The sequence below is a fragment of the Triticum urartu genome, chromosome 7A (assembly GCF_056163025.1).
Source record: "Triticum urartu cultivar PI428250 chromosome 7A, HENAU_Tu73, whole genome shotgun sequence".
Classification (NCBI taxonomy): Eukaryota; Viridiplantae; Streptophyta; class Magnoliopsida; order Poales; family Poaceae; genus Triticum; species Triticum urartu.
Window position 1 is genome coordinate 642,017,959 of NC_141879.1, and position 72,089 is coordinate 642,090,047.

The 72,089-nt window shown below is 45.5% G+C and overlaps 2 protein-coding genes and 1 non-coding gene across 3 annotated transcripts; 2 read left to right on the forward strand and 1 right to left on the reverse strand.

Moving 5' to 3' along the window:
• Positions 1 to 13,218: 13,218 nt before the first annotated feature.
• On the forward strand, positions 13,219 to 18,390 carry LOC125522764 (uncharacterized). Its single transcript, XM_048687798.2, has 8 exons — positions 13,219 to 13,749; positions 14,097 to 14,259; positions 14,476 to 14,676; positions 16,111 to 16,353; positions 16,872 to 17,019; positions 17,165 to 17,230; positions 17,435 to 17,603; positions 17,713 to 18,390. The coding sequence occupies exons 1-8, from the start codon at positions 13,296 to 13,298 to the stop codon at positions 18,060 to 18,062; spliced, it is 1,794 nt and encodes a 597-aa protein (XP_048543755.1). The 5' UTR covers positions 13,219 to 13,295; the 3' UTR covers positions 18,063 to 18,390.
• Positions 18,391 to 18,505: 115 nt separating this feature from the next.
• TRNAK-UUU (transfer RNA lysine (anticodon UUU)) lies at positions 18,506 to 18,577 on the forward strand. Its single transcript has one exon. It is a non-coding gene; the product is annotated as a tRNA-Lys (tRNA).
• Positions 18,578 to 25,423: 6,846 nt separating this feature from the next.
• On the reverse strand, positions 25,424 to 37,311 carry LOC147960970 (uncharacterized). Its single transcript, XM_087533609.1, has 2 exons — positions 36,118 to 37,311; positions 25,424 to 25,693 (listed from the first exon to the last, which is right to left on the reverse strand). The coding sequence occupies exons 1-2, from the start codon at positions 37,309 to 37,311 to the stop codon at positions 25,424 to 25,426; spliced, it is 1,464 nt and encodes a 487-aa protein (XP_087389735.1).
• Between the last annotated feature and the right edge of the window lie 34,778 nt (positions 37,312 to 72,089).

Below are 72,089 nucleotides of genomic sequence, written 5' to 3' on the forward strand. Positions count from 1 at the left end.
TGAACCAGCAAATCAATTCGGTATGAAATTGTCCAGGGCAAAACATAACTGTATCAGATTGTCCAGTGCAGAACATGACAGATGCTAAGCGGAAGAGACATGTTTAAACCGAAAATACAAGGTGTGGTATATGTTTACTAGCTGCTTGATATTTGTGCAGACAAAGATGTCTGCCCATTGCTATTTGGCAAACAAACAAAGTGTCCGCAATTTTGGTTGAACTGCACAAGAGAATAGTATAGTCACTGCATGCAGTGCCATTTGAAAATAGACACAGAAATATTGGATAGTCACTTCATGGACTGCAGAAAAGTAGTATTGTACTATTTATTGGCCAACACTAGGTGCTTCATTGCTTTGGTCTGATTATACAATGGGCATCATTTTCCTAAGTTAAAGTTTGTATTCTGAAAATAGTCTCGCGGTGTGATCGAGAGAAGACCAAATCATATTGCAGTGGATGTTCCTCCATCATGTATGGTTCATTCTCATGGTTCCAGATGTTGGTGAAACCACTTACGTTTGCAAGAGGAATTGTAGACTTCACAAACAAATTTGTCTTTCAGTCTGTACTGAATGTTGGCCAAGAGAAGCATCCATGTTAGTAGGAAGAATAGATGTTTTTTCTAGATCTTTGCTTTTGGAGCTACATTTTTGTATATGATCTGTGAATCATTGAGATGCATTAACATGTTGATCTTATGTATGGGAATCGTACTAGTTAGTTTTAGTTGTGACGCAAGATCCAAAGTGGCTGATCTTTGCTTTTGGAGCTACATATTTGTATATGATCTGTGAATCATTGAGATGCATTAACAGTTACTTATTTCTGTTCGCTCAGTGTTTACAAATTACTGATCGATCACTAGCTAGCCTACAAATGCGCTCCTGGTAGTTTTATTTGCGACGCAAGATGCGAAGTGGCAGTTTTTTGAATAAAAATGCCTACCTCTGAAGAAACTGACAAACTACACTATCGATCCTACACGGATAAAAATGCCTACCTCTGAAGAAACTGACAAGCTACACTATCGATCCTACACGGATAAATAGCGGATCACGCATGTACTACCTCCTTTTCGGTTTGCAGGGCTCAATTCAAGAAACGACCTACTCGATCCTACACGAATAAATAGCGGATCACGCACGTACTAGTACCTCCTTTCCAGTTTGCAGGGCTTAATTCAAACCTCTCACCAACCAAGGTACTCCCTTCGTCCGGGTTTATTAGTCCCATGAGCAAAGCAGCAAGACCAAGGCATGGCAATAATTAACGGCATGCAGAAGTTTAAGCCTAATTAATTCCAATGATTTAAGTGGCTACATGAGTGCCCTCGGCTGCGACTTGTTGCATGCTGCTTCGCGTACTGCCTGCGAACGATTTTGAGTGCCTGCATGCAGCCGGCCGTAATTAAGGCGGCTAACTAATGCGAAAAAAGATACGCTTTAGTTGTTGCGGGCTTTTTAAATCCGTGGAATCATTATTGGCAAGGAGGGAGATGATTCGAGTGCACTCGTTTGACCGCCATGCCGGCGTGCGAGCCAGACGGGACGGGACATCACAGTCATAATTTCAGTTTCTCTAGTTTTCCACGGCAAGCTGGCGCGCTAAGCCATTATGCATTGAATTCTGATGACCGTCGCGCTACCTTCCGCCTATAAGTATTGTTTCTCGGCCTTCTCCGGTGCCACCGTGACCCAACTCGCCATATCCTCATAAGCCCCCACCGGCCCGACGTCTCTCGCCACGTCCGCCATGCCCCCGCCCGTCCGCGGTAGGCGACGCCGGAGGCGGTCACCGCCGAAACTAGTGTTTGGGTTTTCACCGGAAGGCAGACGGATGGAGGAGGCATTCTATCTGTCTTTAGATGGCAATGCAGAGATCGAGGAGTTGTTGGAGCGCGACCGCATGGCGGAGGAGCAGGAGTTGTTGGAGCGCGACCGCCTGGCGGAGGAGCAGCGTATCGCTGATTTGCGCCGCCAGCGGGACATGGACCAACAGCGCACCGACGCTCTGATTCGTGAGCAGAGCGCCCGCAACTGGGCCGACTACGTGGAGGCCGGCGCCCGGCAAATAGCCCTGGAGGCTGTCGGGCACGCATGCGTTCGCGACACCGATTTTTACTACCAGCTCGTCAAGTGGGTTTCCCGCTTGGAAGTCGAATCTTCGGTGGACCATGCCGACATGGAAAGGGCCAATGCGCGTGAGCAATGCGCCCTATCGCACCTCTTGCAAGTCCGAGGCAAGGCGCACGACGCCGGTACCGGCGCTTAGCGTGTACCACAGATGGCGGCCGGCATCGTCTAGTTAGCTAAGAGTAAGTTAGTACTTGTACGCTACTAGAGTATTAGTGGGAGTAGATAGTTAACTTGGCTATGATGGTTGTCAACGTGGAAGTTCAGTACTCTCTATGTGGATCAGACCTGTTACTTTGCTCTGAATGTTGATCTTTCCGTTTGAACGTATGGAATGGGCTGTTATTTTTTTAAATGGGTTGTATTTGTCCTCCACGGGTTTAGAGGCTGACTTGTGGGCCTAGCAAGTTGACGCGTACACAATCAGGAGATGATTGTACATGGAGACGATGACAGCAGGGACCCGCCAAGGTCATGGCAGTATGCAAGCAAGTGCCTTCTTATTTCAAGCCAATAAAAAAATGGCTCCTCCTAGTGGATTTCTGACATCTGGGTCCCATGCCATTGTCAACATAGTCAATAAACGAGAGAATTGCACAACGAGCGGCTGACACCAGGGACCCAGCAGCTCGCCCAGTTATTTTTGTTTTGGGTTAATTTGATAAATGCCACTCCAAATCTGGTGTATCCGAGAAATGCCACTACAATTTCCAAACTTTGAAAAATGCCATTTCATGCCATTTCTAGTGGCATTTTTCGAAGTCTGGAGTGGCATTTTTCAAAGTTTGCAAAAACTGCGGTGGCATTTTTCAAAGTTTGGAAATTGCAGTGACATTTTTATGAATCACCATAATTGGAGTGGCATTTATCTAATTTGTTTTTGAGACGGAAGCAGGGTGTCAACTGGGTTGTGCGGGACACTCTGGCCTGTCTAGACATCCTTTTCTTTTATGTTTACCACAGACCAGCCTAGTAGTTTTTTTCTTTCTGAAAATGGCTAGCCCAGTTTTTTTGTGATTTGTCAAGTAAGTTGCCATATCAGGCCTGTTGGGCTGCAAATCTTTCAAGACGAGGAGAGCTTCATTCGGCTGGCCGAGAAAATGGCCTATCAGTAGTAAGAAATGGGCTGTACATTTTTAAAACACATCAAACCGGCAATTAGTTTCAAATATCTTTTTTTCATTTCGAGATTTTAAATTGCATTGATTTTTATGCATGGACAATTTATTGGATTTTATATTGATATACATTTATTTTTAAAATCAGTTTGAATGTGACTCGAAATTTTGGGATTAAAAATAGTTCAGACCGCACCGACATATGCAAAATTTCGTATAATTTTTTAACCGTGGCCGCAATATGGGCTGTAATGCTAACAAAAAGAATATGGGCTCCAATAAACCCGTAAGAATTAGCAAATGGGCTGTAAATTATTTGAAACAATGGCAGATGGGCTGTATGCTGTTTTCCACAGATTTGAGGCTTTCCACAGATGGCCTGTATACTGTTGGATGTCCATCCAACGGCCGTCGTGCTTCTTCAATCTCTGCTCTTCCTGCTCCAGCCACTCAAACAAGCGCCGGCGGGACTGCCTGCTCCCTCCTCCCCGCGGCCGGCTGTGCTGCCGCGTAGGCCTCACCGCCCCACCGTACTCCCATCGCTGGCCTAGCCATCCCTCTACTCACCCACACCTGTTGTTATTCTCCGGCGATGGCAGACGAACCAGTAAACCCTCGTACAGTCGTACTCCCCTCCACGTAGGAAACAAAAACAACTGCCGAGTCTTCCCTGCCTCCGTCTCGTTCCCTTCCTAGGCCTCGCCGTTGTCCACCGCCCTGGTGCTCTCGGCGTGGCGTGATCAACGTGGTTAACGACCGACATGCATCTGAAGTGGACTGTACGTGGAGAGGCTGACAGCTGGGTCCATGGTCGCACGTAAGGAAATGCCTCCTTATTACGCGCAAAATAATGATTCCTCCACCTGACATCTGGGACCCACCGAAAGGGCCTCTGTATTTCGCAAAAAAAATGTTATCGCCGTTGACAGCTCGGACCCACCAGCTATATCTTCGCACGCAAGGAAGTGCCTCCTTATTACGCACAAAAACATGAATACTCCCCCTGCTAGCTGGGACCTAGTATAGTGGGCCTACTAAGTTGACGGGGACGAAGGGCATTGTCAACTTAGTCAATATGCACGATTCTAGCTCGGCTGACCGTACGATGTCCATCCAACGGCCGTAGTGCTTCTTCAACCTCTGGACTTCTTGCTCCAGCCGCCCAAAGCAGCGTCGGTAATGTCGCCTGCTCCTGCCTCCCGTGGCCGGCTGTGCTGCCGCGGAGGTCTCACCGCCCCCATACTACTCCCATCGCTGGCCAGGCCATCCCTCCACTCCAATCACCCACACCCCCTGTTATTCTGCGGCGACGGCAGCGCGCCGAACCAGTGAACCTTGTACTCCTCTCCGCGTGGGCATCCACTGTCGCGTCTTCCCCGGCTCCGCGTCGTCCCCTTCCTAGGCCTCGCCCTCGCCCACCGCCGTGGTTCTCTCGGCGCGGCGTGGTCAATGTGGTCAACGACCGAATTCCATCGAAAGAATACTGTACGTGGAGAGGCTGACAGCTGGGTCCACGGCAGGCGCAAGGAAGTGCCTCCTTATTATGCGGAAAATAATTATTCCTCCACCTGACAGCAGGGACCCACCGGACGCCCACCAGTATTTCGCGAAAAAAAAACGTTTGCCCCTGACTGCTGGGACCCACCCAATGGGCCACCGTATTTCGCGAAAAAAACGTTCCCCCTGCTGTCAGCTCGGACCCACCGGAAGTGCCTCCTTATTACGCACAAAAAAAATGAATACCCCCTGCTAGCTAGGACCCACCTTGGTGGGAGGCTGACTTGTGGGCCTACTAAGTTGACGGGGACGGAGGGCTTTGTCAACTTAGTCAATATAAACGATTCTAGCTCCAGTGACCGTACGATGTCCATCCAATGGTCGTAGTTCTTCAACCTCTGGTCTTCTTGCTCCAGCCGCCCAAAGCAGCGCCGGTCGTGCCGCATGCTCCTACCTCCCGTGGCCGGATGTGCTGTCACGGAGGCCTCACCGCCCCCTACTATTCCCAACGCTGGCAAGGCCCTGCGGCGACGGCAGCCTCACACCGCAGCCGAACCAGTGAACCCTCGTACTCCTCTCCGCGCGGGCTTCCACTGCCGCGTCTTCCCTGGCTCTGCGTCGTCCCCTTCCTAGGCCTCGCCGTCGTCCACCGCCCTGGTGCTCTCGGCGCGGCGTGGTCAACGTGGTCAAGGAACGACTTCCATCGGACGTGGACTGTACGTGGAGAGGCTGACAGCTGGGTCCACGGCCGTAGCAAGGAAGTGCCTCCTTATTACGCGGAAAATAATGATTCCTCCACCTGACAGCTGGGACCCACAAGACGGGCCACTGTATTTTGCGAAAAAAATGTTTCCCCCTGACTGCTGGGACCCACCAGCTACATCTTCGCATGCAAGGAAGTGCGTCCGAGCAAAATAAACGATTCACCCCCCTGACTGCTGGGACCCACCAGCTACATCTTCGCCTGGTCGAAGCGTACGTAGCGTTGTCATTCTGGTCGCGAACGTGTACGTACATATATACTGGTGGATGTAGAGGAACATACGTGTCGTAGTAGAGGCGCGCACGTAGCATGTACACGTACGTACAGCGGCCAGGGTGCAAGAAAGAAAATACGGCCACGTATGTGTACATACGGGCGGGGTCTCGAACGCCTACTCGCGCATATGTACGGCGAGGGATCGTGTACATGGCTGGGTCAGAACAGAGAAACAGCGTCGTCATCGTGTTCATGGGGAGGCAACAGAATGCGTCGTGTTCATGGGGAGGCAACGGAATGTGTCGTGTTCATCGGGAGGCAACGGAATGCGTCGTGTTCATCGGGAGGCAACGAAATGCGTCGTGTTCATCGGGAGGCAACGGAACGCGTGGGAGCCAACCGGCTGGGTCGGAACAGAATGTGTGGTCGTGTTCATCGGGAGGGCTTGGACGGAACAGGCGATGGAAACGAGGCCTAGCGTACCGCAAAACGAAGGAAACGGACCTCCTACGGTCGAAACGGGGGTCCTGTTGATCGGGAGGGGTGTGGCGTACCACAAAACGGAGGAAACAGACCTCCTACGGTCGAAACGGGGGTCCTGTTGATCGGGAGGGGTGTGGCATACCGCAAAATGGACGAAACGGACCTCTTACGGTCGAAACGGGGGTCCTGTTCACCGGGAGGGGTGCGGCGTACCGCAAAACGGGACTCCACGGGATACTATTAATCTCCACCGTCGACCTCCTCCAGCCTCCACGGGCTCCTGTTCATCCAGCCTCCACCGCGCGCTACTCCACCGGCTACTGTTCAACCACCCCTCCACCGTCTACTGTTCATCCAGCCCTCCACACCACGGGTTCCTGTTCAACCACCCCTCCACCGTCTACTGTTCATCCAGCCCTCCACCACACCACGGGGTCCTGTTCATCCAGAGGCAATGCCACTGCTCACTGTTCATCCAACCACCCCCCGGCAACGCTCACTGTTCATCCAATCGATCGGCTTCAGTTAGCAGCAGTAGCGAAGGAATCACTCGACGGGTTTAGTTAACAGCCATCGATCGATCGCTCGGGTTCAGTAACGCGTAGCCTGCAGTGCAATCGCTCAGGTTCAGTTAGAGCCCAATGCCTCGCTCGGGTTCAGTTAGAGCCAACGCCTCGCACACACGCGCGTACGCGTATGAGAGAAACGCGCATCGCTCGGCCCTCGACCTCCCACCGTAACCGGGAACTTCCCGAAATTTTCCTCCCCCTCGCTTCTACCACGGTTTTTTCCGTTATGGACGGCCCAAAGAATGTCATGCAGTTGCGTCTCCGGCCCGCCCAGGACAAAAAGCCCATTTTCTGTCATGATTTTTTGTCATAGAAGTAGGAGCCCACCACATCTATGATGATACCGGGTTTTGTCACAATTATTGTCATAGAAGTGTCATATGTATGACAGAAAAAAATTCGTTCGGCCCAAAATGTCACGGATGTGTCTCTTTTTTGTAGTGGAGTTTCTTCATGCGCTTTACACCAATATGACCTAAACGGCAGTGCCATAAATAAGTTGCACTATCATTATTAACATTGCATCTTTTGGCTTCAATATTATGAATATGTGTATCACTACGATCGAGATTCAATAAACCATTTATATTGAGTGTATGACCATAGAAGGTTTTATTCGTGTAAATAGAACAACAATTATTCTTTGACTTTAAATGAATAACCTTATTGCAATAAACATGATCAAATCATATTCATGCTTAATGCAAACACCAAATAACATTTATTTAGGTTCAACACTAATCCCGAAAGTATAGGTAGTGTGCGATGATGATCATATCAATCTTGTAACCAATTCCAACACACATCGTCACTTCACCCCTAACTAGTCTCTGCTCATTATGCAATTCCCGTTGCAAGTTACTAATCTTAGCAACTGAACTAGTATCAAATACTAAGGGGTTTCTATAAACACTAGTGAAGTACACATCAATAACATATATATCAAATATACCTTTGTTCACTCTGCCATCCGGCCTTCTTATCCACCAAATACTTGGGGCAATTCTGCTTCCAGTGACTAGTCCCTTTGCAGTAGAAGCACTTAGTCTCAGGCTTAGGTCTAGACTTGGGTTTCTTCACTTGAGCAGCAACTTGCTTGTCGTTCTTCTTGAAGTTCCCCTTCTTCCCTTTGCCCTTTTCTTGAAACTAGTGGTCTTGTCAACCATCAACACTTGATGCTTTTCTTAATTTCTACCTTCGTCGATTTCCGTATCACGAAGAGCTTGGGAATCGTTTCCGTTATCCCTTGCATATTATAGTTCATCACGAAGTTCTAGTAACTTGGTGATAGTGATTAGAGAATTCTGTCAATCACTATCTTATCTGGAAGATTAACTCCCACTTGATTCAAGTGATTGTAGCACTCAGACATTCTGAGCACATGCTCACTAGCTGAGCTATTCTCCTCCATTTTGTAGGCAAAGTACTTGTCAAAGGTCTCATACCTTTCAACATGGGCATGAGTTTGAAATACTAATTTCAACTCTTGGAACATCTTATATGCTCCGTGGCGTTCAAAACATTTTTGAAGTCCCGGTTCTAAGCCTTAAAGCATGGTTCAATAAACTATCAAGTAGTCATCATACCAAGCTTTTCCAAACGTTCATAAAGTCTGCATCTTCTCCTGCAATCGGTCTGTCACCTAGCGGTGCATCAAGGACATAATTCTTCTGTGTAGTAATGAGGATAATCCTCAGATCACGGATCCAATCCGCATCATTGCTACTAACATCTTTCAACTTAGTTTTTCTCTAGGAACATATCAAAATAAACCGGGAGCTACATCGCGAGCTATTGATCTACAACATAGTTATGCAAATACTATCAGGACTAAGTTCATGATAAATTAAAGTTCAATTAATCATATTACTTAAGAACTCCCACTTAGATAGACATCCCTCTAGTCATCTAAATGATCACGTGATCCAAATCAACTAAACCATGTCCGATCATCACGTGAGATGGAGTAGTTTTCAATGGTGAACATCATTATGTTGATCATATCTACTATATGATTCACGCTCGACCTTTCGGTCTCCAGTGTTCCGAGGCCATATCTGCATATGCTAGGCTCGTCAAGTTTAACCCGAGTATTCTGCGTGTGCAAAACTGGCTTGCACCCGTTGTATAAGAACGTTGAGCTTATCACACCCGATCATCACGTGGTGTCTCGGCACGACGAACTTTGGCAACGGTGCATACTCAGGGAGAACACTTGTACCTTGAAATTTATAGTAAGGGATCATCTTATAAAGCTACCGCCAAACTAAGCAAAATAAGATGTATAAAAGATAAACATCACATGCAATCAAAAATATGTGACATGATATGGCCATCATCATCTTGTGCCTTTGATCTCTCCAAAGTAGTGTCATGATCTCCATTGTTACCGGCATGACACCATGATCTCCATCATCTTGATCTTTTATCAATGTGTCGTCACATGGTCGTCTCGCCAACTATTGCTCTTGCAACTATTGCTATCGCATAGCGATAAATTAAAGCAATTGTTTGGCGCTTGCATCTTATGCAATAAAGAGACAACCATAAGGCTTCTGCCAGTTGTCAATAACTTCAACAAAACATGATCATCTCATACAACAACTTATATCTCATCACGTCTTGACCATATCACATCACAACATGCCCTGCAAAAATAAGTTAGACGTCCTCTACTTTGTTGTTGCAAGTTTTACGTGGTTGCTACGGGTTGAGCAAGAACTGTTCTTACCTACGCATCAAAACCACAATGATATTTCGTCAAGTTAGTGCCGTTTTAACCTTGAACAAGGACCAGACGTAGTCACACTCGGTTCAACTAAAGTTGGAGAAACTAACACCCGCCAGCCACATGTGTGCAAAGCATGTCGGTAGAACCAGTCTCGCGTAAGCGTACGCGTAATGTCGGTCCGGGCCGCTTCATCCAACAATACCGCCGAACCAAAGTATGACATGTTGGTAAGCAGTATGACTTGTATCGCCCACAACTCACTTGTGTTCTACTCGTGCATATAACATCTACGCATAAACCTGGCTCGGATGCCAGTGTAGGGGAACACAGTAATTTCAAAAATTTCCTATGCACACGCAAGATCATGGTGATGCATAGCAACGAGAGGGGAGAGTATCGTCTACGTACCCTCGTAGACCATAAGAGGAAGCGTTATGAGAACGCGGTTAATGTAGTCGTACATCTTCACGATCCGACCGATCCAAGTACCAAACGCACGGCACCTCCGAGTTCAGCACACGTTCAGCTCGGTGACGTCCCACGAACTCCGATCCAGCAGAGCTTCGAGGGAGAGTTCCGTCAGCACAACGGCGTGATGATGATGATGATACCGGCGCAGGGCTTCGCCTAAGCATTGCTACGATATGACCGAGGTGGATTATGGTGGAGGGGGGCACCGCACACGGCTAAAAGATCAACTGATCAACTTGTGTGTCTATGGGGTGCCCCATGGCCACGTATATAAAGGAGTGGAGGAGGGGGAGAGGCCAGCCCTCCTAGGCGCGCCCCAAGGGGAGTCCTACTCCTATCGGGAGTAGGATCCCCCCTTCCATGTAGTAGGAGTAGGAGAGAAGGAAAGGGAAAAGAGAAGAGAAGGAAGGAGGGGGCGCCGCCCCTCCCCCTAGTCCAATTTGGACTAAGCCTTGGGGGGGCGCAGCCTCCCCTCTCTCTTTCCCCTAAAACCCAATAAGGCCCATATACTCCCCGGTGAATTCCCGTAACTCTCCGGTACTCCGAAAAATACCCGAATCACTTGGAACCTTTCTGATGTCCGAATATAGTCGTCCAATATATCGATCTTTACATCTCGACCATTTCGAGACTCCTTGTCATGTCCCCGATCTCATCCGGGACTTCAAACTACCTTCGGTACATCAAAACACATAAACTCATACTACCGATCATCATCGAACATTAAGCGTGCGGACCCTACGGGTTTGAGAACTATGTAGACATGACCGAGACACGTCTCCGGTCAATAACCAATAGCGGAACCTGGATGCTCATATTGGCTCCTACATATTCTACGAAGATCTTTTATCGGTCAAACCGCATAACAACATACGTTATTCCCTTTGTCATCGGTATGTTACTTGCCCGAGATTCGATCGTCGGTATCTCAATACCTAGTTCAATCTCGTTACCAGCAAGTCTCTTTACTTGTTCCGTAATTCATCATCCCGCAACTAACTCATTAGTCACATTGCTTGCAAGGTTTATAGTGATGTGCATTACCGAGAGGGTCCAGAGATACCTCTCCGACAATCGGAGTGACAAATCCTAATCTCGATCTATCCCAACTCAACAAGTACCATCGGAGACACCTGTAGAGCACCTTTATAATCACCCAGTTATGTTGTGACGTTTGGTAGGACACAATGTGTTCCTCCGGTATTCGGGAGTTGCATAATCTCATAGTCATAGGAACATGTATAAGTCATGAAGAAAGCAATAGCAACAAACTAAACGATCATCGTGCTAAGCTAACGGAATGTGTCAAGTCAATCACATCATTCTCTAATGATGTGATCCCGTTAATCAAATGACAACTCATGTCTATGGCTAGGAAACTTAACCATCTTTGATTCAACGAGCTAGTCAAGTAGAGGCATACTACTGACACTCTGTTTGTCTATGTATTCACACATGTACTAAGTTTCCAGTTAATACAATTCTAGCATGAATAATAAACATTTATCATGATATAAGAAAATAAATAATAACTTTATTATTGCCTCCAGGGCATATTTCCTTCACCACTCTCTCACCCCAATGTGGATGAGATGCCCTTCCAACATTCCATTTCACCCACATCATAAAAGGAAATAAGTGGCATGAGAAATGAAGATCAGGTGGGAAAGATTGTGTCAGACGACACGTGTCACTGCTTGTTCGAGTTGAAGAAGGGGCCACAACAGTAGTTTATGCTTAATTATGTTTAATTCTGCACTATGTTGTCAATGTTTACGTATTTTAAGTATTATGTTGATGATGTTGGAGTTTATATGATGTTTCCGTAAGTATGTTTAATTAAGTTTAAGTAGGTTGGTATAGAGATTCTATGTCGAGGCTTCATCAACTACGTCCATATGGATAAACTGAAGATGAACTGAAGGAGGATTGCAGCCCAAAAGACAAACTCAAAGAAGAAGCGTTGCCATCCACCCGAGTGTTGCACTTGTGAGGGTTAAAAAAAATCCTAAACTAAACTACTAGCCGGAGCGAAGGCACCGGGATTCCCCTCCCTGCCACCGGCTGCCGGAGCGGCATACAGAGAGGAGACGAATCCACGGGCTCATCGATGAAGCTTAGAGGTGAGCATTTGCCCTAGCCGCCGAGGCATAGATTCCTTCTGTCTCTTTGGAACGACGAGTTTGGGTTTCTTGTTGTGCACGTGACAACGAGATTTGGTGTTAGTTTCTTCGAATATATTCAAGGGTTCAACAGCCACGACCACGAATCGGGTGCTGTTCCTAGGGGCACATTCTCGAAGACTTCCCATCTGCCATCGACAAGCTCAAGACAACTCCGGTAGGGGAGCGACGACAACAACGCGTTGACGACTCGTTCTGACAATAATAGTTATCGTTCGGTGGTCTAGAGACCTCAATGTAATTTTTTGTATGTTTAACATGTTTCGTACTTCGTACCAAGCCCCAAGGGATAGGGCTCTCATACCCAGCCGATGCTAGGGTTTCTTCTGCCTCCCGTCGATGCTGACACTGGTACCTCGTCTCATGTGGCCTTAGGGCCATGGAGGCTTGGTGGATCTTGGATCTTGCTGGGAGGAGGGCTTCGTTTTGGGATGCTTTTCTGAGATACGAGGCGGGGGCGGATCTCTGAAGATGGAATAAAGTTCTCCACGCCCAGTCCTCATCTCGGTGGTGCTTCTAGCATCATCGGATGGCGTGTGGAGATTTGTCTCCGACGGATCTTGCGGGATTCTGTTAGCGTTTGTCTTTGGTGGATCCACATGGATCCGGTCGTGTGTGTTCGTGTGTCTACATGTTGAATCCTTTCAATCTGAACTCCTCTTTAATTGTGACGGTTGCTGTCCTGTCGTGTTGGTCCTATAGGGCCTTAGCACGACGAATTCCTGATTGTCTACTACAACAAGTTTTGCCCGGCTCCAGTGAGGGAGGGTCGATGACGGCGGCACGTCTTCGGCTCGTTTCTGTGCTTGTAGTCGTCGCTAGGTGGTCTACGGATTTGGATGTATTTTTTATTATTTCTGCTATTTGTTGTACTATCATGATAGATTGGAAGTTTTCATTAACAAAAGTGTTTCGTACTTCCTCCGTAAAAACCACCGTTATATTATGGGACGAAGGGAGTACTTCTGATTAATTAATTTTTATATTGGATGCGAATCCTTTCCGAGAAAAAGGTTGGTATAGAGATTTAGTTAGAGATGAAGGGGCAGAGACAGAGATGTTCTTACCTCGCGAGATCCACCAGCAGCGCACACTCGCATCGCAGTCGCAGGCTCGCAGCCAGCTTTCATGTCGCGATGGCGTCGCGGCCGCCCGTCGCTTCTCCTGCTCCGTCGAGCCTTCCTCCTCGCAGCCGTCTCTGCCGCCGCCCTCTTCCTCCTCCTCAGCCATCAGGGCCCTGACCCCCGCAAACCCTCCTCTTCGTCTCCCGACTCGGCCTTCTCGGAAGAGCTCTCCGTTGACCCGCCTCCCCACTTCGTCTTCTTGGAAGAGCTCTCCGTGGACCCGCCTCCCGCCTCGGCCTTGCCGGAAGAGCTCTCCGTTGAGCCGCCTCCCGCTTCGGCCTCCTCGGACGAGCTCCATGTCGTGCCGCCTGACGCGGCGGCTGGTTCGGAGGGAGGGCCCGGCGGGTCAACGTGCGCGACGGTGGAGGAGATGGGGGAGGAGGCCGTCGGCGCGGGGTCGACTGAGGCGGCCAGCCTCCGCGTCCGCGAGCTGATTCGGCGCCACTTCCTGCTCCACGGTGCGTAATGCCCACATTCGATTCAGTGCTTCGATCTGGGATGCCCTTGCACTGTGTTGGTTGATTTGGTTCATTCTCTTACTGTAGCTTGTAGTGTCCAATCCCGTCTCCCATGGAGCTGGTATGAATCTCACAGATGAAAACAGAGCATTACTCTACCCTGAATGTAGCTCCCGTTTCGTTGTCGAAGCAAACCTATTCTAAAATGTACTTGTCGTCGCGTTGTTTTCATCTGCATAAACAATAAGACTATAACTCTGTAGCCAGGCTAATCTTGAATAGAAAGACTTGCAGTTCCTAGGTTAGTTCAACCGCCCCGATGCTCACTTCTCCGGTTACCTTGTCAGGCGCTGCGAGAGTTAGGTCGCTGCCTGCAGCTGAGTTCTGCAAACAAGGCTTTGTGTTGGGGAAAGCATCTGAAGCTGGGTTTGGCAACGAGATGTACAAGATATTAACGGCAGCAGCTCTGAGTGTTATGTTAAACCGCTCCCTGGTCATCGGCCAAACCAGGCATATGCATTCACACTCAGTTACTTTTGTTATTTATCTATGATGGGTTTCCTACTTGCATCTTTAGACAAGCAAAACATAATTTAGCAATCGGTTCATCTTTAGACAACCAAAACATAATTATTGTCATTCCATGTGGTAATGTGATGCAAATGATTCCAATGTAACACAGAAATGGTGGTGATTGTCCTCTTACCCTTTGTCTTTTGTTTGCAGGGGATTATATCCATTTGGACATTACATTTCTTATACTGACCACTCGTTTACTATTGGAGAAATCAAGCATTTATGGAGGAAAAACCGATGTGCCCAAACATATGGTAGAGATCTGAATGTGAGGGTAGACGATTTTGAGAATCCCTCGGAGACAAATGTTCTTTGTAGTGACTGGAGCAGATGGAAAGATCCAATAATCTGGTTAGCACTTCTCTTGCAACTTGGTACAATCAGTTATACGTTTTTACAGCTAGTTTTCTTCGCCTCAAGACCTGATCAGATTTCGAGCTCTCAGTATGTTTTGCAAAGAACTTTTGACGCAATTCATTTAAAAGGGTATGTTAGGTAGAAAACACAAAGATGTTAACTAATCCCCTATTTCATGGACAAGCTTGTTCAAGTATGTCGCCTTACATTGCCATGTGCTTATGCACTTGCAGTCAGAGAAATTAACAGGAAAACTAAATTAGATGAGGTTTTATATGTTGCGAATTTACACATTTATGTTTACTTCTAGAGACACATAAGGCCTTAAGGGTTCTTTCACAAGAATGGAGTGGAGAAAATACACGGGTAGTGGGGATATTGAGACAAGTTAACTTAGAACCCTGATACATAAGCTACTAAGCATTTCATTTCCTGGTTGGTAGGAAGTTCCTACAATGTTGAATTCAGAATTTCTGCTTAATTAATAGATGAGGCAATCTTTGCCTCCGTTTCGAAAAAAAAGCAAGTTCTGAATTGTCTTTTTTTTTTGTCTGCTGTGTACAGTCAGTAACTTAAATTTAGAAGCAAGTTCTGTATTGTCATTTTTTCTTTAGATCCTTGTCTCGTATATTGTAGTGAGATGCCTTTGCAGTCACTTATGGACATATGAAACTGTCAGCGTTAGTGCTATTTGCTTTTGTGATTCCATTTACCGTTTCGTATGTAATGGCACACTTTTACAGTACAATGTTGTGTATATAGAAATCCATGCAAATAGGTGTGATGTGTTGTGAACTTCTGACTGCTATCCCTTTTCTGATCTTTTCCCCCCCATTTTGGGTACATAAACAGTACTTTTCCAGCACAAGAAGGATTTGAGCTGACATGAAAGTATAAGCACCATGATATTACTTGTTTCTTTGCATTATCCTTTTGGAAAATATTTGGAGATTGTTAGGAATAGGATGCATCTGTATTTGGAGATTTGACCAAAGTTTAATGGAATATCTAGGGGACTGTACTCCTTACGCATGGAACCATTTGGTGACGTGAGTTTAACGTTTGTTTAGTCTCCATCTGTATTAGAATACATGATGTCTCCCCTGCAGCGACCTAGCAGTTTTGTCTGGACACAACCCAATTGGCGAGCTCTGATCTAATTACCTTGTCTTTGATTGAGTACCTTTTTTATATATTTTTTGTACATTTCTTCCATGGTCATCTGTAAATTATTTTCACTAATGGCTGTTGTTTCCCTTCCTCGTTCTTAAGTATCTGCTCATCACTGAAGTATCTCATTTTTCAATTTGTATTTTCTTGTATTGTTTGCTTAGATGAATTTTGTTTCTGTTGATTATTAATGTTCTTGAGAAAGCTATATGTAAAGAACAAAGCGTACTGACAGGTGTTACTTCTTCATGGCGTCAGGTTTGATGGCACAACAGATGCAGTTGGAATCCAGTTCTTTCTAAAGAATGTTCACCCTGAAATGAAAACTGCTGCTTCAACAATTTTTGGATCCTTAGGCATGCTACATGCCAGGCCTAATACATTCGGGGAACTTATGCGAGTGATCATATCTCCCTCCCAGGTAGTCCAGAAAGCAGTTCAGTGGGCATCGAAGGGTTTCAGTCCAGATATTGTTCTGCACATGCGAATGATGGCCAATAGGTATGACCCACTGTATGTGGTTTAAATGGAAGAAACCTGTCATAATTGTTCAACATTAACTATAAAGTTATATTAACATTATGTTCACGTGAAGAAATTCAGTTCATCAGTAGCATTGAAATATGCTTCTTCTTTCCTGAATATTGTGTATCGAAACTTAAGTCATCCCTTTTTTCTGGCTATTTCTTCCTGATGTATAAGTTAGTTTTAGTCCTCTCCAATATGGTGAGAAATGCTGCAAACTATGCCATCTCATGCTCAGCATTTGCAAAAAAGAGGATAGATAGTTTGAAATTATTTCAGAAGTTGGACATTAAAGATTTCTGAATACCCAAGAAGATTGACAAATTAATGCGGATGGTAATGGTGTTCAAAGTCTTTGCACCTCATGCAGATTATCTTTCTTTGCGACACTTTCAGCTTTAGAATGTCAGCAACCTACATCATGCAGATTATCTTTATTTGCAACTCCTCGTCATATCATTTCAGAAGCTGAAGATAACTAATTTTCTGACTAGGCCAGTACGAGCAAGAACTGCTGCAGTTGGTTGTATTCAGAAAGCTATACAGATTTCTGGTTTGAAGGGTACACCTCGGGTGGCATTGATCTCCGACACACCATCATTTGTTAAGGAGATGAAGCAAGAGATCAGTGAGTTTGCAGAGGTTAGTTGCTTTTGGTTGAATATTGTTAGATGGACTTTGTACTTCTGTTGAGCATTGTGGATCATGGTTAGAATCCATGTAATTCATAGTTACTGATTTGGAATTTCCTAGAAAACGGGATGACTATTCTATACGTTCTGGGCAGGTAACTTATTTTGATTACAAATCGTTTGCCAAGAGTTTTGACCTAGAGATGAATGGAAAGGACAAGGTATGTTACACTCTTACCTGAAAGATCTTTGCTGCATTTTCTGCATCATCCGATAGGCGATACGCCGAAAGCCTGAAACCTTTAGTGTTTCCATGGGTATTAGGTTTATATCATGGACCGTATACTCTAGCTCAGACATATCTTTCATAGATGTACCACGTTGATTTTTACAAAATCTCATTTCGCTCATTCTGTTGTGTATAGCCCTTGGACTTCCGGTCACGAGACTGGGGATCAGCTCCAAGGTGGGCGGCCTTCGTCGATTTCTTCCTGGCCTCAAGCGCCAGGCACACGGTCATCACCGGAGCGCATCGACGCGTGGGAACGACCTACGCGCAGCTCATCGCAGCGCTGGCCGCAGCAAACAGACATGGTATGTTACGTCACAACGGCCCGACCATCCCTCAAAACATTTCTACACTCCATCAAGTCTCAGAGTCACCAAAACTGATATATTTTCGCGATTCTGGTGTGCGTTTCAGGTCACGAGCCCTCGGGCGCGAACTTCACGTTCCTGAGCAGCATCCACAGCAACCTGCTGGTGGACGGGCTGTCGACGCAGGCCGGCTGGGGCCACGCCTGGAGCAGGTACGCGGGGCCCCTGAGCTGCCCGCGCCAGGCGCACCAGTGCGCGCCGACCCCGCTCCTCCCGCACGCGTGGTGGGACGGCCGGTGGCGGAGCCCCACCGGCAGGGATGTCAGGAGGCTGCTGGGCTACGGCGTCTCGTTGTCGGACACGGGGGAGGTGGACGAGGAGCGGCTCGCGTCGCACTGTCGGTCGAGGGAAGATCATGTCAAGAGGTTCCATCTTCTCCCGCCGTACAAGAGTTGAGCAATGGTGCGGGATGGAGGTGGGTGAGGCAGGCGCCTCGTGGCAGGCTTTTAGAGAGAACCGCTGACACAACTCCGTTTGAGTTGCTCGCTTACGCCAAGGAGCTAATGTACTGGTATAGTAGGCCAGAACGGTCAGGGATTTTGATGCTAAATTTGTGGTGCACATCTGATGGTTACAGTTTTGGTAGGCTGGTGTATCTGTCGTGCTGGTGGTATACCAAAAAGGGTGGTCATGTAAGGGGTTACTGGGGAAAAACGGTGAGGCTTTGTTCCAATCCATTTGGAGCATCCCATATCTGTCTGCTCCAACCATTTTCCACCCTCCAGATCACTCTCTTCCTCACAGTTCAAGAACTAAAAACCATACTAATCTCTTGATTCGGACGCAAAAAATCTTGCTACTGAACTACAAGGGATTTTTACAGCCGTACATGAGCACAAGCCGACCTAGCTCAGTGGTAGAGCGCGTGGCTTTTAACCACGTGGCCGTGGGTTCGATCCCCACGGTCGGCGATCCTGTCGTAGCATACATTTTTTCCCCATCAGATAAAGGCCTCTTTTTTTTTTACCACTAAAGGCCTCTTTTTTTTTTGCGAAATACTAAAGGCCTCTTTCATTAAGCTAATGCTTTTCTTTTTCTTTGAAATGTGAAGGATTGGTTCCTTCTACCTCTGTTCCTAAATATTTGTCTTTTTAGAGATTTAATAAGTGACTACATACGGAGCAAAATGAATGAATCTACACTCTAAAAAATGTCTATATGCATCTGTACGTGCTAGTCCATTTGAAATCTCTAAAAAGACAAATATTTAGAAACGGAGGGAGTACAAAACAAAGGCTTCAAACAAAAAAAACAATGCAAATTCTATCCCATAGAATTTCTAAAATATCCTATTCCATTCGTTCCTAAATATAAGTCTTCTTAGATATTCCAATATAGACTACTCTATAATATGTTTATATACATCCTTATACGTAGTTCCCCGCAAAACAAAGCATTATTACCTATGAAAATCACAGGAAGTGAGATGACATATATGATAGAATTTTTTTTCATTGAGTCTAAGGTAATACTTTTTTTTCTCTGAAATGTGAAGGATTGGTTCCTACAAAACAAAGGCTTCAAAGGAAAAAAATCACTGCAAATTCTATCCCATGGAATTTCTAAAAATCCTATTCCCTTCATTCCTAAATATATGTCTTTTCTTAGATATTCCAATATAGACTACTCTATAATATGTTTATATACAACCTTATACGTAGTTCCCCGCAAAACAAAGCATTATTACCACTAAAATCATTATTGCCTATAAAAATCATAGGAAGTGAGATGACATATAGGATAGAATTTTTTTCATTGAGTCTAAGGTAATACTTTTTTTCGATTGAAATGTGAAGGATTGGTTCGTACAAAACAAAAGCTTCAAAGGAAAAAAATCACTGCAAGTTCTATCCCATAGAATTTCTAAAAAATCATATTCCCTTCGTTTCTAAATATAAGTCTTCTTAGATATTCCAATATAGACTACACTCTATAATATGTTTATATACACCTTATACATAGTTCCCCGCAAAACAAAGCATTATTACCTATAAAAATCATAGGAAGAGGTGGCATATAGGATAGCAATTTTTTCATTGAGTCTAAGCCAATATTTTTTTTCTTTAAAATGTGAAGGATTGGTTCCTATCGTCCGTTACACGCACTTAACAACAGCATGCGTAAGGATTGTTTTCTAACAACAACACACAATCTCTAAAAAGCCTTATATTTAAAAACCGAGGGAGTATAAATAAAGAAAGCCTAAGATATTCTTAGATATTCCAATATAGACTACACTCTATAATATGTTTATATACACCTTATACATAGTTCCCCGCAAAACAAAGCATTATTACCTATAAAAATCATAGGAAGAGGTGGCATATAGGATAGCAATTTTTTCATTGAGTCTAAGCCAATATTTTTTTTCTTTAAAATGTGAAGGATTGGTTCCTATCGTCCGTTACACGCACTTAACAACAGCATGCGTAAGGATTGTTTTCTAACAACAACACACAATCTCTAAAAAGCCTTATATTTAAAAACCGAGGGAGTATAAATAAAGAAAGCCTAAGAAAAATACACCATGCGTTTTGTCATCCTGGAAATCTTCGTTACACGCACTTAACAACAACACAATAAGGAATGGGAATTCCTCTCCTGTACATTCTTTAGTATAGTTCTTAATCCTTTAGTATAGTTCTTAATCCGATCCGCGAGTCTGATTTCATGTGTTCACCCCATCAGATAAATGTCCATGAAAATTATTACTGGTTTTATTCTAATATTCTACATCTGCATGCTCGAAATCCTGTAAACTGGCATCAAATCAGAGGAGGTTTGCAGGCGTTCGAACTCAAGCCACGTATGAGTCCAACAAAGAGGAGCCACCCAAAAACCTTTCCCATGCGTGCGCTCAAACTCTACTTCCGCTCTGGGCATCACATTCATGCTGGTCCAGAGTGCCGACGTCACATTAATGCCAGTCCAAGTGCCGACATGACAGGCCACTACAGCATACAATCGGCCCGGCGGCCAAGAGCTCGGCCCGTAATGCATTCACTCGCTCTTCGTGTCACGTTTATGTCAGCCCAAAGTCTAGGCTAATGCTTTTTTTTCTTTGAAATGTGAAGGCTTGGTTTCTACCCTACATAGGAATATAGATCTATTACTGCAAATCAAAGGACTCGGAAAAGAAAATTCATTGAACATCCTGCCCTATAGAATTTCTATCAAAATCCTACAAAGCAAAGGAGACATAAGTCCTCTTTACATGCATTTAGCAGAAGCACAATGAGAAAGAGGCACTAGTAGAAAAAGGCCCATTTGTCCCGATTCATAAGGCCCAATTGTCTCGGTTCGGCAACCGGGACTAAAGGGTCGGTACTAAAGCCCAATACCTTTAGTTCCGGTTCTTACACCAACCGGGGCAGATGGGCCTCCATGTGGCCCGCTGCAGCTTGTCCAGGTAGGGGGGCCTTCTGTCCCGGTTGGTAGCACCAACCGGGACCAATAAGCTTCCACGCGTCAGCAGTTCAGGGGCTAGGGTTTTGTTTTTTTTTGAAGGAGAAGGGGGGGGGGGGTTGGGGTTTTTTTTGGGGGGGGGGGGGTGTAGGGTTAATTTAGGGGTTTCATATATTGTGTTAGCTAGCTAATAGAGAGAAGTGTCCTCTCTTATCTCCGTGCTTGGTCGACGCTACGTACTATACGTATAGAGAGGACTCGACACGCTAGCTAGTAAGAAAATGAAGGAAAAAATTAAGTACAAAAGATCGTCATGAACATATACAGAGAGAAGTGATCGACCTCTCCTTCTCTGAGAGATTGGTCGAATAACAAGTTTTCGTATATCTATCCGACGCTACTGGCTATATATATATATATATATATATATATATATATATATATATATATATATATATATATATATATATATAGAGAGAGAGAGAGACACACACACACACACAATGTAAGATCTCTTACAATCCCCTAGCATCTGAACTCAAGTTCCACATGGTATTCTCCGGCTTTATTGATGACGTGGTCAACAAAGAATCTCACCAATTCCTCTTAAATTGCTTTGATGCGATCTTATGGTAGGAGTTCATCCCACATCTGCCACATCTAATTTGAAGAAGGGGGTCAATACATATATATGAATGAAACTTAACACAAATGATGGAAATAAAATGAAATTGTGAATATTATTGCTTACGCACATCAAATTGTCTTTTAGAGTAGCCCCGGGTTTTTTTGCAAGTCTCGTTGTAGATGAACTCACAAACGTAGTATCCACAGTAATCATTCCCGGGTTCCTGCCACAAGCACTTTACGAGAAATAGAGGTCAATCAAACTGATAATGAAGCATTATAAATGGTATTGATGAAAGTAGCTAGAATCAACGGGATCGAGATGCACGGAACTAGCTAGCTAGTACTACTTACTTTCGGGTATGTCCATCGCAGCTCCCCCGGCAGTCCCGGAGCTTGTGCGATGAATACTTTCCAAACCCTGTGAGACAAAGAAAACAATTACTTGATATCAGGAAATGAACAAAGTTTTCGATATGGTGCGATAATGATCGATTGAACTTACTTCTCGAGAATTTTAGTCATGTCCGCATAGTCCTCAGGAGATTTTCGTCTCGAGTCTAAGACGGTTAGTCCCTGCTCAAGCTTAATCTCTAGGAGAATATAGTGGAACCTGCGCACGCATGCATAACTCATCAATTACATTACTATAACCTCGAGTAATAAGGGAAACTGAATATGCACAAGACAGCAACACTCACTTGAAGTTGTAAGGAAAGAGTATTTTATCTTTGTTTTGATTATGAAGCAACGATCGTAGCATGTTGGCCTCGGTTTCTTTGGCATCAAATTAACCATATATTCATCTATGAGATTTGTGTTAATGAACCCAATATCATAGATTTTTGCTTTTCTGCATTCGACGATCTTCAATCTGCATAATATAGTGAGGATAATTATATATACATGCAATGAAAGAGCTGAGCTATATATAGAGAGACTTAATAGCAGAAGTAGTACTTATAGACAGTAGCAAGTGACCGTTAATTTATCGAAGGCCTTTTGATTGAACCACTGGAAGAACTCCTCAAATGGAACAGACAACAGTTCAATTCCAACGAGGTTGTGCTCCTCTTTAACTCTCAGCGTCAAAGTATCCTTTCCCCTAGACTATCTGCATGTTTTCATGTACCAATCATGGAACCTTCGCATCATCGTTGTCAGAGTAGTTCCATCTTTGACGAGAGGCTTACCGTACTGGTATTTGTGTTCGTCCACCTACATTATATCATAATGTGCATCGTCGAGCAGGTAATCTCCAAGATTGGTACCGGGAAAAATCACCGGATGATTAGCGACGATATCGCTAAACACCTTGAGTGGGGGGGGCACGATTGGTTTGCTTGTTCGCCGAGTTGGGCAATTTTTTTCCCAGCTCGTCGTTCTGATAACCTTCGATCACTGATCGTACTTCCCGACCACTCCGCTTTGATAAATGACTTTCCAATAATGCGCTCATAGTTGGTTTTCGGCGGAGACGGTGGTGGTTTCTTCAGGGCATCGAGTGTGCGCTTTGCTTTCATGGATCTATCTTCTCCTCCAGAGGTGGATGTTTCTTTGCTTTCACCTTTCAAAGAACTCTCTCACTTCGGCTTCCACGATCTTTGCGTTTTCCTCCATGGTCCTCTCGTATGGTAACTTCTCTAGAGGCTTTAGAGATGGACCGAATCTGAATTGCCTCCCGCCTCTGGATGTACTGCTAGACGCCGGAGCAGATGGAGCGGCGGGTCTCTTCCGCCCTTGCTGACGAGGCGGAGAAGGAGGAGGCTGACTGCTCGGACACGCCGGCGTAGATGGAGAAGGAGGCGGAGTGCCGCCACGCGCCGGACAAGGAGGCAGAGTGCCTTGACTCGCCAGAGGAGGAGGAGGAGGCAGAGGCATCCAGTTTGAAAGGTTGATGAGCTCCTTCCACCATAGGCATGAAGTCTTCAAAGAAGAACCCAGCCGAGTCTCCCCTTCACCTGTAGGGTGGTCAAGCTCGAGCTCCTCAAATCCCTCCGTTATTTCGTCCATCGTCACCCTAGCATATTCTTCTGGAATTGGACGGTAGTGAAAAGTTACGCCGGGTTCAGGAGGTCAAACAGAGCCGACAGCCGCCTTGACTTTCAAGTTCTGCCATTGCGTCATAAGGTGGCAATGTTGAGACTCCATGATAGCATTCACAGGGTAGCTAGCAGGAGCCGTGAACACAGGCTCCAGCTAAAGCAGCTCGGTGGAAGTCACGCTGCTTCTCCGCTGAGATGGCGGGGTAGCTTCAGGGGTAGCTTCGGCAGGTCGCTTGCTGTGAACTGCTTCTCGTTCCTCTAGCGCTTTTACCCTTGCGTGCAGCGCCTGCAGTTGGGTCTGCTCCACTGCCCTCCTCCTCTCCTGGCATTTGTAATCGCCTGCGTCCGGAAACCCAGCCTTCCACGGAACGGAGCCTGGTGTGCCTCATGTCCATCCAGGGTGCTTAGGATTCCCGAGGGCCATTTTGAGCTCATCGTTCTCTTTGTCTGGAACGAACGTCCCTTGCTGCGCTGCGGCGATATAGTCCTGAAGCTTCGTGACGGGTATTCGTAGTTGCTCCTTCGTCCAAACGCACTTCCCTGTTACAGGGTCCAAGGTTCCGCGAACCCCGAAGAACCAAGTTCGGCAACGGTCTGGCCAGTTCAATGTCTCTGGTTCGACCCCTTTATCAAGCAGGTCATTCTCAGCCTTGGCCCACAACGACCGGGATTTGAGGTAGCCACCTGACCACGTGCGATGGTGATGCTCCTTCTTCGCAACATTTATCTTGTTTGTCGTTGACATCTTCTTACTCTTGTCCGATGTCTTGTGGGCCACAAATGTGTCCCAGTATTCTCTGATCTTCTCATACCGGCCGGTGAATTCTGGTGTCTTTTCTTTGTCGAAAAACGTTGTTTTCAGCTCATTCTTCCATCTCCTGAATAGATCTGCCATCTTCTTAAGAGCCTGAGACTTGATCAATGACTCTTTAACTGGCTTCTCCGGATCCTCCTCTGGCGGTAGGGTGAAATTTGCCTTCAGCGCGTCCCAAAGATCATCTTACTTCCTATCGTTGATATAAGACACCTCAGGGTCTTCCTTATTAGGCTTATTCTATTGTTGGATACTAATCGGGATCATGTCCCTAACAAGAACCCCACACTGAGCAGAAAATTCTTCCTTGGTCCGGATGGGTTCAATCGGTTGGCCATTGCGCGCGATTTCTATGATCGTGAACCTTTCATCCGAGCGCAACTTTTTCTTCGGGCCTCGTCTCTTTACCGAAGTTGTGCTTGATCCGGAGGGCAAGAAAAAAGAAGAAAGACGAGAGTTAATATGTGTACATACCAAAACAATGAACGCAACTTTTTCTATTTTTTCTTCTTCTCCTCTATTCCTTTCTTCTTCTTCTTCTCTTTTTTTCTTCTTTTTTTTCTCTTCTTATTTTTTCTCCTCTTCTTCCAATCCTCTTCTTCTCCTTTCTTCTTCTCCTTCTTCCTCTTCTTATTTTCCTTCTTCCTCTCCTTGTTTTTCTTCTTCTTCTTCCTTCTTCCTTCTTCCTCTTTTCTTCTTTTTCCTTATTTTATTTTTTCCTCTACACTAACCTAAAATCAATATCTACTAATTAACAACCTAAATAAAAAATTAATACATATATGAAAAAACATCATATGGAAAAAACATCATATGCACAAAAAACATCATATGAACATCATATGCACAAAAAAATCATATGAACATCATATGATCAGAAAAGGCCGCCAGGCCGTGGGGCGGCGCGGCGACGGCGTCAGGGCAGGGGTGGCGCGGGGCGGCGACGGCGTCAGGGCGGCGCGGGGAGGTGATGGTGTCGGGGCGGCAACGGTGTACGCGGGGCGGCGACGGTGTCGGGACAGCGCGGGGCCGGGAGGTGACGGCGACGGCGCGGGGTGGCGCGGGGCGCGGGCGGTGACGGGGCAGGGCGCGAAGACGGGGGCGGCATTAGCGACGAGGAGCGGGCGACGATGGAACTGAAAAATTTCACAAGTGTTCCTTATATAGATAGAGCATTAGTCCCGGTTCGTGGCACCAACCGGGACCAATGCCCCCCTTTAGTCCCGGTTGGTGCCACTAACCGGGACCAAAGGCCTCTTTTCAGTAGCCCAAAGGGCGAGAAGAAGAGGCCTTTGGTCCCGGTTGGTGGCACCAACCGGGACCAAAGGCCTTATGCTGCCCCGCGTCAAAAGTTTAGTCCCATCTCGCTAGTTGAGAGAGAGCTCGAGAGTGGTTTATAAGCGCTGCCGCGCCAACTCTCTCGAGGTCCTCTCAACTGCAGGCTTTCAGGCCTAATCTGTCACTTGTGCATGTGGGCGTACTGGGCCTGTTGCGGGCCTGAAACTTGGCCCATGTTTGGGTTTCTAGTCGTATTCAGGCCGTGCTGGCCCAGTAGGTGGCACTTTTTTGTTTTCTTTCTTTCTTTATTTATTTTGTTTTGTTTCTACCTAGAACAAAATACTTATTGTTGATATTTTTATTTATTTTGTTTAAAATTCATTTATTTTTATTTATTAAAGTTTATTTTGTTTCTACTTATTTATTTTATTTTGTTTCTATTATTTATTTTATTTTATTTTGTTTCTACTTATTTATTTTAGTGGCGCACCAGTTTTGCCTACTAATGACGCACTACTGGTGCGCCACTAGCATCACGCCATTAGAATTAAATTCTAATGGCGCACCACTGGTGCGCCATTAGTATCTGGTGTTCTAATGGCGCACCACGTAGCGCGCCATTAGTATAGCCCAAAGTGCGCCATTAGAATGCCTCCCAGGGGTCCATATGTACCCATGTGCTTTGGCATACTAATGGCGCACCAGTGGGTGATGCGCCATTAGTGTGATTATCACAGTGCGCCATTAGTGTCTTATGTGGTGTGCCACTAGTATGAATATTAGGGATTTTTTTCATTTCTGATATTTTCACAGGTTACAAAATATATTATTGTATAGAATTTAGACAACAACACATAGCAACAGCAGATTCATCAAATACAATAGAAGATTAGTCTCTGAATACAATTCATCATATTAGTCTCCGAATTCAAAAGACCGAACAAAGATAGAACATTACAAGTCTCGAGACCGCGAGTAGCGAGTTTGTCTTCACATTACAAGTCGATATCGATCATCTAAACTACCATCACATAGAAGAGAGCTACGGTCATCACGATGAGCATCATCGCGATGAAACTGGTCTTCATCCGGTTCCTCCAACGCTCCCTCCTCTCTCCCGCTAGATAGCGGGCGTATCTAGATTCCGCCTCCGCCCTAGTGGTGTACCCTTTGTAACTGTTACAGCTGAAACGGTGAAACTGTCTCCGACACTCCTCCCAGTCGTCGTAGACTCCGGGAACCTTACCCTTGTACACGACATACGACGGCATCTCTATGCACAAGCCAAACAATAGACAATACATAAGCAATATATAAGTATGCAACAAAAGGATCGGAAGAGAAAAGCAAGACATTAATAGCACGATTCATGGTCCTACTAATAAATAGCATCGATTACATCTAAGTTGAACGACTGTCCAAACCAAAGAGACATACAAGTTCATTAAAGTTTAATTACAACATGAGCCAATCAATGTTTCAGAACTACACATAGCATCACTACTTTCGACTCGACTCATGGGACCGGAGCATGGATGAAGCCGCCGTCTGTCGTGATGGTCATGAAATCGCGGTCGTTGTCAGCCTGCATTTGTAGCGTTCCGTCTATATCACTGTTGGACGGTTGATATCTGAGGTAGAACTGCCCCGAGGTATGAAGGACATCTTGATGGATGATGTCCGCAAACTCCGACTGGATGCGAAAGAATTCTTGTCTGATGTCCGCGTCCTGGATTGCTGACAAGCTCGCGGCCCAATCTTTGAGATTATCTGATAGCAGAAGGTGATGATGGTCCCTTACGATCGCCCGCATGTGATGGAGGCCGTAGTAGGCATCCTTCTGACTGCCAGGCGGCTGCTTGACGCAGCAGAACATCATATTGTGGGCGAACACGTGCTTGCCGTACTTACGAACTGCCCTGGTGAAGGTGCCTCCATATTTGGCGTAGCCGGGAGAACATCATCAAGAACTTTCTTGATATTTGTGTAGTCTATCTTGGAGTCACGGTTTGGGTCGAGATACGTGGCCATGGAATATTTCGGGCTTAAGAGGATGAGTGTGCAATGTGTGTCTCTGCATAGAACACGGAATGTTAGAAAAAAAGAACGATCGAAATCTAAGAAATCATATGTTACGGGGTGGTTAAGGGATGACTTACTCGAGAAAGTAAGCCACGAGGAAGTTATCCTTATCTGGGTTTTCCAGAATGACGCCTTCGAGGTGTGAACTCGCGACTTGGCGGTCCCCAGCGCTGCCCAAGAGCTTGGCACGCATGTAGAAGGGGTCGACTATCACGATGTCCGGGGTCTTGTCTCTAATGATCCGCATCTCCATACTCAGCGAAAACAGCCGAACGAGGGTGTAGTGCAGCGGATGAAGGTTAAACATAGCAAAGATGTCATAAAACCGTAGGACGATCGTACCCCTGATGGCGCCATCCACAAAGCCCTTTCCCTCTGGCACCTTGGCCATGAAAACCGGGTATGCCACATCATTCTCTCTGAGACGCCGCTTCTCCAAAGAAAGAACACTGTCATGCAGACTCCGCATAGCACCGGTTGCAGCATTGAGCATATTTATCGGTAGCATCGCCCTACCCGCCACATGCACCCTCCTCGAGATATCCTTAGGTGAAGGTGGCCCGTCCTGAGCACGGATCATACTCGGTGCCGGCTGGCTCGCACCCTTGTTACTCTTTCTTTTCCGTCCCTTCTTCTTCTGTTGTAATGGGACCAAGTTCTGCTCACAGACCGCCTTCTTGAGTGTGTTGGGGCTAATAATATTTGGCACCTCGGCTATCTGAGGCTCGATGAAGTCGGCAGCTGGAGGCATCTCCTGAGGACTGAACGCCAGACGACGCCTGTTGCAATTGGGTTTCTCCGCCGTACTAGCTAGACCGCGGTCGTCTTGGTTGGGTTCTTGAGAAAGAGGCCCGCAGAATTCGTCATCGTACCCATGTTCGGCAAAGTACTTATCGACGTTGCTAAATGTACGGCCGTCGTCGTTGTCATCGTCGTCCAGATCCTGTGCCATATGCATGTTCGGATCCTGTGCCATAGGGATGTCTGGCATGTCCGGTAGCGTTGCGGCGGTCTTGCCATGGCTTGGCGCTGGCACGAATGGCGGTGTTGTCTTTGGGGTGGTGTCCTCCGCCCCAAACGAATCTGGCTCTTCGGCCAAAGCAGGGGCCAGCTTAGGCATGCGCTAAGGGTCATCAGATCATCTTCGTCGGCCCCGGCGGGTTGAATCGGAGGTAACAACTCGTCACAGCCTGGCAGCACCCGAACCAGTTGAACCCTATACATGGTGGGTGGCATCGGTTTACCGTGGAACACGGGGTTGCCCGGTTGAACGATTTTTCCCTTGGCGACATCGATCAACTCGTCGTTCACGAAGTGCAGGAGAGTGCATGGAACATCGGTGGCACCCTGCGAAAACATGTAGGGCGTCAGGGATGCCCAGTTAAAGGCAAGGAGATGAAGTCCTTGGCCGAGAGGCTTAATTAGTTACCGTGATGATGGCGTCGAGCTCGGCTAATGTCGAGGCACCGCCAACGGCGGGTGTGCAACTGACGGAGGGGCCGCTTGCTGGCGAGGTGCCGGCCGGCGTACACCCGGGTGCATTAAGCTCCAATGCCGGCTGTGCCGGCGTCAGAGACACCAATACTGCCGCCGCCGGAGACACCAATGGCGCCGCCTGCGCGTTGTGCGAGTTGCTGGCCGTGAAGCTGGGAATCGGGGGCGGTCCGCAATCCACGTCGTTATCCCATGAATCAAGGTAGGCATAATGCCGGTGAGCGTCGATCCTAGTTGTTGTTGCACTTGCTCTTGGAAAATCTCCGGAATCCGCGCCACTTGTGCCTTGAGTGCTTCAACCTCGCGCGACTGGCTTTCCGAGCTGGTCTTTTTCTCCTTTCGCCCACCAGCGGTATAGTATGACGACCATTTTGTGGACAAGCCTTTGCCGGCCACACGACCAGCTAACGACGGCTTAGTGAGCTTGTCCTTGTTTTTCATTACGTTCAACGCCCTATTTAGAGTGCTTTCCCAAGCAGGGGTGCTCTGAGACGACCCCGCGCTACTGCTTTCAGTCTCCTTTGCCAGAACAAGCTCAAGCGCCCTGGTCTTCAGATCCGTGGTAAGCTCCTTTGTTATCGGGTCCTCCTTGTACTGGGCCCTGACATAGTTCCTGGTCTGCTTGTCACTGCTGTATTTCTCGAAGCGGGGCGGTAGGCCTTGCTCGGCACGCTCCACGTCCTCCTTGTCCCATATAGGCTCTGCCACTCTGTAACCGCCGGGACCGAGTTTGTGTTCCCCTAAGTTCAACTCCCGCATTTCTTTCCCCCACTGACTTGATTCGGAGGTTGCACTGCTCTCGCACTTGATCTTGAACTCCTTGTAGTCCTCTTCGTTGATCGAAGGATTTTTCGCCTTGATCTTCTCATAACTGTCACCTTTCTCAATCATTCTCTTCACCGCGCTTCTCCAAGTAGACAGGGCCGTGATCATCCTCGTGAGGGTGGCACTGTTCTCTTTATTCCCTAAGAGGCGTGTGTTTTCAAATTCAGCGGGGAACTTGTATCGTTCGTGCAGCTTCATGAAGAGGAGGTTGCGCAAATTCCCTCGGTCCTTATGCCTAAGGTTCTCGGTGTTGATCGAGACGGTGCTCAGGAGAATGCACCCGAGCTGAACCGAGTACCCCTTGACTATATGTTTGGGCTCCGTTGGATGCCCGTCGGAGTCCACTTGAGTAAATTCCTCCTTGACGGTGTGGAGCGCGTTCGGGCGGCGGTCCTTCCGTTGCTTCTTCGGTTGGCTGCCATCTGTGCGTGCGCCGCCATCATCAGTGGTGGCATCCTCGGCGACACCATCAGTGGTGTCATCTCCGACACCACTAGGGGTTGTGTAGTCAGGATCGGTGTCTTCCGCGACGTCATCATAGCGGTGAGGTTGTTCCTCCATCTCCTGGGACAGCTCCCAGAATTGCTTGCCGCCCGAACCGCCGGCCTCATCGTTGTGGGCCATGTTTCGCTCTAAATAGGAAAAAAGTTTGGTCAAAAAGTTGGTTATTGTCAAGGAACAAGATCATGTTCTCATCATTTAGGGTTTGTCGACACCGAGGCATCCTAAAAGCTAAGCTTTTATCATTTAGGGTTTGTCGATGCCGAGGCACCCTAAAAGCCTAACCGTACATCATTTAGGTTCGCATCGACACCGAGGCACCCTATAATCATTTAGGGTTTGCCGATGCCGAGGCACCCTAAATGCTAAGTTAAGTTTTCATCATTTAGGGTTTATTGATGCCGAGGCACCCTAGGTTGGGCCTAATCACTTAGCACTAATCACTTGGCTCTATTGCCACCTATGCAGCAAGAATGGCGGGGCAGTTGATCCTAGTTAACTAAGTACTAAGATACCCCGGCCCATGCATTAGTCACAAGTACCCCATATGTCCTATTTTTAGCAAAGTCATGCTAAAATTCACGGAAAATTTCAGCATGACCTTGCTGAAAATAGGACATATGGAGTACCCGAATTTGCCGGAACGGAAGTTAATCGACATTCCGGCAAACTCAAGGGCCTCTCGGGGTACCTGCAATATCATTATCCCCGCGTAATGAAGTCGCCAATGGGTCATTTCAGAAGATCACAAGTAGCATCATCACAAGTACAACATCATCTATAGCTTTATATTAACAAAGCATCAGCACATATACAAAAGACCACTTATGCCAACAGTATGGTTTATATCAGATTCAGAGTTAGAAACAGGAAAAACCGGTGCTTCAAAGCCTACTGGACACAATTTACATCTATCAGTACGGGATGTCCTGACTAATTTCAAGTGTTCACACATGAACTTGTACCATGGATGAGCCTAGTGCTTCATTAGTCAACTGAACAGAGATAACAGGGCATAACACCATACATAAAGTGATGAGCATACATACTACTGTCCAAGCAAATTAACTGAATAGTATTGTGTCAAGTTCAGTTTGAAAATTCAGTTACTGCTTGAGTGATTTGACACCAAAAATTACTCCCAAAAATTACAATGACTATATATTCACTGTACAGACTGTCAAGTTCTATTTCAGCTCAAGTTTCATTACAACACAAACACTGTAATTCATCTTCTCACAGAAAAATTAATAATCAAAATCAAATTACAATAGGGGTCCCAGGTTTGACCCCATGATACGTGCTATCCTGGGATTATTCCTCTTCTGAACAAACCATCATGCATCATTTTCTAACCAAGGCATAGCTCAGGAAAACAACTTGCTTTGACCAAAACTAGCTGATTACCCCAAATCTCATGGTAAAATTAGCAAGGCAGGGCATTTCTCTTACATGACCATAGCAAGAATGACACACTACATATAATCTGGTGAGATAGCAGCAGCAATCTCAAAAAAGCGAAGACATCATACATACCACCTGAGCATCGCTCACAGACATCCAGGTACATCACCCACTATTATTGCCTATAAAAAGGCCTAATATCCACTAGTATTGCCTATTGATCATATTTGTCACTAAAACAAACACTGCCACGGTCGAGGGGAGGGAGGGAGGGAATGGGGAATGGTGGAGAGAGGGAGGAAGGAGGAAGGAGGAGAGGTACCTGGTCGCTGGAGGGGTCGGGGTCGGGGTCGGGGTCGGGGTCCGAGCTCGTCCGGGTCCTTGCTCGCCGCGGTCGAAGGAGAGCAGGGGCCGGTGGCGGAGGACGGCAGGGGCAGGCAGGATGGGTGCGTCGGGGCCGCGCTCGCCGGCTGCCGCAGGGGCCGGAGGAGGCCCTCGCTCGTCAGAGGGAGGAGGAGAGGAGCAGGCGGCGCGCGCTCGGCCGATCCCGTTCGGGGGGCGTGGGGGCAGCGGGGGTGGAGTCCCGCGGGGGTCGGGGCGGCGGCGTCGGGGCAGCGCAAGACCACAGCGGCGGCGGCGTCGCCGACGGTGTGCAGGCGCGGCGGACGGAGGGGGCGGAGCAAGGGGGCGGCGGCGTACGGTTGGGGTCGAGTGGGGGATCTGGCGAGGGAGGGAGGGAGGCCACAGTGCGAGGCGAATAGGCGGAGTGGGGGAGGGTTAGCAATGGCGCACCTCCCCCAAGTGCGCCATAAGTACGACGATTCTAATGGCGCACCTCCCCCTGGTGCGCCATTAGAATTTTGTTTTAGTTACTAGCCCGACTGGTCAGGTTATATTCCACCTAACCCTATCTCCATTAGAACATGCCCACTAGCCCGACTGGTCAGCACACAGCACACACACTAGTAGGTCCTGGGTTTGATTCCTAGGCTCCCCAATTTTTTTTATGCATTTAAAATGTTGTTTGATATTTTTTTTGTGTTTAAATATGTTCAAACTTGTTTAAATCATAACAGTAATATTTTTTTATAAAAACGGTAATAATTTTTTAAAAAATATCATCAAATTTGTTATTTGAAAATATTTATGAATATGAAAAAATATCATCAAATTTATTATTTGAAAATATCATCAAATTTATTATTTGAAAATATAATCAAATTTGTTTTTTTTTTCGGTGGCGGCGGGGGTCGTCGGCGGCGGTGGAGTGGGGGAGGGTGCGGGCCGGGGGTCGGCGGCGGTGGCCGGTGGAGCGGGGGAGGGTGCGGTGGGTCGTCGACGGCGATGGAGTGGGGGAGGGTACGGGGGGTCGGCGGTGGCGGCCGGTGGAGCGGGGGAGATGGTGCGGGGGGTGCTCGGTGGCGAGGGGGACCGGATCTGGCGAGGTGGGATAGCGATCGAGATGGAGGGGGATCGAGATCGAGTGTCCATGAAATTTAAAAACATTCACGAGTTCAAAAAGTGCCCATGAAATACAATCGAGAAATGAAGGCTACGATTTAAATACAATCGATCTTAGCTAGCTATCTGTTCACAATCTTCTTGCCCTTCTTTTTCGCAAATGGAGTTCTTCTATGGAAGGGACATCCTTTAGGTAGGGTGGTCCTGCTTCTTCTTGTGGTGTATGCTGCTACTTCATCGTCATCGTCATGTTCGATCTTCGGGTCGCCGTACTTGTCTAAGTCTTGCTCATTGGCTACTCCATCCATTCCGATGATCTTCCTTTTGCCTCTCCTCACGACAACACGACTGGGCTTTGACACGTCGGTAATGAAAAAGCATTGGTCCACTTGGGAAGCCAGTACCCATGGCTCATTTTTGGCGGTGACGTTTGCGCCCGCGGTCTTGGATTTGGCTTCGGGTATAACCATGGTGGTGAAAAACCGGTCTTCTTTTAGGACGCTCTTGGCCCATCTGACACGGAACATCGGGACCTTCTCTCCAGCGTAGCTCAGCTCCCAGATCTCCTTGATCCTTCCGTAGTATCTGTCCTTGTCGTTACCGGTGTAGGATTCCATCGTTACCCCGGAGTTCTGATAACCATCGCTCTTCATGTCCTTGTCCTCGGTGTAGAATGTGTAGCCGTTGATATCGTACGCCTCATAGGTCATCAGGTTGTGCTCGGCGCCCTGTGACAAGGCGAATATGAGTTATTCTTCCACGAAAGAATCCTCATGTAAAGGGTACGACAGAAGCTTCTGCTTGAACCAACGCGTGAAACATGAGTTGTGCTCTTTGATTATATCTCCGTCCGTCCTCTGTTGGCCTCGGTCATTGTACGTCTTCTCAATAAAAGTTTTGTGCTCTACCACCCAAGGATCGACCACGTCAATGTGTTGTAGCGCAACTAGGTTTGCTCTTTCAAAGTCGGCGAGTCGACCTTCGAAGTCGATATGCATTTCACGGCGACCCTCACGGTGACCCCATCCAGCGAGCCTGCCGAGGTGCCTGTTGACGGGCAGACCAACGGGGTCCTCGATGCCTAGATAATTCGTGCAGTAGGAGATGCACTCTTCGGTCAGAAAGCCCCTGGCTATGCTTCCCTCTGGACGTGACATGTTGCGAACGTATCCTTTAATGACACCATTCATCCTTTCGAACGGCATCATGCTGTGCAGGAACGTCGGCCCGAGTTGGATGATATCCTCCACGACATGGACCAGCAGATGCACCACAACGTCGAAGAATGCGGGCAGGAAGTACATCTCAAGCTCGCATAGTATCACCACGATCTCTTCCTGTAGCCTTCTGAGTTGCCTCACACCAAGCGACTTCCGAGAGATGACGTCAAAAAAGTTGCATAGGCCAAATAGCATTTCATGGACGTGCGCGTCCATGATCCCATGGATTGCAACTGGAAGTATCTGTGTCTTCAGCACGTGACAGTCATGAGACTTCATCCCGCTGAACTTCTGCTTTGCTGGGTCTAGGTATCTTCTTATCTTCCCCGCGTAATCGTAAGGAAGTTTTACTCCTACAAGGCAGGTGAAAAACTGCTCGATCTCCTCCTGACTTAGAGTGAAGCACGCAGGAGGGTAGTCATTTCCGGTCTTCTTGGCCTTTTTGCCTTTGCAACGACTTTTCGTGTCCTGCTTCGCCTCATCATCATCATCATCATCATCATCATCATCATCATCATCATCATCATTAGCGTGAAGCTCCTCCCTGATGCCCATTGATTTCAAGTCTGCCCTTGCTTTCGGCCCATCTTTGGTCCTCTCTGGCATGTTGAGAAGGGTACCAAGCAGACTCTCGCACACTTTCTTCGTGATATGCATGACATCAAGGCTCTGAGGCACACGGTGGATCTTCCAGTACAACAAGTCCCAGAAAACAGACCTCATTTTCCATACCTTCAGCAGCGGCTCTGGCGCCTTTCGCTTCTTTCCCGGCTCTGGCACCTTTTGCTTCTTTCCCGGCAGTGGGCAATCTTTCCAATTTTTCAACAGCTGGTCTATTTCCTCGCCGCTCCTCGTACGCGAGCGTCTTCGGGGTTCGGTTTCACCATCGAACAGATCCTTGCATTTCCTCCACGGGTCATCGTCGTGAAGCCACCTTCGATGTCCCATGAACACGGTTTTGAAGACCCGGGATCTCTATCTAGCTGGCGATACGTTGTGTCATCCATGCACCTGACGCATCCAGAAAATCCGTGGACCACCTGCCCCGCGAGATATCCGTAACCGAGATAGTCGTGCACCGCCGTGAGCAGTGCGGCTCTCATAGGGAAATATTCTTTCTCTGCGGCGTCCCACATATTGGCTGGCATTTTCCACAGCGTGTCTAGCTCCTCTTTCAGCAGCCCCAGATACAGATTGATGCCGTTCCCTGGTTGTTTCGGCCCTTCAATTAGCATACTCATGTGAACGTACTTCCTCTTCATGCACAACCAGGGGGGAAGGTTGTACATCCACACAAACACAGGCCAGATGCTATGTGTGCTTCTCTGGCTGCTAAACGGATTCACTCCATCGGTGCTCGCGCCCAGCACGATGTTCCTTGGATCCTTCCCAAATTCTGGGTGTTCGAAGTTCAATGCTTGCCACTGGCTCGCATCCTTTGGGTCACTCAGCATCTTGTCTTTTTTATTTATCTCCGGATCATTTACATCATCTTCTCGCTTCTTCTCCTCCCTATCCGCGTGCCAACGCAGGAACTTTGCTACCTTGGGGTCCGCAAAATACCATTGCAGACGAGGAGTGATTGGAAAGTACCACACCACTTTTCGAGGAGCTTTCTTGCTCTTCTTGTATCGAGTGACGCCGCACACCAGACATATGGTAGACTCCACGTGCTCATCTCGATAAATGATGCAATTGTTCATGCACACATGGTATTTCACGTGCGGTAAATCCAGAGGACACACGATTTTCTTCGCCTCCTCGAAACTGGTCGGGCACTTGTTCCCCTTGGGAAGATGTTCGTGCCAGAATGACATGTTCTCGTCGAAGCATGCGTCGGTCATTTTGTGTTTTACCTTCATCTCCAGAGCCATGAGCGTTACTTTCAGGCGGGTATCCTCGGGCCTGCATCCTTCATACAATGGAGTAACCGCGTCTATCTCCAGTTGATCCAGCTTGGCTTTCTCTCGGGCGGCAGCTCTTGCATTATCCGTCTGCTTGAGAAGCAGCTCTTGAATACGAGGGTCCTGCACCCAGCCCATCGATGGTCCATCGTCGTCTGCTCCGCCAGCATCTTCATCTTCATGATCATGCCCTTCGTCTGCTCCGGCATCTTCCTCATCATCATGTCCGGCATCTTCTACATGATGACTGTGTACAGCATCACCTTTGTGATCATGTCCTGGAGATTCTTCGTCTTCTTGCCTGCCCGAGCCGCGGTGGTTGTCTTGCTGCCCTTCCTCATTTCTTGCCCGGCCCCCATGGATGACTTCATAGTCATCTTCATCACCTTGCCACCGATAGCCATCCATGAAACCACACAAGAGCAGGTGGTCCTGCACCTGCCCGGAATTCGGGTCCGCAGTAAGGCTCTTCATCTTGCATCTTCGACACGGACATCTTATCTCCATCTCATTCTTTTGAAGCATCTCGGCCTTCGCGGAGCTCAAAAACCTATTCACGATGCCTTCGGTCATCGTGCGGACCATGGTCGCCTGCGGGGTAGAGCAAAACGATATTTTAGAACCAAGAAAAAATTTGGCATGACTTTCCCTAAAAATAGGACCAAAAAGAATGCATAGTGCCAAAATTCTCGCCGAAACGGAAATGAATCAACATTCCGGCAAAATATTGGCAACTATCACATTTCAAATACCGGTACATGCAAACACAAACATATATGCAACATCACAAACATATGCAACACCACGAACATACATAGATCTATCTAGGCCACAAAAAGTGCATGTGCACGTTGTTGGAGAGGGAGAACAACATAAAGATAGCTTCCCCCTTACTTACCTATCAAAAAAGGTAATTTAACCACTTAATTTGGATGAATCTATGGTGCAAATGAGGTGAGGAGGAGGAGGCAGCCGAGACAAGCTTGGAGGAGGAGGTGGAGAATGAAGTGGGGAAAGTGAGTGTGTAGGTGGGCTGTCCAAAATATCTTGTTGGTCCCAGGTTACTAGTGGCGCACCACCTGCAAATGCGCCATTAGTAACCCTGGTTACTAATGGCGCACCTACTGCTGATGCGCCATTAGAAGTTTTGCAAAAAAATAAAAAAATATTCTAATGGCGCACCATGGCATAGTGCGACATTACTAGTTTAAACTAGTAATGGCGCACTATGCTACGGTGCGCCATTAGTAGTTTTGCAAAAAAAGAATAAAAAAACAACAGTAGTGGCGCATCGTGCAGTGATGCGCCATTAGTATGTTTGGAAAAAAATTGTTACTAGTGGCGCACCATGTGCCAGGTGCGCCATTAGTGTCTTCCACACTAATGGCGCACCAGCACATGGTGCGCCACTGCTATATAGTAGTGGCACACCACATGATAGGTGCGCCATTAGTGTCCATTCCATCTATAGCCCTTTTCCTAGTAGTGTTATTTTGTTTCTATTTATTTATTTTATTTTGTTTCTACTTATTTATTTTATTTTTGCTTATAATGTTTTGAGCAGAAAATACTTTGATAATTTTAGTTGCATAAATGTTATATAATTTTAGTTTCAATAATACTAGAGGTTTATAAAACTTTTTAGTTGATTCCTTTTGCTATTAGAGTTTCATTAAAGTTTTCTAGTTCATTCTTTTAGTTTATTATTTTTCTATTAGAGTTTCATAAAAAAAATTTAGATCATTTTTTATATTAGTTCATACTTTGAGCTAAATGTCCCTGAAATTGAAAAGCACTTCAGATGAACTCTGAAGAGGTTGAAAATTGGCATGGTATCATCATTTCACCCACATAGCATGTGCTAAAAAGTTGAGAGGGTTACGGAAAAAACTAGATGCACTTCATGTACAAAATGAACAATCTCTTTCGAAGTATCAGGGTTTCACACGAAAGCTCATCTGTTACAAAGGGATTTAAATTTTTTGAACCTATTTGAACTTCAGACTTTTTGTGTGTTTAAAATGCACCATTCAAAGCCACATCATCAATTTTCAACCCTTTCTGACTTCATTTGTTATTTTTCATGCATTTACTGATTTTTTGAGCTACATGACCCTGAAAATGAAAAGCACTACAAATGAACTCTGAAAAAGTTGAAAGTTGGCATGGTATCATCATTTCACCCACATAGCATGTGCTAAAAAATTGAGAGGGTTACGGAAAAAACTGGATGCACTTCGTGTACAAAATGGACAATCTCTTTCGAAGTATCAGGGTTTCATAAGGAAACTCGTCTATTACATGGATATTCTAGATCAAAGGCATCATCATAATAGTTGTGGAGAGAAAAGTCTTCACTTTTTCTTCGCTTGTGTCCTTTGCTTATTGCGCCGTAACCATGGATAATCTTCATCATTTATCAGTGTGCTTGGGTCAGCCTTGACTTTGCAGGGAGGAATTTCATGAAACTTTTCATAATCTTCGGACATGTCTGTCTTGCCCTCCACTCCCATGATGTCTCTTTTTCCTAAAAGAACTATGTGGCGCTTTGGCTCATCGTATGATGTGTTTGCTTCCTTATCTTTTCTTTTTCTCGGTTTGGTAGACATGTCCTTCACCGAGAAAACCTGTGCCACATCATTGGCTAGGACGAATGGTTCGTCTGTGTACCCAAGATTGTTCAGATCCACTGTTGCCATTCCGTATTGTGGGTCTACCTATACCCCGCCTCCTGACAGATTGACCCACTTGCACTTAAACAAAGGGACCTTAAAATCATGTCCGTAGTCAAGTTCCCATATGTCCACTATGTAATCATAATATATGTCATTTCACCACTTGGTTGTTGCATCAAAGCAGACACCGCTATTTTGGTTGGTGCTCTTTTGATCTTGGGCGATCATGTAAAATGTATTCACATTTATCTCGTATCCTTTGTAAGTCAATACAGTCGAAGATGGTTCCCTGGACAACGAGTACAACTCATCACAAATAGTGTGTCACTTCTGAGACGTGTTTCCAACCAACTGCCGAAAGTCCTGATGTGTTCACATGTAATCCATTCATCACACTGCTCCGGGTGTTTGGAGCGCAGACTGTTCTTGTGTTCATCGACATACGAGGTCACCAAGGTAGAGTTCTGTAGAACTGTGTAGTGTGCTTGAGACCAAGAATGCCCGTCCCTGCATATTATTGAGTTCCCTCCAAGCGTGCCTTTTCCAGTCAGTCTCCCCTCATACCACGATTTAGGGAGACCTATCTTCTTAAGGCCAGGAATGAAGTCAACACAAAACCCAATGACATCCTTGATACGTCTCCAACGTATCTATAATTTTTGATTGTTCCATGCTATTATATTATCTGTTTTGGATGTTAATGGGCTTTATTATACACTTTTATATTATTTTTTGGACTAACCTATTAACCGGAGGCCCGGCCCAAATTGTTGTTTTGTTGCCTATTTCAGTGTTTCGTAGAAAAGGAATATCAAACAGAGTCCAAACAGAATGAAACCTTCAGGAGCATTATTTTTGGAACAAACATGATCCAGGGGACTTGGAGTGGACGTCAAGAAACAATCGAGGAGCCACGAGGCAGGGGGCGCGCCCACCCCCCTGGGCGCGCCCTCCACCCTCGTGGGCCCCTCGTTGCTCCATCGACCAACTTCTTCCTCCTATATATATCCATATACCCCTAGAACATCTAGGAACACCACGAAACCCTATTTCCACCGCCGTGACCTTCTGTACCTAAGAGATCCCATCTTGGGGCCTTTTCCGGAGTTCCGCCGGAGGGGGCATTGATCACGGAGGGCCTCTACATCAACTCCATGGCCCCTCAGATGATGTGTGAGTAGTTTACTTCATACCTTCGGGTCCATAGCTAGTAGCTAGATGGCTTCTTCTCTCTCTTTGGATCTCAATACAAAGTTCTCCTCGATTCTCTTGGAGATCTATTCAATGTAATCTTATTTTGAGGTGTGTTTGTCGAGATCCGATGAATTGTGGGTTTATGATCAAGTTTATCTATGAACAATATTTGAATCTTCTCTGAATTCTTTTATGTATGATTGGTTTATCTTTGCAAGTCTCTTCGAATTACCAGTTTGGTTTGGCCTACTAGATTGATCTTTCTTGCAATGGGAGAAGTGCTTAGCTTTGGGTTCAATATTGTGGTGCTCGATCCCAGTGATAGAAAGGGAAACGACACGTATTGTATTGTTGCCATCGAGGATAAAAAGATGGGGTTTATATCATATTGCATGAGTTTATCCCTCTACATCATGTCATCTTGCTTAAGGCGTTACTCTGTTCTTATGAACTTAATACTCTAGAGGCATGCTGGATAGCGGTCGACGTGTGGAGTAATAGTAGTAGATGCAGAATCGTTTTGGTCTACTTGTCTCAGACGTGATGCCTATATACATGATCATACCTAGATATTCTCATAATTACTCGCTTTTCTATCAATTGCTCGACAGTAATTTGTTCACCCACCGTAATACTTATGCTTTCTTGAGAGAAGCCACTAGTGAAACCTATGGCCCTCGGGTCTATTCTCCATCATACAAGTTTCCAATCTATTTTATTTTTCAATCTTTACTTTCAATCTATATCATAAAAATACCAAAAATATTTATCTTATTATTATCATCTCTATCAGATCTCACTCTTGCAGGTGGCCATGAAGGGATTGACAACCCCTTTATCGCGTTGGTTGCGAGGTTCTTATTTGTTTGTGTAGGTATGAGGTGACTCGCGTGTGGTCTCCTACTGGATTGATACCTTGGTTCTCAAAAACTGAGGCAAATACTTACGCTGCTTTTGTAGCGACCCGACCCGAAGGGGTCAAGTCTCTGTGCTTATGTGTCATCCCTGGATCAGTATGCTGACACACACAGTACTCGAAGGATTTATAACAGAGGTAAATCACATGTATAAAGTAACGTAAATACTATTACCTCAATCCAAAATCGGGGAAGCAACAAGGTTGTGGTTTCCCATCAACACCAACGGCAAAGTTGAGTGTAGAAATCATAACCCTAACGTATCACTTACTCGTCGTAAGACATCCTGTAACATGAGACGTTGCAGCCCGAAAACGGGTCAGTACATTGAATATACTGGCAAATTCACATCATAGAGAATGATGAACAATGGCTATCACTACATGCATATTTGGCTGGTGGAAAAGCTCTATGGTTATAAGGTTTTTGCGTAAAGCCAGTTTTTCCCTACTGCAAAGGAATAAATTTATTTAACTATCATGGTGGTTGTGAAACATTGAGAATGGTTGACAGCATTCTCAATCCCAATTAAAAATAATTAAAACCCAACAACATTAATTAGAAGTAACATGTTGAGATTCACATGATATTCAAGTACTAGATACTCAAGTTGTCCATAACCGGGGACACGGCTAATCATGATAAGTTTGTACACTCTACAGAGGTTTGCACACTTTTCCCCACATGACTCGATCGCCTCCGTTTGTTTTCTCGCACTACATGGTGTTTGAGAAACGGATGACCGAGACATAGTCTTTCAGAAGCGCTAGCACCTTACATGTGGGGTAGACCGGTACACCTACATCCCCTACATCTGCTAGTCCACCCCGTAAGAGTTCGCACAACTTAGTCAACTACGCCAGAGCCCATAGTAGCATGTGGCTGCACACGGAAGTTTCTAGCATGAATGATCTTATGATCCCTTTGAGCCTGGGTGGCGGTCCAAAAAAAACAGGCAAGTCCTGATAGACATCAGGTGCCCCAATCCACCCAGATGTGTGTTAGGTTGCCACCTTAGATAAACCATTAAAATTATCAATCTCACATCTGTCATGGAATATCACTCACCCAATCCACATCTACTAGCATAGCATGGCATAATAAGCAAACGTAGAAGTAACTCCCAAAGGTTTCATAGTAATACAGGTAATAGGTACTACCTCATCTACTTCCCATCCCACAGTTTAATTAGATCCTAATCATGCAGTGTGAGAGGATTGATCTAATGCAATAAAACTGGGTTGTAGAAAAGGTATGATCAAAGTGTGAACTTGCCTGCAAGGTTGATGAAGATGATTCGCACTCAAAACTCTTGATAGATCTACTCGTCACACTTCGGTCAATCTATCGTAAGCAAGCAATAGTAACCACACAATAAGTACTCATCTAATGCACAAGTAAAACTCGAACAAGAGAACGAACCAGATAGTTCAACTTAAGAACTCCGGTTGCAAAGAAAGAACGAACCGAACAAAGAAACCGAAAACAAACGGCGGAAGAAAACAACTCGGTTCTAGCAAGTTGAAACTAGGTCAAATTTTACCGGGGCAAAAACTTGTTTAAGTTGATTAGATGGAACGGCGGTTTCGAAACAAAACTCCAGGCGCTTGAATCACCTGATTCTGATAAACGAGCGAGAAGATAAACTAGAACGAAGATCAGATCTGAGATCACGATCGCGGAATAAATCCGACGAAAAGAAAAAGACGAACGGTTAAACGAACGGGCGTCGTTAACCGGGAAGAATCCGGTGATCACGTTCGCTAGGACGAACGGTCCGGCGAACGGTCCAAAGGCAACTAAATCGGAAAAGAAAACGAATCCGATCTAGGGTTTCGGAGAAGAAAACCGAACGAAAAACCGATCTAGAAAACCGGAATGGTTTAGAGAAGAACCGGAAAGAAAACGAATCTGAAAAGAAGAAAAGAATCGGAACGATTAGAAGAAAACGATCTGAGGAAAAGAGACGCGGGGCTACCTCCGGCGAGGTCTCCGGCGAGAGGCTCCGGCGGCGTGGCGTAGGGCGGCGGCGTGGGCAAAGTGCGGCGGCGGCGCGGGCGTGGGGCGCGGCGGCGGGTTAGGGGCGCGGGGGCGTGGGCGAGGTGCGGCGGCGCGGGTGTGGGGTGGCGCGGCGGCGGTGTAGTCAAGGCGCGGCGGCGGCGGGTGACACAGGGCGCGGCGCGGGTGAGAGGCACGGGGTGGGGCGCGGCTTGGGGAGGAGAGGGGGTTTGATTTGATGAGTTAGAGGGGGGGGGGTGTTGGGGTATTTATATTGGGGAGGGGTGAGGAGACTTGGGGTAGGGGACAAGAAATAGACTAGGATTAGGAAAAAGAGTCCTAGAAGAAAAAAGGAAAAACGGAATAAAGGAAAGGGGAGGGGCTACCGGCCTAAGTCCATATTGGACTCGGCTTGAAGCAAGAGGCGAGGCGGCGGCCTGCCTGGCGCTGTGCTGGCGCACGCGCGCAGGGGCTGGGGCGGCGGCTGGCCTGGGCCTTGGCCCGGCTGGCCTGCGGGTGAGTTTCTTGTTTTTTTTATAAACGGTTCAGCGCGCAGAAAAAAAAACAAAAAGAGATCTAAACGAACTCCGAAAAATCTAAAGTAAATTTTCCCCGACTCCTAAAAATGAGCCGAACAAAATGAATTTTTCTCCGGGCCTAAAATGCAATTTTTTGAAAACACGCATTTTTCCCTATCCGAATAAAATGCAAATAAAACTCCGGCAAAAACAAAATTTGATTTATTCATTAGATCTTCATTTTTCCTAAATTTTTGGGAAAGTCATATTATTCCCTCTCTTGTATTTTTTTGATAACGGAAAATTATTGAAGATGAAATAAATAAATCAAATGATCCTCTTTTCAAATTCGAGAAACTCAAATAAGAAAATAACGAAATCCCCAACTCTCTCTGAAGGTCCTTGAGTTGCGTGAAATTTCTAGGATCGACCAAAATGCAAGAAAATAAGATATGCATGACGGTCAAAAGTATTCCAAATTGAAAATAAATTCAATAGAACTTTGAATTTAATTCTTTGAAACTCCCAACTCATATTTCATATAATTTGAAGAAGTCATTTTATCTTCTCTCGTGAAAATCATTGAGTCGCATAAAGTTTCAGAATTGGAATATTTCCAAATGAAATTCAATTATTTTTCAAATACCCTTTCATTTAATTTTTTAAATGGAAGAAGTCATATCATCTTCGCTCAAGGGTTTTGTATTTGAAAAGCATTTGAATTCATGGAGATCAGAAAGCAAATTTGAAAGTTTGGGAAAGTCCTTTTATTCCCTCTCATTTAACTTTCAAAAGTTTCGAATTCACTCACTTTCAGACAAACAATCAAACAATCAATCAAATCTATCTATTTATTATAACATTCCAAAATTTAGAATTTTGGGATGTTACAAACCTACCACCCTTAAAATGAATCTCGTCCTCGAGATTCGGAGAGGCTAGCAAGAAAAGGTTAGGGTTTGGGGGTCTCCTCAAAATTCATCGATCATCTCCGGGGTCTGGGGTGCTACCACCCTTAGAAGCATGGTTACAGCTCCATCAAAACTCATATACTCCATCCTTATACTTGACAGTGTCGGTCTTCTCAGATTTCAGGATAATTCCTTCTCTAGGCTCTTCAGGTAGTGGCATAACCTTTTTCCTCAATTCTTTTGTCCTTTCCTCTTGGTAAGGTTATTCCGAGATTGGGTCTTCTTAGCTGACGGGTCTGGCGCCAAGACTAAACAACTATCGATATCTCATGGTAGTCAACAGTTTATTGTTTCTCCTGCAGGAAATGGGTCTGGGTTGATCCTCACCATATAACCTACGGTTGGAAAAAAGCTGCCGTGTACAAGGGAAAAATTCTTATACCATTCTAAGGTTTAAACAAGGTTTAATATCGCCGTCTCTCTACTATAGGTAAGTCACTCAGATTTACCATCCCATATAGCAAGGCGAATAATAAGAGTAAGTCGGTATGGTGATCAATCCATCCCGCACCCAAATCATTACCATGTACACAGTTTAGCGAATCTCGCATTCTAACACTCGGTCATCCTCACAAGCATTGCATAATTTCTCTTGTCGTCGAACCAAGTTCGGATATATCCATTGATTCTGCAAGCCAGACAAACATCTATCGTTCCTTCACAACTCTCAGGTTTTGCGTAACTCCTATAAAATCGTCTGTCGACAAAGGTGTATCCACTTCCAGGGTTTTTTCCTTCAGCAAGAATGTGCTTGCTTCTTGGCAGGTCCTGGGGCCTGTGGGTTATGGCCCATCTCATCACTTGTAGTCCTTGAACTCATCATCGGGCAACTGATCATTATTTCAACTTCCAACTTCCTAGTATTCTTAAATCCATCCAATTGTACTGTCTTCCTTCCTTCTATTGGCACCAAACTAAAACGTGATTACTCAAACTCATCATGGAATTTCCATTGATCCACATTTCTGGCATCATACCTCCTTTATATCCAATAGTATTTTATCTCTTCATCCTCATGGGATATCCCTCATACTGAGATAAAAACTTATACTTATGAAGTCCATATTCCACTTCGTGGAACATCATTATTCTTTCCGCGGTCAAGCGTCCTTACAGGGAATATTGGCCATCTCTGCATGGCACTTCTTCAACCGGGAAACGTGAAACACATCTTGAACTCCTGACAGTCCTTCCGGTAACTCCAACTTGTAGGCCACTTCTCTCATACGCTCCAAAACTCGGTATGGTCCTACAAATCTCGGGGCTAACTTTTACCTTAACTCCAATTCGTTTAACTCCTCGCAGAGGGAACACATGAAGACATGCTCTGTCTCCAATTTCATAGACTACCTCCTTGAGTTTTTGAGTCTACATAACTCTTCTGTCTGGACTGAGCTACCTTCAGTCTATCTCGAATCAGCTTAACATTCTCTTCCGACTCCTTTGATCACCTTTGGTCCAAACAATTGTCGGTCTCCAACTTCATCCCACATACTCTTGGGGCATCACACATATCGAGACAAAACTCGTATTCATTTTGTCCGAAATCCACTCAGTGGAGTATCCTTATCTTTTCCAGGGGTCAAGGGTTCTTATAGGGTACTACCACCCTTAAAATGCACAAACCTTCCATAGACCATATTTCTCTTATCCTCAAAATGGTCAAAATCCTTCTTCATAGAGTAACAACTCATAAAATCCATATCAGTACCAACGTTGCTGCTTCATTCACTCTCAATTAATTACAATCTCTCGCTTTTCCATTACATGTCTCAACTCAACACCTCAATATAAAGGAAAATGTCCTCACTTCTACGACTATATCTCTTCTGGTACAAACTCAACTACTTATCACAAGTTTCCTTCTCCTTGGGGCATTCTCTAGCAAAGTGCCCTGCTCCATTACAACGGAAGCATATTACTTCTGACAAGTTTCGAGGTTTCCTTTTTGGGCATTTGTTGAGGTAGTGCCCTGACTCCTTGCACCCATAACAGGTGACATGACTCAGATCCTTCCTGGAATCCAATCTACTTCTCTTTCTGGACTTTTCCATTCCAATCAGGGCTTCTATTTCCTGTGGGTCATACTCTACTTCCTCAACCGGGAATTCTACTAGATCCCCATTCATACAATTCTGGGAGAGGTGTCCTTCTTCTCCACATGAATAGCAAGACTTGGTGTAGGGTTTAATTGGTTCTTCTTTGGGTGTGTCCTCCATCTCGTCCTTCATCGCAGGTTCTTCTAAAATTTCCATGAGAGCTCCTTTCATTGCTTCTTCCTTCTGTTGGATGGTTCGTTGTACCATGGGATAAATGTGACATTGAGCAGGATAGTGGGTAGTCCCTTCACACAAGAAACAAGTGATCTGCCTAGTTGGGCATTCTTCAGCTGAGTGACTTCCTTCACAATTAGGGCATTCATCCTTGTGTTCTTTAGGGTTGTGTCCTATTTCTCCACAAAGCTTGCATGCATAAGTTTTCTTCATATCCTTTCCATAAGGCTTCAATTTCTAGGACACAAACTGAGACTTTAGCAAGGTCAACTTAAATTCTTTCCAAGTGGTTACTCCTTGCCATCCATTCATGGTTTGGTATATCTTCCACCAAGTAGCAGCACCTCTTTCAAAGCATTGAAGAGCATGCTGGGCCATATCCTTTCCGACTATAGGGTTGTTCTCCATATGATCCTCCATGTTCTGAATCCATCGGTCTGTCTCCAATTGACTCATTGGTCCCGAAAATACAAGCTCATCTCCATTCATCCTCTATTGGGTCCATGGGTTTTGGGGTGAGATAAGAGAGATCAAGAGAGAGGGATGCACACAATACAAACAATGGTTTTTGAAAAGACAGATTTTTATTGTGGCTGTCGGAAAAACATCAAACAAATGACAGCTCACAAACGTCGCATCTATCGTAGGTATATAACAGGGGTTTGGTCTTCTAAGGTCAACGTCGCCAAACTCTTCAAGTCTTGTTCATGCCTCCAATGGCTTCTTCCGATCATGTTTGTCCTTCTCAATTTCTTCTGCCAGATCAATCTCTGTTGACGTGAAATCTCTCGTGACATCCTTTAATATTCCGGAGTTGCATTTCAACTTCTAGGTTTCAACATCCTTGGCATGAACCATGGTCTAATTCCTGACGAATCTCCGGTTTCTCGAGTTTGTAGCTCCTCCAGGTTGGCTACTTTCGCGTCTAAGTTCTTCACGAAATGCTCCTTGTCAAAATACAGCTTCTTGTAGCTCCATCTTAACTTCTTGATGTACTACTCCAGATCCTGGTGATACACTAGCTAAGGTTAAAACTTCATCTTATGATAGGTGCTCCATCAGCCCTCTTCCATCAAATCCATTTTGATGAATTGCATCCTTAACTCAGCACGGTGACAATAGCATAAGCGGGCGATAACCTCATGGATAGCCGTGTTTCTGCTCTTGTCATTTCCATGAGCTATCTCTCCATAGTTGATATCTCCTGCATTGGGGTTTCCTTGACAAAACTTTGAGTTCTATGATCCATGTTCCGGTCTTTCTCCAACACACCTTGATCTCGGGTATTGACAACTTCCATAATCTGTTAAGTTCCATCAGGGTAGCAGTCCTAGGTCATACAAATCTGGGGATTTTTCAGAGCCTTCAATTCTCCTAGTCTTCAGAGTCTTCACAGTTGTAGTTTCCATTATCATAATGTATGGTAAAATCCTCTTCATTCCGAATGGTCTTACTTGTCTGATATCTTGTACTTCTTGGAGTGGTCTCATCAGTCAAATCTTCCAATGGTCAAAAAGGGAAAAGGGGTATGGTCTCACTAAAAAAGGAATTTTTGAATAAGCTCAGAAGAGAAGAGAGGTAAAAGATCTTTTTGAAAGGGAAAGTTGTAGAGAAAAATCTTTGCTATGGGCTTGCCAGCTTCTAGGGTCACGTCCTACAGTCAACATGTGCTTTGATACCATCTTGTAGCGACCCGACCCGAAGGGGTCAAGTCTCTGTGCTTATGTGTCATCCCTGGATCAGTATGCTGACACACACAGTACTCGAAGGATTTATAACAGAGGTAAATCACATGTATAAAGTAACGTAAATACTATCACCTCAATCCAAAATCGCGGAAGCAACAAGGTTGTGGTTTCCCATCAACACCAACGGCAAAGTTGAGTGTAGAAATCATAACCCTAACGTATCACTTACTCGTCGTAAGACATCCTATAACATGAGACGTTGCAGCCCGAAAACGGGTCAGTACATTGAATGTACTGGCAAATTCACACCATAGAGAATGATGAACAATGGCTATCACTACATGCATATTTGGCTGGTGGAAAAGCTCTATGGTTATAAGGTTTTTGCGTAAAGCCAGTTTTTCCCTACTGCAAAGGAATAAATTTATTTAACTATCATGGTGGTTGTGAAACATTGAGAATGGTTGACAGCATTCTCAATCCCAATTAAAAATAATTAAAACCCAACAACATTAATTAGAAGTAACATGTTGAGATTCACATGATATTCAAGTACTAGATACTCAAGTTGTCCATAACCGGGGACACGGCTAATCATGATAAGTTTGTACACTCTACAGAGGTTTGCACACTTTTCCCCACATGACTCGATCGCCTCCGTTTGTTTTCTCGCACTACATGGTGTTTGAGAAACGGATGACCGAGACATAGTCTTTCAGAAGCGCTAGCACCTTACATGTGGGGTAGACCGGTACACCTACATCCCCTACATCTGCTAGTCCACCCCGTAAGAGTTCGCACAACTTAGTCAACTACGCCAGAGCCCATAGTAGCATGTGGCTGCACACGGAAGTTTCTAGCATGAATGATCTTATGATCCCTTTGAGCCTGGGTGGCGGTCCAAAAAAAACAGGCAAGTCCTGATAGACATCAGGTGCCCCAATCCACCCAGATGTGTGTTAGGTTGCCACCTTAGATAAACCATTAAAATTATCAATCTCACATCTGTCATGGAATATCACTCACCCAATCCACATCTACTAGCATAGCATGGCATAATAAGCAAACGTAGAAGTAACTCCCAAAGGTTTCATAGTAATACAGGTAATAGGTACTACCTCATCTACTTCCCATCCCACAGTTTAATTAGATCCTAATCATGCAGTGTGAGAGGATTGATCTAATGCAATAAAACTGGGTTGTAGAAAAGGTATGATCAAAGTGTGAACTTGCCTGCAAGGTTGATGAAGATGATTCGCACTCAAAACTCTTGATAGATCTACTCGTCACACTACGGTCAATCTATCATAAGCAAGCAATAGTAACCACACAATAAGTACTCATCTAATGCACAAGTAAAACTCGAACAAGAGAACGAACCAGATAGTTCAACTTAAGAACTCCAGTTGCAAAGAAAGAACGAACCGAACAAAGAAACCGAAAACAAACGGCGGAAGAAAACAACTCGGTTCTAGCAAGTTGAAACTAGGTCAAATTTTACCGGGGCAAAAACTTGTTTAAGTTGATTAGGTGGAACGGCGGTTTCGAAACGAAACTCCAGGCGCTTGAATCACCTGATTCCGATAAACGAGCGAGAAGATAAACTAGAACGAAGATCGGATCTGAGATCACGATCGCGGAATAAATCCGACGAAAATAAAAAGACGAACGGTTAAACGAACGGGCGTCGTTAACCGGGAAGAATCCGGTGATCACGTTCGCTAGGACGAACGGTCCGGCGAACGGTCCAAAGGCAACTAAATCGGAAAAGAAAACAAATCCGATCTAGGGTTTCGGAGAAGAAAACCGAACGAAAAACCGATCTAGAAAACCGGAACGGTTTAGAGAAGAACCGGAAAGAAAACGAATCTGAAAAGAAGAAAAGAATCGGAACGATTAGAAGAAAACAATCCGAGGAAAAGAGACGCGGGGCTACCTCCGGTGAGGTCTCCGGCGAGAGGCTCCGGCGGCGTGGCGTAGGGCGGCGGCGTGGGCAAAGTGCGGCGGCGGCGCGGGCGTGGGGCGCGGCGGCGGGTGAGGGGCGCGGGGGCGTGGGCGAGGTGCGGCGGCACGGGTGTGGGGTGGCGCGGCGGCGGTGTAGGCAAGGCGCGGCGGCGGCGGGTGACGCAGGGCGCGGCGCGGGTGAGAGGCGCGGGGTGGGGCGTGGCTTGGGGAGGAGAGGGGGTTTGATTTGATGAGTTAGAGGGGGGGTGTTGGGGTATTTATATTGGGGAGGGGTGAGGAGACTTGGGGTAGGGGACAAGAAATAGACTAGGATTAGGAAAAAGAGTCCTAGAAGAAAAAAGGAAAAACGGAATAAAGGAAAGGGGAGGGGCTACCGGCCTAAGTCCATATTGGACTCGACTTGAAGCAAGAGGCGAGGCGGCGGCCTGCCTGGTGCTGTGCTGGCGCACGCGCGCAGGGGCTGGGGCGGCGGCTGGCCTGGGCCTTGGCCCGGATGGCCTGCGGGTGAGTTTCCTATTTTTTTTATAAACGGTTCAGCGCGCAGAAAAAAAAACAAAAAGAGATCTAAACGAACTCCGAAAAATCTAAAGTAAATTTTCCCCGACTCCTAAAAATGAGCTGAACAAAATGAATTTTTCTCCGGGCCTAAAATGCAATTTTCTTTTGAAAAAACGCATTTTTCCCTATCCGAATAAAATGCAAATAAAACTCCGGCAAAAACAAAATTTGATTTATTCATTAGATCTTCATTTTTCCTAAATTTTTGGGAAAGTCATATTATTCCCTCTCTTGTATTTTTTTGATAACGGAAAATTATTGAAGATGAAATAAATAAATCAAATGATCCTCTTTTCAAATTTGAGAAACTCAAATAAGAAAATAACGAAATCCCCAACTCTCTCCGAAGGTCCTTGAGTTGCGTGAAATTTCTAGGATCGACCAAAATGCAAGAAAATAAGATATGCATGACGGTCAAAAGTATTCCAAATTGAAAATAAATTCAAAAGAACTTTGAATTTAATTCTTTGAAACTCCCAACTCATATTTCATATAATTTGAAGAAGTCATTTTATCTTCTCTCGTGAAAATCATTGAGTCGCATAAAGTTTCAGAATTGGAATATTTCCAAATGAAATTCAATTATTTTCCAAATACCCTTTCATTTAATTTTTTAAATGGAAGAAGTCATATCATCTTCGCTCAAGGGTTTTGTAATTGAAAAGCATTTGAATTCATGGAGATCAGAAAGCAAATTTGAAAGTTTGGGAAAGTCCTTTTATTCCCTCTCATTTAACTTTCAAAAGTTTCGAATTCACTCACTTTCAGACAAACAATCAAACAATCAATCAAATCTATCTATTTATTATAACATTCCAAAATTTAGAATTTTGGGATGTTACAGCTTTACTGCATCACCCTTTCCTCTTCAAGGGAAAACCAACGCAGTGCTCAAGAGGTAGCAAGAAGGATTTCTGGCGCCGTTGCCGAGGAGATCTACGCCAAGTCAAGACATACCAAGTACCCATCACAACTCCTATCCTTCGCATTACATTATTTTCCATTCGCCTCTCATTTTCCTCTCCCCCACTTCACCCTTGCTGTTTTATTCGCCCTCTTTTCCTTTTGCCCTCTCTTTCTGTTCGCCCCTTTTCCGCTTGCTTCATCATTATGGCTAGTCCTTTATCTACTCCTTTATCTCCCGAGAATGAGGTCCTTAATTTTAAACAAAGGGAGGGAGAAAATCTAAAAGATACTTGGTACAAAATTTGCAATACGCAAAATAGATCTACTAGGAAGCAATCTACTTCCGTTCTTCTTCGCAATTTTTCTGTAGGCATCATTCCTTGCAATAGATATATTCTTGATACCATTACCGGAGGAAATTTCTTGGGTAGCCATACTTTTGATTCTTATAATGCTATGATAGATTTGTTTGGGCCACCACCTCTTTTGGTTAATGGAACTATCTTAACTTTGGAACATCTTATGCAAAGGCTTGAAATTATTGAAAATAAAGTTGCCACCATAGAGTTTATTAAAAATTTGGATAGAAAGATCCATAACCAAATTACCCAATACGGTTCTAAGGTAGGAGTTGCTCTTAAATTTTTTAAAGAAAAGGGACCTATGGTTAATGAAAAGATAGATCAAGATTCCACTAGAATTGATAAAATTGAGGATATTATTACCAACCTTGGGTCTACCATTTCTTTCGTGAAAAACACTCCTCCTAATGCTAAGATTGCCAAATTGATGTATGTTCCTAAAAATAAGGGTGAGACTGTAACAACCTCGATGCGGCTATATCTCCTACGTGTCGAAGCACGACTTAGAGGCATAACCGCATTGAAAGCAATGTCACAAGTAAGGTAATCTTCACAACAACCCATGTAAATATATAAAAGGGGAAAGGATACATAGTTGTCTTACACTCGCCACGCCACACAAATACATGAATAACATTACAATCATCCAATACACTCATGGTCCGACTATGGTACCAAAATAAAAGATCAACCCCCACATGCGACACGGTCCCCGATCGCCCCAATTGGGCACCACTACTGATCATCTGGGAAACACACATAGTAACGGCGAGAGTCTTCATCAAACTCCCACTTGAGCTGAAGCGCATCGTCTGGAACGGTATCATCGGTCCCTGCATCTGGTTTAGAAGTAATCTGTGAGTCACGGGGACTCAGCAATCTCGCACCCTCGCGATCAAGACTTTGGCTGGTTAGCAAGGAACTGGTTGAGTGTAGCAAAGTGATTCTGATTGTTGCCTTGGCCCTGGTTCCCTTGATTGCGCTCTTGAAGAAGTTGCATGATCAGCTGCGTGTTTGCATTGGTAGCGGCCATCACAGCTTGCCATGCCTCCGGAGGTGGAGGTGGTGGTGGCGGATCAGCATTCGGAGTCATGCGCGTTGGAGGAGCCATCCTGAAGAGGTTGACATCCATTAGCACATAGATAGACAAATATTGAAGCTGAATCAAACGGGTTGAAATTTCAACATATAGTCTTCACATCCAAACAAAATGAACGAATGCATTCCAATTGAAATGGTCACATATCCATAAATTGAGAAGCCACTTAGAATTGAGGAAGAAGAATAAAAACAAGGTACGGAACAAGAACGAATACTTGGTGAGGATTACCCAATCCAAAACCAAATACCCGCGGAAGAAGAAACTAGAGCTACAAGAATTCCCACCTATGAAACTCCCGAACCTTTCCGGTTATGCAATCAGGTGTTGGGGATACAGGGGAAGCATAATATCTCACCCAAATCTAGAAAATCCTACATCCAACTGTATCCATCCTTCAACACATAACCGAGAAAAACTTCGGAAATCATCTACCTCAAACTTCGAAAAGCATCCGTTATACAAGTTATGGCAATACTCCCGAACTCCCGCCCCAGTACTGGGTGGCGTCGAGGTTATCTCACAAACAACTGCATAAAAGAGATTTTCGATGTCGGCGAAACTCAGGTATTCCAGAATCTCAACGATAAAATTGTGACGACAACACCTCAGAGCTCAACTCCCCGGGACACTGCCACAACCCCTAAATGACAGGAGGCACCAAGAACAATGTTCTCGTCACAAATCGATCGAAACGATTCCAAGATACCCGCGTGATCCTAAATTTCTTTTAGTGAAATTTGAGAAGAGAAGAGTCAAAACTCTACGTCAGGATGCCTTACCAGAGCGATGAAGGGACTGGGGAGTAAAAAGAATTCCTAAACTCTCTGATATATATAATCCTAAATGACTCAAAACATTTTTCTAGACTCAACAACGCCAACGATTCGATCAAGAGGGGGCTCCTAAGGTCGGGGAAGGCTCTGATTACCAACTTGTAACAACCTCGATGCGGCTATATCTCCTACGTGTCGAAGCACGACTTAGAGGCATAACCGCATTGAAAGCAATGTCGCAAGTAAGGTAATCTTCACAACAACCCATGTAAATATATAAAAGGGGAAAGGATACATAATTGGCTTACACTCGGCACATCACACAAATACATGAATAGCATTACAATCATCCAATACAATCATGGTCCGACTACGGTACCAAAATAAAAGATCAACCCCCACATGCGACACGGTCCCCGATCGCCCCAACTGGGCACCACTACTGATCATCTGGGAAGACACATAGTAATGGCGAGAGTCTTCATCAAACTCCCACTTGAGCTCAAGCGCATCATCTGGAACGGTATCATCGATCCCTGCATTTGGTTTAGAAGTAATCTGTGAGTCACGGGGACTCAGCAATCTCGCACCCTCGCGATCAAGACTATTTAAGCTTATAGGGAAAGGCAAGGTAATATGTGGAGCTGCAGCAAGCGACTAGCATATATGGTGGCTAACCTATTCGCAAAAGAGAGCGAGAAGAGAAGGCAAAGCACGAACGAAGAACTATGATCAAGAAGTGATCCTAGAACAACCTACGTCAAGCATTACTCCAACACCGTGTTCACTTCCCGGACTCCGCCGAGAAGAGACCATCACGGTTACACACGCGGTTGACTCATTTTAATTAAGTTAAGTTTCATGTTATCTACAACCGGACATTAACAAATTCCCATCTGCCCATAACCGCGGGCACGGCTTTCAAAAGTTCAAATCCCTGCAGGGGAGTCCCAACTTAGCCCATCACAAGCTCTCACGGTCGACGAAGGATATTCCTTCTCCCGAGACATTCCGATCAGACTCGGCATCCCGGTTTTACAAGACATCATCGACAATGGTAAAACAAGTCCAGCAACACCGCCCGAATGTGCTGACAAATCCCGATAGGAGCTGCACATATCTCGTTCTCAGGGCACACTCAGATGAGCTCTCCATACAACTATAACCAAACCTCGAGTTTCCCCGAGGGGGCGCTGCACAGGGCTCTAGTTTGGACCAACACTCAGAGAAGCACTGGCCCGGGGGGGGGGGGGGTTTAAATAAAGATGACCCTCGGGCTCCGGAAACCCAAGGGAAAAAGAGGCTAGGTGGAAAATGGTAAAACCAAGGTTGGGCATTGCTGGAGGATTTTTATTCAGGGCGAACTGTCAAGGGGTTCCCATTATAACCCAACCGCGTAAGGAACGCAAAATCCAGAAACATAACACCGATATGACGGAAACTAGGGCGGCAAGAGTGGAACAAAACACTAGGCAAAAGTCCGAGCCTTCCACCCTTTACCAAGTACATAGGTGCATTAAGATAACAAGATAATATGGTGATATCCCAAAAATAAACAATGTTCCAACAAGGAACGATCTCCAATCTTCACCTGCAACTAGCAATGCTAACAGAGGGGCTGAGCAAAGCGGTAACATAGCCAATCAACGGTTTGCTAGGACATGCTGGGTTAGAGGTTTGACATGGCAATTTGGGAGGCATGATAAGCAAGTGGTAGGCATCGTAGCATAGGCATAGCAAAAGAGCGAGCATCTAGCAAGCAAAGATAGAAGTGATTTCGAGGGTATGATCATCTTGCCTGTAAAGTTGTCAGAGTTGACTTGATCCTCGTAAGCAAACTCAACGGGCTCCTCATTCACGAACTCATCTCCCAGCTCTACCCAAACAAGACAAACAAGCAAAAGGAACACAATCAACCACGTGCAAAGCTCAAACAACATGATGCAAACATGGTATGCTATGCGGGACGCGATATGTGATGCATATGCAAGATTTGACAAGGAATGATTGAACATGGCCTCAACTTGGGAATCCAAGAGTGCCACTGGAAAGGTGAGGTGATTTCGGTTGAAATCGATATAAAGATCACCGGAATCGGATGCACGGTTTGAAAATGGCAAGCAAAACAAATATGGCACCAGTCTGCGATAATCAGCAAGTAGCCATCTAAATGCATCAAGATAAATATACTACAGCACTCAAACATGACAACAAAATACATGGCAGGGATCCACTCATGAAGCTTAACAAAAGATTAACACTGAGCTACGGCTAAATCATCCATTAACAAGTTCAAACAAGCATGACAAAAATGCAAATGATAACAGGTTTCAGACTTAGTGAAATTAACACAAGTCTAGAATTTATCATCGGGAAGCCCACTTTAGAGCATGAAAACTATATACTACAGGCACTTAACATGGCAAAGCAAGGCATGACATGAAGCTAATCAAAGCAGTTAACAAAAGTCCCTTAGTGACCTTGAGCCAAAAGGGATCAGAAAATACAATTGCAAGCATGTGAACATAGCAAAAACATAAACAGATCTCAGACTTGGTGAAAAATTGAAGCATGCAAATCAGTTAACGAGTAGGCATGTTTGCGAGCTCGAAGCACTCACTACAGAGCATGGCATGACAAACTAAGCATACACCCATCAATATTACATGGCATAGAAGCTATACATGGCAAGAACAACATCATAGCATGCACGGATCAATAGCAACATCCTCGGCAAAATCGCTAACAAGTCAACAATCTGCCAAGATTCATGAAATAGCAAAAGTAGAGCTTGATTGTCTCAAGCTAGGTTGCTCCATAAATGCAAACAAAGACATGGATGGATAGAACACCACAGTTTTAACAAAACATCCTTACTGATCATCCTCAAAAGAGGCACGGATCACTAGGAAACAACATGAACATATGGCATACCGACAAAAACAGAACAAGGACTTGGTGAAATTCTAAGTCCCTGAAATCAGCATTACCGATTACACTACTTTGTAAGCTTGTGCTAGTCACCACACATATCACAAAAATACATGGTAACCACCTCTGTAAATATGGCATGGCATGTAACAAAACTCATGTAGAGTTCAGGGGCATAGCATGCACACATTAATCATGGCAAAAATGACAAAAAACTAGTTGATGAAACAGATCTGCCAAAATTATCACATAGCCCTCTTCCAACAGCATTTCAGGCATCAAGATGAGCTTAAATGAAAATGATGCAATGAGATGAAATGATGTACTCTTTGAGACGAACATTTTGATATGCTACACGCGCAAATCGGAGCTACGGATGCAGAGTTATAGCATGATGAAGTTTGCAAAAAAATAAGGGGAGAGGGGGAAAGTCAACCCTAGAACTCCCATATCTGGATCAGATCTGGCTCGTGCACTGTTCACCAGAGCTCGATTCCCGAGGTTTGTCGGAGAGTCGCCGAACTTGACGCGTTCCGAGGAGGAGGAAGGAGAGGGGCCGGGCGGCGGGTGCCTGCGGAGGAGGACGGCGGTGAGGTCGCAGCGGCGTGGGGCGGCCGGACCGAGGCGGCGCCGTCCGGTGAGGCAGCGGCGGTGGCCGTCGTCGACGATGGCGCGTGGCGGCGCCTGGTTGCTCGAGCGGCCGGCCGCAAGGACGAAGACGGCGGGCGCGGGCGGCTGGATCCGGGGGCGAGGGATGGCGGCGGCGGGCGCGCGCGGGCCGGGAGGGCCCTCCCTGGGCTCTCCGGGCCAGCGATGTGGGGCGGCGCGCGGGCGAGTCGCGGCGCGACACGTGGCGGCGGGGAGGCAGATCGGACGTGTCCGGCCGGAATCAGACACGTCCGGCGCGGCGCGAGGGAAAACCTAGGGTTTGGAAGGACGGGATCCGGGATTTTTCGTGGGTGGTCTATTTATAGAGGTAGAGGGAGCTAGGAAGCTCCAAATGAGGTGCGGTTTTCGGCCATGCGATCGTGATCGAACGCTCTAGATGATGGAAGAGGTTTTGGTGAGTTTTGGGCCAAATTTGAAGGGTGTTGGTCTGCAACACAAACGAGGCCTTCTCGGTCCCTCGGTTAACCGTTGGAGTATCAAACGAAGTCCAAATGGCACGAAACTTGACAGGCGGTCTACCGGTAGTAAACCAAGGCCACATGGCAAGTCTCAGTCCAATCCGGAAATGTTTAACCCCCACACACGAAAAGAGGTAGAAAGGGGCACCGGAGGAGATAGGAGCGCCGGAATGCAAAACGGACAATGGGGAAAATGCTCGGATGCATGAGACAAACACGTATGCAAATGCAATTCACAAGATGACATGATATGAGATGCATGACAAAGGCAACAACACACGGAGACAAAAACCCGAACCCGAGGAAAATAAAATAACTTAGCGCCGGAAACGGCAAGAGTTGAGATACATATAAGGTATATTACATCCGGGGTGTTACAACACTCCACCACTACGAAAGGATCTCGTCCCGAGATCTAGGACTGGAAAAACGCCGGGTACTCTAGAACGGAGGTGATCCTCGCGTTCCCGGGTGGCTTCACGGTCGGAATGGTGTGGCCACTTGACTTTGAGGAATTTGATTGACTTATTGCGAGTCTTGTGTTCAGTCTCTTAAAGAATAGCAACGGGGTGCTCACGATAAGAAAGGTCTTCTTGGAGATCAATGTCTTCGAAGTTGACGGTGCGGTCAGGGGTCTTGAAGCACTTGCGGAGCTGAGAAACATGGAACACATCGTACACATTTGCAAAGTTTGAAGGAAGCTCAAGTTGATAGGCGAGATCGCCTCTCTTGCTGACGATCTTGAAAGGACCCACGTATCTAGGGGAAAGCTTCCCTTTGATACCGAAGCGACGAGTACCTTTCATTGGAGAGACGCGGAGGTAAACATGGTCTCCGATCTCGAAAGCCAAATCACGATGCTTACTATCATAGTAGCTCTTCTGGCGCGATTGCGCTGCTTTGAGGTTATCACGAATGACTTTGCACATCTCCTCTGCCTCTGTGATCAAGTCATTTCCAAGAAGTTGACGTTCACCGGTCTCTGACCAGTTAAGAGGAGTACGACACTTCCTGCCATAGAGAATTTCAAATGGGGCATTGCCCGAATTTGCTTGAAAGCTGTTGTTGTAGGAGAACTCGGCATATGGAAGACAATCTTCCCACTTCATACCGAAGGAGATAACGCAAGCCCTGAGCATATCTTCAAGAATCTGATTGACACGCTCGACTTGACCGCTAGTTTGAGGATGAAATGCTGTGCTGAAACGGATGTTGGTGCCCATGGCCTTCTGAAAAGAATCCCAAAACTTGGAGGTAAAGATGCTGCCACGGTCCAAAGAAATCAACTGCGGAATGCCATGCAGAGATACAGTCTGAGAGGTATAAAGCTCCGCCAATTGAGCTGCAGTGATAGACTCTTTGATAGGCAGAAAATGAGCCACTTTAGTGAGTTTGTCGATGACAACGAATATAGCATCATTGCCACGCTTGGACTTTGGAAACCCAGTCATGAAGTCCATCTCAATGTGGTCAAACTTCCATTCTGGAATGGCAAGAGGTTGGAGGAGACCAGCTGGTCGTTGGTGTTCTGCCTTCACTATTTTGCAGACATCACATTTATTCACGAACTGAGCAATCTCTCGCTTCATTCGAGTCCACCAATACGCCTGCTTGAGGTCCCGATACATCTTCGTACTCCCAGGGTGGATGGAGAGGAGTGAATTGTGAGCCTCATTCATAATGACTTTATGAAGGTCACCTTTAGGCACACCAATTCGATCCTCGAAGAAGAGAGTATCCTTGTCATCAAGGCGACAACACTTGTACTTGGGTTGACTCTTGGCAATCTCAATCTTCACCTTCTTCACCATAGCATCAAGAAGTTGAGCCTCGCGAATCTGATCTTCCAAAGTAGGAGAGACTTGAAGGTAGGCAAGGAAACCTTGAGGAACAACTTGCAGATTGAGTTTGCGGAAAGCTTCACAAAGCTCGGGTTGGTAAGGCTTGAGAATCAAACTGTTGCAGTAAGCATTCCTGCTCAATGCGTCAGCAATCACATTGGCCTTGCCTGGAGTATATTCGATGCTCGGATTATACTCTTGAATCATTTCGACCCAACGAGTCTGCCTGAGGTTGAGATTAGGCTGAGTGAAGATGTACTTGAGACTCTTGTGGTCAGTGAAGATGTCCACTTTTCTTCCCAATAAGAGATGTCTCCAAGTCAAAAGAGCATGCACAACTGCCACCAACTCGAGGTCATGAGTGGGGTAGTTCTTCTCGTTGGGCTTCAAATGGCGAGAAGTATAGGCCACAACTTTCTTCTCTTGCATCAACACTGCACCAAGACCTTGAAGAGAGGCATCGCAGAAGACCTCGAACGGTTTGGATTCATCAGGAGGAGTCAGAACTGGAGCAGTGACTAATTTCTCTTTCAGGGTGTTGAAAGCGATGTCACATTCAGGAGACCAAACGTACTTGACGTGTTTCTGGAGAAGGTTTGAAAGAGGCTTCGTGATCTTTGAGAAGTTCTCAACGAACCTTCAACAATAGCTTGCGAGACCAAGGAAGCTGCGGAGTTGCTTCACGTTCTAAGGTGGTTCCCAATTCACAATTGCAGACACCTTCTCAGGATTCACCGCTATGCCCTTGGCAGAGATGATATGCCCAAGATAGAGAACCTCATCGAGCCAAAACTCGCACTTTGAGAACTTGGCGTAGAACTGATGTTCTCTGAGCTTATCGAGCACCAAACGCAAGTGCTTGGCATGATCTTCCTTGTTCTTAGAAAAGACCAAAATGTCATCGAGGTAGACCAAGAAAAAGTCATTTGTGTAGGCATTGAAGATGAAGCTCATCATGCGAGAGAAAGTCGGAGGAGCGTTGACGAGGCCAAAAGACATGACAGTGTATTCATATGAACCATAGCTTGTTCTGAAAGCCGTCTTGGGAATATCTTGCTCACGGATTCGAATCTGGTGATAGCCCATACGGAGATCAAGCTTGGAGAATACTTGAGCACCTTTGAGTTGTTCAAATAGCTCGTTGATGTTGGGAAGTGGGTACTTGTTCTTTATAGTCTTCTTGTTCAATGGACGGTAGTCAACACAAAGTCGGTCCGTTCCATCCTTCTTCTTCACAAAAAGAACTCCACAACCCCACGAAGGAGAACTAGGTCGGATGAGTCCCATTCGCTCTTGAATATCGAGTTGCTTCTTCAGCTCCTTCAACTCTTTAGGTCCAAGCTTGTAAGGACGTTTGCAAACAGGCTCCGTGCCAAGCTCAAGATCGATGACGAATTCAACTGGCCGATGCGGAGGCATTCCTGGAAGCTCTTCTGGAAAGTCATCTTGATATTCGCAAATGACTGGAATTTGAGAGATGGCATCCAGTTCACCCTTCTCATTGAGAGAAAACAGACGGATGGTATCATCACGAGCGGCAAACACAATTACATCCTCAGACGAATGAGTCAATTGAATCTGCCTGGCAGCACAATCAAGATGAGCCTTGTGCTTAGAAAGCCAATCCATTCCAAGAATAAGATCGATATCCGAGTCGCCCAGAACAATAGGAGAAGCTAGAAATTTGTAGTCGCCCAACGTGATAGAAATATCCGGGACGCAGAAATTAGCTATCATATGCTTGCCCGGTGACACGATTTGCAAAGGTCTTTGCAAAAGCTGATAATCGCACTCATACTTTGACGCAAAATGTTTAGAAATGAAGCAATGCGATGCACCAGTGTCAAAAAGAACTTTTGCAGGAACATCGTTAACAGGAAGATTACCCATGATGACATCTGTCGAGTCATCTGCCTGAGCTGCATTCATCAAATTGACCTTGGCGTGCTTGGGGTTATGCTTGACCACAGCTATACTTGCCAATCTCACAGGAGGAGGAGGGAGATGCCTCTGATTGAAGCATCTGTTGGCATAGTGACCCTTCTGTTGGCACTTGTTGCACGTGACCTCCGAGAGCAGACGGTGATACGGAGCACTCGATCTTGGAGCTTGAGACGAAGTCTTGTTCTGAAAGCCAGGGTTGGGTGGGTGGGAAGATCCACTGCCACCTTTGCTCTTCTGCTGATAAGGCTGACGGAACAGAGGAGGAGGAAGCCAATACTTCTGCTGCTTAGCCACTTGAGTTGAGGAAGAAGGAGTAGCATCTCTGACTCGCTTCTTGGAAGCATCACACTTCAGTTGAGCAGTCTCTTGCTTCATTGCCATGTTGTAGAACTCATCGTACCTCTTGGGCTCAAAGAGGACGAGAGCTAGCTGGATTTCTTCTCTGAGACCACCCCTGAACTGGTATATCATGCTCTTCTCGTCAGGGACGTCTTGCTTAGCAAAACGGGCGAGCTTCTGAAACATCTTGTTGTACTCGTAAACAGACATAGAGCCTTGCTTCAGGTTGCGGAATTCCTCACGCTTGCTTTCAACCATGCTCTGAGGAATATGATGAGCTTTGAAGTCTTGACGGAATTCATCCAGGGTAATCACACGGCCTCCTCTGGAATCTTTGTACTGCTGAAACCATTCTGCAGCTTGGTCTTTGAGTTGGAAGGAAGCGAACTTGACAAAGTCCTCAAGCCTGATGTTAGTGCACTCGAAATGCTTGCATATGTCCACGAGTCAATCATCAGCGTCTGTTGCCTCAACACAATTGCTGAAGGTCTTTGGCTGGTTAGCAAGGAACTGGTTGAGTGTAGCAAAGTGATTCTGATTGTTGCCTTGGCCCTGGTTCCCTTGATTGCGCTCTTGAAGAAGTTGCATGATCAGCTGCGTGTTTGCATTGGTAGCGGCCATCACAGCTTGCCATGCCTCCGGAGGTGGAGGTGGTGGTGGCGGATTAGGATTCGGAGTCATGCGCGTTGGAGGAGCCATCCTGAAGAGGTTGACCTCCATTAGCACATAGATAGACAAATATTGAAGCTGAATCAAATGGGTTGAAATTTCAACATATAGTCTTCACATCCGAACAAAATGAACGAATGCATTCCAATTGAAATGGTCACATATCCATAAATTGAGAAGCCACTTAGAATTGAGGAAGAAGAATAAAAACAAGGTACGGAACAAGAACAAATACTTGGTGAGGATTACCCAATCCAAAACCAAATACCAGTGGAAGAAGAAACTAGAGCTACAAGAATTCCCACCTATGAAACTCCCGAACGTTTCCGGTTATGCAATCAGGTGTTGGGGATACAGGGGAAGCATAATATCTCACCCAAATCTAGCAAATCCTACATCCAACTGTATCCATCCTTCAACACATAACCGAGAAAAACTTCGGAAATCGTCTACCTCAACCTTCGAAAAGCATCCGTTATACAAGTTATGGCAATACTCCCGAACTCCCGCCCCAGTACTGGGTGGCGTCGAGGTTATCTCCCAAACAACTGCATAAAAGAGATTTTCGATGTCGGCGAAACTCAGGTATTCCAGAATCTCAACGATAAAATTGTGACGACAACACCTCGGACCTCAACTCCCCGGGACACTGCCACAACCCCTAAATGACAGGAGGCACCAAGAACAATGTTCTCGTCACAAATCGATCGGAACGATTCCAAGATACCCGTGTGATCCTAATTTTTTTAGTGAAATTTGAGAAGAGAAGAGTCAAAACTCTACGTCAGGATGACTTACCAGAGCGATGAAGGGACTGGGGAGTAAAAAGAATTCCTAAACTCTCCGATATATATAATCCTAAATGACTCAAAACATTTTTCTAGACTCAACAACGCCAACGATTCAATCAAGCAGGGGGCTCCTAAGGTCAGGAAAGGCTCTGATTACCAACTTGTAACAACCTCGATGCGGCTATATCTCCTACGTGTCGAAGCACGACTTAGAGGCATAACCGCATTGAAAGCAATGTCGCAAGTAAGGTAATCTTCACAACAACCCATGTAAATATATAAAAGGGGAAAGGATACATAGTTGGCTTACACTCGCCACATCACACAAATACATGAATAACATTACAATCATCCAATACACTCATGGTCCGACTACGGTACCAAAATAAAAGATCAACCCCCACATGTGACACGGTCCCCGATCGCCCCAACTGGGCACCACTACTGATCATCTGGGATAGACACATAGTAACGGCGAGAGTCTTCATCGAACTCCCACTTGAGCTGAAGCGCATCGTCTGGAACGGTATCATCGGTCCCTGCATCTGGTTTGGAAGTAATCTGTGAGTCACGGGGACTCAGCAATCTCGCACCCTCGCGATCAAGACTTTGGCTGGTTAGCAAGGAACTGGTTGAGTGTAGCAAAGTGATTCTGATTGTTGCCTTGGCCCTGGTTCCCTTGATTGCGCTCTTGAAGAAGTTGCATGATCAGCTGCGTGTTTGCATTGGTAGCGGCCATCACAGCTTGCCATGCCTCCGGAGGTGGAGGTGGTGGTGGCGGATCAGCATTCGGAGTCATGCGGTTGGAGGAGCCATCCTAAAGAGGTTGACATCCATTAGCACATAGATAGACAAATATTGAAGCTGAATCAAACGGGTTGAAATTTCAACATATAGTCTTCACATCCGAACAAAATGAACGAATGCATTCCAATTGAAATGGTCACATATCCATAAATTGAGAAGCCACTTAGAATTGAGGAAGAAGAATAAAAACAAGGTACGGAACAAGAACGAATACTTGGTGAGGATTACCCAATCCAAAACCAAATACCAGTGGAAGAAGAAACTAGAGCTACAAGAATTCCCACGTATGAAACTCCCGAACGTCTTCATCGAACTCCCACTTGAGCTCAAGCGCATCGTCTGGAACGGTATCATCGGTCCCTGCATCTGGTTTAGAAGTAATCTGTGAGTCACGGGGACTCAGCACTCTCGCACCCTCACGATCAAGACTATTTAAGCTTATAGGTAAAGGCAAGGTAATATGTGGAGCTGCAGCAAGCGACTAGCATATATGGTGGCTAACCTATTCTCAAAAGAGAGCGAGAAGAGAAGGCAAAGCACGAACGAAGAACTATGATCAAGAAGTGATCCTAGAACAACCTACGTCAAGCATTACTCCAACACCGTGTTCACTTCCCGGACTCCGCCGAGAAGAGACCATCACGGTTACACACGCGGTTGACTCATTTTAATTAAGTTAAGTTTCAGGTTATCTACAACCGGACATTAACAAATTCCCATCTGCCCATAACCGCGGGCACGGCTTTCGAAAGTTCAAATCCCTGCATGGGAGTCCCAACATAGCCCATCACAAGCTCTCATGGTCAACGAAGGATATTCCTTCTCCCGAGACATTCCGATCAGACTTGGCATCCCGGTTTTACAAGACATCCTCAACAATGGTAAAACAAGTCCAGCAACACCGCCCGAATGTGCCGACAAATCCCGGTAGGAGCTGCACATATCTCGTTCTCAGGGCACACTCAGATGAGCTCTCCATACAACTAAAACCAAACCTCGAGTTTCCCCGAGGGGGCACTGCACAGGGCTCTAGTTTGGACCAACACTTAGAGGAGCACTGGCCAGGGGGGGTTTAAATAAAGATGACCCTCGGGCTCCTGAAACCCAAGGGAAAAAGAGGCTAGGTGGAAAATGGTAAAACCAAGGTTGGGCATTGCTGGAGGAGTTTTATTCAGGGCGAACTGTCAAGGGGTTCCCATTATAACCCAACCGCGTAAAGAACGCAAAATCCGGGAACATAACACCGATATGACGGAAACTAGGGCGGCAAGAGTGGAACAAAATACTAGGAAAAAGGCCGAGCCTTCCACCCTTTACCAAGTATATAGGTGCATTAAGATAAGAAGATAATATGGTGATATCCCAAAAATAAACGATGTTCCAACAAGGAATGATCTCCAATCTTCACCTGCAACTAGCAATGCTAACAGAGGGGCTGAGCAAAGCGGTAACATAGCCAATCAACGGTTTGCTAGGACATGCTGGGTTAGAGGTTTGACATGGCAATTTGGGAGGCATGATAAGCAAGTGGTAAGCATCGTAGCATAGGACATGCTGGGTTAGAGGTTTGACCGGGGCAGCGCCATCCGGTGAGGCGGCGGCGGTGGCCGTCGTCGATGATGGCGCGCGGCGGCGCCGGGTTGCTCGAGCGGCCGGCCGCAAGGACGAAGACGGTGGGCACGGGCGTCTGGATCCGCGGGCGAGGGATGGCGGCGGCGGGCGCGCGCGGGCCGGGAGGGCCCTCCCTGGGCTCTCCGGGCCAGCGATGTGGGCGGCGCGCGGGCGAGTCGCGACGCGATACGTGGCAGCGGGGAGGCAGATCGGACGTGTCCGGCCGGAATCGGACACGTCCGGCGCGGCGCGAGGGAAAACCTAGGGTTTGGAAGGAGGGGATCCGGGATTTTTCGTGGGGGATCTATTTATAGAGGTAGAGGGATCTAGGAAGCTCCAAATGAGGTGCGGTTTTTGGCCACGCGATCATGATCGAACATTCTAGATGATGGAAGAGTTTTTGTTGAGTTTTGGGCCAAATTTGAAGGGTGTTGGGCTGCAACACAAATGAGGCCTTCTCGGTCCCTCGGTTAACCGTTGGAGTATCAAACGAAGTCCAAATGGCACGAAACTTGACAGGCGGTCTACCGGTAGTAAACCAAGGCCGCATGGCAAGTCTCGGTCCAATCCGGAAATGTTTAACCCCCACACACGAAAAGAGGTAGAAAGGGGCACCGGAGGAGATAGGAGCGCCGGAATGCAAAACGGACAAAGGGGAAAATGCTCGGATGCATGAGACGAACACGTATGCAAATGCAATGCACATGATGACATGATATGAGATGCATGACAAAGGCAACAACACACGGAGACAAAAACTTGAACCCGAGGAAAATAAAATAACTTAGCGCCGGAAACGGCAAGAGTTGAGATACATAGAAGGTATATTACATCCGGGGTGTTACAGAGACTTCTAGTAAGGATAATGCAGACCTCAAATCCATAGGTGTTCACCCCAACTTTCTCACTATCCTTAAGGAACCTTTTGCTACAAATGATTTTCTTGATTTAGTGCCTAGGAGTTTGATAATTAATAAAAAGAAAGAAACTCCTAATAGTTATAGGTGTCTTATTGAAGAATTGCCTACCAAAGATGGCAATACCTAGATCTATCTTCGCTTTTATGCCTAGCTAGGGGCGTTAAACGATAGCGCTTGTTGGGAGGCAACCCAATTTTATTTTTATTCCTTGATTTTTGCTCCTGCTTAGTAATAAAATTTTTATCTATCCTCTGTTTTGTTTGTGTTTTTTGTGTTTAATTAGTGTTTGTGCCAAGTAGAACCGTCGGGAAGACTTGGGAAAAGTCTTTTTGATCTTGCTGTAAAAAACAAAAACTTTAGCGCTCACCAGAATTGCTGCCATTTTTATTGGAGAGTGTTGTTTAGTTAATTATTTTTGAAGATGATTAAATAAATTCCTTACGTCCAGCAATTTATTTTAGAATTTTTGGGGTTCCAGAAGTTTGCGTTAGTTATAGATTACTACAGACTGTTTTGTTTTTGACAGATTCTGTTTTTCGTGCGTTGTTTGCTTATTTTGAGGAATCTATGGCTAGTAAAAGAGTTTATAAACCATAGAGAAGTTGGAATACAGTAGGTTTACCACCAATATAAATAAAGAATGAGTAGTGGTGTTTTGTTTTCTTTCGCTAACGGAGCTCACGAGATTTTCTGTTAAGTTTTGTGTTGTGAAGTTTTCAAGTTTTGGGTAAAGATTTGATGGATTATGGAACAAAGAGTGGCAAGAGCATAAGCTTGGGGATGCCCAAGACACCCCAAGGTAAATCCAAGGACACCAAAAAGCCTAAGCTTGGGGATGCCCCGGAAGGCATCCCCTCTTTTGTCTTCGTCTATCGGTAACTTTACTTGGAGCTATATTTTTATTCACCACATGATATGTGTTTTGCTTGGAGAGTCTTGTATGATTTGAGTCTTCTCTTTTTAGTTTACCACAATCATCCTTGTTGTACACACCTTTTGAGAGAGACACACATGAATTGGAATTTATTAGAATACTCCATGTGCTTCACTTATAACTTTTGAGCTATATAGTTTTTGCACTAGTGATTCACTTATATCTTTAAGAGCATGACAGTGGTTTTATTTTATAGAAATAATTGATCTCTCATGCTCCACTTATATTATTTTGAGAGTCATTTAGAACAACATGACAATTTTCTTTTAGGCATAATAAAAAGCTTTCATATAAGTGCGTTGAATACTATGAGAAGTTTGATACTTCATAATTGTTTTGAGATATGGAGATGGTGATATTAGAGTCATGGTAGTTGAGTGGTTGTGAATTTGAGAAATACTTGTGTTGAAGTTTGTGATTCCCGTAGCATGCATGTATGGTGAACCGTTATGTGATGAAGTCGGAGCATGATTTATTTATTGATTGCCTTCCTTATGAGTGGCGGTCGGGGACGAGCGATGGTCTTTTCCTACCAATCTATCCCCCTAGGAGCATGCACTTAGTACTTTGTTTCGATAACTAATAGATTTTTGCAATAAGTATGTGAGTTCTTTATGACTAATGTTGAGTCCATGGATTATACGCACCCTCACCCTTCCACATTTGCTAGCCTCTCTAGTACCACGCAACTTTCGCCAGTACCATGAACCCACCATATACCTTCCTCAAAACAGCCATCATACCAACCTATTATGGCATTTCCATAGCCATTCCAAGATATATTGCCATGCAACTTTCCACCGTTCTGTTTGTTATGACACGCTTCACCATTGTCATATTGCCATGCATGATCATGTAGTTGACATCGTATTTGTGGCAAAGCCACCGCTCATAATTTTTTCATACATGTCACTCTTGATTCATTGCATATCCCGGTACACCGTGATACGTCTCCAACGTATCTATAATTTTTGATTGCTCCATGCTATATTATCTACTGTTTTGGGCTATATTGGGCTTTATTTTCCACTTTTATATTATTTTTGGGACTAACCTATTAACCGGAGGCCCAACCCAGAATTGCTGTATTTTTTGCCTATTTCAGTGTTTCGGATAAACAGAATATCAAATGGAGTCCAAACGGAATAAAAACTTTGGGAACGTGATTTTCTCACCAAACGTGATCTAGGAGACTTGGACCCTACTGCAAGGGATCAAAGAGGAGGTCACGAGGGTGGGGGGCGCCCCCCCTAGGGCGCGCCCCCTTGCCTCATGGGCCCCTCGGTGCTCCACCGACGCACTCCTTCCTCCTATATATACACAGGTACCCCCAAACGATCAGAACAGGAGCCAAAAACCTAATTCCACCCCCGCAACTTTCTGTATCCACGAGATCCCATCTTGGGGCCTCTTTCGGAGCTCCGCCGAAAGAGGGCCGTCATCACGGAGGGCTTCTACATCATCCTAGCCCCTCCAATGAAGTGTGAGTAGTTTACCTCAGACCTTCGGGTCCATAGTTAGTAGCTAGATGGCTTCTTCTCTCTCTTTGAATCTCAATACAAAGTTCTCCCCCTCTCTTGTGGAGATCTATTTGATGTAATCTTCTTTTTGCGGTGTGTTTGTTGAGACCGATGAATTATGGGTTTATGATCAAGTCTATCTATGAATAATATTTGAATCTTTTCTGAATTCTTTTATGTATGATTGGTTATCTTTGCAAGTCTCTTCGAATTATCCGTTTGGTTTGGCCAACTAGATTGGTAGTTCTTGCCATGGGAGAAGTGCTTAGCTTTGGGTTCGATCTTGCGGTGTCCTTACCCAGTGATAGAAGGGGCAGCAAGGCACATACTGTATCATTGCCATCGAGGATAACAAGATGGGGTTCATTTCATATTGCATGAATTTATCTCTCTACATCATGTCATCTTTCTTAAGGCGTTACTCTGTTTTTAACTTAATACTCTAGATGCATGCTAGATAGCGGTCGATGAGTGGAGTAATAGTAGTAGATGCAGAATCGTTTCGATATACTTGTCACAGACGTGATGCCTATATACATGATCATGCCTAGATATTCTCATAACTATGCTCAATTCTGTCAATTGCTCAACAGTAATTTGTTCACCCACCGTAGAATACTTATGCTCTTGAGAGAAGCCACTAGTGAAACCTATGGTCCCCGGGTCTATTCTCATCATATCAATCTCCATTACTTTAATATTGTTTTTCTTTTTTACTTTGCCTTTACTTGTTACTTTGCATCTTTATACCAAAAATACCAAAAATATTATATCTATCAGATCTCACTCTCGTAAGTGACCGTGAAGGGCTTGACAACCCCTAATCGCTGGTTGCGAGTAGCTATCGCTTTGTGCAGGTACGAGGGACTTGAGCGTGGGCTCCTACTGGATTGATACCTTGGTTCTCAAAAACTGAGGGAAATACTTACACTACTCTGCTGCAGCATCCCTTCCTCTTCAGGGAAAGCCAACGCAAGCTCAAGACATAGCAAGAAGGATTTGTGGCGCCGTTGCCGGGGAGTCTATGCAAAAAGTCAACATACCAAGTACCCATCACAATCCCTATCTCTCGCATTACATTATTTGCCATTTGCCTCTCGTTTTCCTCTGCCCCCAATTCACACTTGCCGTTTTATTCGCCCTCTCTCTCTATCCTCCCTCTCTATTTTCCTCTTTTTGCCTGCTTGCCTTTTTGTTTGCCCGTATGGTTGGAATGGTCATTTATTTATTACTAAACAGAGAAGCTAAGATCTATGGATCCTCATCCACTTGCCAATCTTTTTAAGAGATCCAATTATGATGAACCAATTCCTAGTGATTTGGATGCACTAGATTATCTTTATAAGGTTTTTCCTTAAATCCATAAAGGGACTCACGATAGATCTTTGAATAAAAAGCATGATTGCAATGATTCTATTATAAATTCTTTTGATGTCAAGTGTGCTAATAAGATGCAAAACCCTAAGCTTGGGGATGCTAGTTTTGCTATGTCTACTACTTGTTGCAATGATCATGATTGGGGTGATTCTTCTTATGATCTTGAAAATTTATTTAAGCCCCATGATGAATATGAGATTGATAATATTGTTTGCAATATTATTGAAAGTGGGTTTGGAAGAATGTCAACTTTAGATCCCACATATTTAGAGAATGTTCAATCTTATGAAGTTTTTGATAAAAGTGCGTTTGGGAAGGTCATGACTTTAGGTAATGTTAATCCCACTATTTCGGAAAAGTGCCAACTTTGCATGCATGTGGATCATGTTGAGAATATTTTATGTGATAGCTATATTGTTTAATTTGCTTATGATCCTACATGTAATTACTATGAGAGAGGAAAATATGGTGGTAGAAATTTTCATGTTACTAAATTACCTCTCGTTATGTTGAGATTGCTATTGTTTCTTTCCTCTTCCTTGCATATGCTAGTTTTTGCTTGCCTTGATAATTTGTTTGCCTATAAGATGCCTATGCATAGGAAGTATGTTAGACTTAGATGTGTTTGTTGAAGGAAATATGCCCTAGAGGC

Bases quoted from the DNA above. Each gene is read 5' to 3' on its own strand.
- LOC125522764 (XM_048687798.2), top strand. From the start codon at position 13,296: ATGTCGCGATGGCGTCGCGGCCGCCCGTCGCTTCTCCTGCTCCGTCGA. The intron at 14,260-14,475 runs GCATATGCATTC...TTTTGTTTGCAG, and splicing joins CTGGTCATCGGCCAAACCAG to GGGATTATATCCATTTGGAC. The intron at 16,354-16,871 runs GTATGACCCACT...TTTTCTGACTAG, and splicing joins ATGCGAATGATGGCCAATAG to GCCAGTACGAGCAAGAACTG.
- LOC147960970 (XM_087533609.1), bottom strand. From the start codon at position 37,311: ATGGTCCGCACGATGACCGAAGGCATCGTGAATAGGTTTTTGAGCTCC. The intron at 25,694-36,117 runs GTGTGGATGTAC...GAAATTTTTCAG, and splicing joins ATAGCATCTGGCCTGTGTTT to TTCCATCGTCGCCCGCTCCT.